Below are 71420 nucleotides of genomic sequence, written 5' to 3' on the forward strand. Positions count from 1 at the left end.
ATGCAAACAGCCCCAGGAGAATTGTTTGTTCTTTGGCGAGCTCGAAAAACTGGTTCCCCAGCACTTTTAGACATTCCCATAATTGAATATAATTTGCCATTAGATTAATATCTCTCCACTGTTCACTAATGAGTCTGGTATATAGCTGTCCCCCAACCTCAGCTTCTCTGTGATGCTAAGGCTCTGGAGGGTTCATAGGTAATGCATAATTTGTCCATACTGTTCTCTGAGTCAGCTTAACAGGCTGGATACAGTGACCTATAGGCCAGGTTCTTTACTGCCAAGTAGGACATATCTGGGGGAGGAAGGGAGTGTAGGAGGCAGTACTGTCTAATGATTAGCACTTAGGTATCTGGGAGCCATGACTCCTGGGTTCCACTGCTGTCTTTGTCACTGACTCTTTTGGTGATGTAATTCCTGTGTGCCTTGCTTTCTCTGCCTGTAAAATAGGGATATAATAAAAGTTTGTAAAGAATTTTTGAGGTCCTCAAATGATTGGACAATAGGTAGATAAGAGTTACAATCCTGATGTTACAAATGGGTAGCCTAAGGCATAGAGAAGCTAAGTCTGAGGTTTATTAGTGGGATTAATTTTAATGGGATTTGGGTGTCCAAATCCCCTAAGGTGAATTTTAAAATCTCAGCCCATATGACTTGTCCATGGTGAGACAGTGGAACAGAACTCGGGAGTTCTGACTTTCAGTACCTAGCTCTAGCTACCAAATAATATCACACCATATGATTTCCTGCATCACAAACTGAAGCATTTGAGTACCTAAAAATGTCCACTTTCTGCATCTGAACATTTCCATTGAAGCTGTAAAAATCTATACTGCTTATTGCGTGTTGTTTTCCAGCTGTTCAGTGAGTGTGTTTTTTCTTTTATTCGTTCCATTATTTTACAGGAGAAAGCAGTTAGACAGGCTGGTAATGGACAAGAACGCTCATCTTTACTTTTTGGAAAATCAGCATAACCTTTGATTTTCTCTAACCTCCTGGCATCTCCCCAGTGCTTCATTGACTTTACAAAAATAATTATCAGTAGTGCAGTAATTCTAACAACCTCTGATTGCTGTCATCCAGTCTAGCTGGTTTGTGTTCAATATTTCCAAGTATTCCTTTACTGTACTTGCTCCTTAACAAGAAATACAAAGAAGACTGTCAACAAACAAGCGATATAAAGAAGTGTCAACAAACAGAATATGAGGAAATACCCCAAAATAACTATTGGTAAAGGTAAAGATCTCACCTACCTCCTAGAGAGTTTATTGTGATCTTAAATTAATCCGTGTCTGTAAAGTGGTTTGAAATTCTCTGATAACAGGTACTGTTGAAGTGCACAGGCTAATAAAGAAAGATATTTTAATGGATTTACAGTAAATTAACCATGATTATCATCACTGCAAATTGTGGCCCCGTACATATATAAACTTAGGGGCACATGAGGGAAAAGGCACAAATCTGTGGTTAAAATGTATCATCTCTGCTCAGTCTAATTCTTCTCTTCAAAGGCATCACTGACAGACTGAAACAGACTTCACAGCAAATTTTTTCCAAACTACAGTGTATTGTGTCATCCATGGTTTTGGAAATAGCTGAATACCGCAATCCCTTAGTGTTGTTCAAACCAAGACATGCTATAGAGCCTTGTTGACGTATAGCGTATTGTACACATACCTAATTTTAAAAATATTCTGACCAGAAGCTTTCAATTAATCAGTCTGTTACTGCACTTAGATATGCTATGCACCGTGGACTATAATTTAGATGAATTGTCCCAGTCTCCCATATCATGTTGACTAACAGCTCCCTTGGAAAGGAATAATTGATATTTGAACAAGCTGACTTGGACTCTTGCTGACATGGGGTCTGATTTTGAGTAGTGCTGAGCACCCAACTGAAATCAATGAACTCTTTGGGCACTTGGAATATTGGGCCTGTGTTCTTCACATATAAAGCAACATACTAGGATGCTTTCAGGCTCCTACCAGAGGGTGACGTTCACCCCTGTGCAGAGGGCCAGTGCACAAATTAAACCATCAAAAAAGGGTGCATGGGCCTTGAGCTAGGTCTCTGACCATGGGTAGATTTCACCCACACATGGAAAGGGAGGACCCATCTAAAGTAAAATTAGACTATAAGCACCTCTGAGCAGGGACCTCTGGCACAATGTAAATAATTTATCTGAGCACCGATAGTATTAGGCATGCAGCAATTCATAGATTCTAGGGCCAGAAAGGACCATTGTTGTCATCTAGTCTGACCTCTTGTATAGCACAGGCCATAGAAGTTCCCCAAAATAATTCCCCCCTGCAATACCATACAGGTTAGAAGGGTAGTGAGTAGGGTTTGTTTTATCCTACCTCTATTTACTAAATGACCTTTTACAGTTGCATCAGGCATAGCATCTTTTAAACAAGGCTAAACCTCATAACTTACTGCTATTTTTAAAGGATACTAAATTAGATCCCCCTGTATGACAAAGACAGATAATATCAACTGGCTTTGTTTAAGATACATTTAAAATAAAGAGTTTACCACTGGGCCCCTTTTTACAGAAACAAGCTCAGAAAGACAATTTTTAAAAAATTCAGAAAAGGTGCTTCACTTTAAGCATATGCTACAGTGTCATTGACTGCACTGGAACTTAAACATGTGCTTAGGCTCCCTTCCTGAACAGGAACATTTTCCTAAGCTGGGGGCTAAATACTGACATGAATGAGAGTTGTGTCCTAGTAAGGAATGTGTAAATCCTGAGGTCTCTGTCCTACGAGTTGTTCCATGTGGGCAGACTGTGGCCACAAATGTTGGGATCAGAGATTTAGTAAGGACATGGGGTTTGGCCCAGTGTATGAAGACACATGTATGGCAAGCAATTGACTAGATGATTCTAAGCAGTGGCTAGTGTGGTCTGAATGTATCTTCAAGTGACATATTCATATGCATTTTGCCATGGCGTATAAACCAAGCTGTAGATTTCCCTTGTCTCCAAAGAGCAGACTAACACCCAATCAATGGAGGTCGCTTGCTCTTTCTTTGTGTGGTTCTAGGTGCTTAAAATTCCACTTGTCCTGTAGGATGAATTCCATTGACAACCACTAAGTACTGGTAAGCAAGCAACCAAAAAAGACACTTTTATAGAATGTTTGGAATATTGAGTTTCTAAGACTGTAGCAATTGCATTTTTGTCTTTACAAAGCTGTTCTTTATAATAAGCTGCCATGTTTTTGAATGGCCTTCTTTGTATCTCATGGGGTGATCAGAATAGCACACAAGATCCCTTGCAGAATTCCAACAGTTTAACCACAAGTGTCGGTAGGGTCATTGCTAGATTCCTGTTGTTCCCTGGTCAGAGGTTAGTAATCAGTTCATGAAGAAGAGGCTTCCACCAATTCAGTTTTTTTCTGAGGTGGGTTTAAAGAGACTCTGTTATTACTTTTTCCCTTCTTTCACCAACATCAGGAAAGCATAATGATCATGTGTTGGCTTATAATGTGAATTGACATGATACCATCAGCCTAGCAGGTGGGAGCACCAATGAGATAGTTTGTTGTTGTTTAACTTGAGAGATCAAAGTGTTTGTAGCACTTTGTGTAGTTACTACATCATAGCTGATATCCTGGCTCGCCACTGCTCTTATTTCTCTTTAGTATTCATTACTTTTGGAAAAATCTGTAATAGGTATTTTTATCTAATCAGCACATTAGGTTTTCTGGACTGCACTCAATCTCTTTGCGACTGTCTTGGTAGTTTAAAATAAAATGCAAGTGTGAAGGGGAGCCAGGGGCCAGAATATAACACTGCAAATGTATGTTTCCTCACCGGTTACCACGGTTTTTCTGACAAAGGAATTCCACTCTCTTGCGATTATGCACCATGGTACTTTGCTGTTTTCTGGAGTCAGATAATTAGATGGTGAAGCAGGACAGGCCTCTTAGTAACTGCTACATGTTCAACAGGTTAACAACCAAACATGCAGGCCTGGGTTCTGTCTACAGTTACATGACTTAATGCCTTTGAACGAACAAGGGGAAAGAAATATGGTCTAGTGGCTAATGCAGGGAAATGGAAGGCATAAGGGCTGGGTTTCATTCCTGGCTCTGCCCGAGATCACACAGTGAGTCTGTATCAAGTCCCTTAAACTTTTTACCTCAGTTTCCCCATATGCAAAATACTTGAGATGTAATGCTTGTCAGTTGTCAAGCTCTTTTCAGTTTTTGGGTAGAAGTTGCAAAGTATAGGCTAAGCCCTGTAAGATGCTGAGTGGCTCTTAACTCTCATTGAAATTAACATCAGGATCTCTCTGTTCTCTGCCATGAACCCTAGAAAAAAACTTAACAAGTAGTCTGCTAGTGTATCATGCTGACTATATTGTTGCATTGTTTCCCTCTCAGACTATTTGTATGAATCTGTTGTCTCTTGTACTATTTACATTGTTAGGTGTTTGGCTCAGAGACTGTCTTTTTGTTCTGAGTTTGTAGAGTACCTAGCACAGTGGGGTCCTGGTCCATTAATAATAATTAATAGGTGTGTCATAATTTTAGGCCCCAATCCTGCAGTTGGATCAGTGTGGGTGCAGGGAATCCTCCTACATGGTTCTAGTTGCAGGATCTCGGCCTTGGTTTGTAAAGGCAACAAATTAGTTTAGGTTGGATTTAGGGCAACAGTCTGAGGAGAGATTAACCATAAAAAAATAAAATCCAAACCAGGGACCTTCCTTCTCAAAGAACTAGTGGAAAAGTGTCCTATATATACAGCATAAATCAGCAACATTAACAAGACCGAATGCCCTTGTTTTCGTACCATAGGTGGAAGACTAATTGATAAATCTGACGGAATGTGAGAAATGAAAAAATCCCAGCATGTTAAATTCAAAAAGCAGGAGGAATTCCAGCAGAGGAATACATTTGTGAAATGTCACAGTTAACGCATGTCTGGCTTTGCCCAGTAATAAGTGCTTTCCCATGTAGAAAAGTTTGTTTACAGTAAGCACATCTCTCTCCAAAGATTTGTGCAGGATACAGCTCATATTGCTCAAGGCTAGGTGCTTTGGTGTGAGATTCAGTGAACACTGGCTGACCTATCAGACCCTGGGTGAGGACATGGTTTGTACTGCTGTCTGCACTGATGACCGGAACAACTTTACAACAAAACATCCTTCTTACTTTCCCTGCATAAACCCTGATTTTCAGAACCCTGCTGTTAACCTGCTAGAACTCAGGGAAAGTTTGTTGGGGGTAGGTTAGGGAGGGCAGGTTGGTTGGGAGCAGAACTTGATTGAGTAGTAATGTGTTACAGGAAGTTCTACTGATGTTCCTCACGAGTCATATTGGCACCTCCCTGTCCTTTCATATTATGTTTGGAGAGAGGCAAGGGACCCGGAGCTGGGAGATCCGGGTTCTGTTTCCAACCTTGCCATTGGGCAAGTCACTTTCCCCTCTCCGTGCTTCCGCTTCCCCATTTGTACAATTTATTTTATTACTGTTACTACATAGCATGTTGGATGGATTGATGGCAATTCTGTTTACAGTGACCTCAGGCTACCAACATATAAGGTTGCTGCCCGCTTCCCCAGCCAGCCCACCCATCTTGCCCCTACACACTGACTGCCTGCTGGGTGGGAACCCGCAACTCCCTACAACCACCAACTATTTGGAGAAATAGAAGTATCGCATTTGTCATTGGATGACAAAGACAGCAAGGCCCCCACTACCCTGAATCCAGTGTTGGAAAATGTGTCTTCTCCCTGCACCCCACCCCCAATATGGATCGTGTCACACAACTACAGTGCTAGATGTCAAGGCCAGGCTGGGGGCGGCCAACATGCACTGGTCAGTTATCAAGCTGTGATAAGAAGACATGTCATGGAGTTAGGGTCGAGCCAAGTGAGGGTATTAGGAAGTTGGGGTCAGGCACTGAGTTGCAGGCAGGAGACATGTAATGGAATTGGGGTTGAGCCAGGTCAGGATACCAGGAAATCAGGGTCAGGCACCAGGTTAAAGACAGAAAGCAAGTAGTGGAGTCGGGGACGAACTGGGGTCAGGAGCCAGAGTCTAAGGTTCATGGTAATGCAAGGTCTGGAGCAGAAGCAACCTTCATAGTTGCTCAGACAGTATTTAGCTTTACAGGGCCAGCCAGCAGAAACTCAGCATGAGCTCCAAATGGCAATGTATAAGTGTTGGTAGCCCAGAACCGCGATGGTCCCAGATTCTAGTCCCACAGGTGCTTACGCTAGAGCAGCGGTTCTCAAACTTTAGCGATGCGAGGACGCCCATTTTGCTTTAAAATTTTTCAGGGACCTCCAAGCCCACCTGCTCAGCCCCAAGCACCACCCCCACTCCACCCATTTCCCCAAGTCCCCGCCCCATCTCTTCCTGCCTCCCGCTCACTCCATCCCCCCTCCCTCCATCACTCACTCTCCCCCACCCTCACTCACTTTCACTAGGCTGGAGCAGGGGGTTGGGATACAGGAGGGCGTGTGGGCTTTAGGAGGCAGTTGCGGTGCAGGTTGGGGTGGAGGGTGCAAGCTCTGTGAGGGAGTTTGGGTGCGGGACGGGATGCGGGCTCTGGGAAGTAGTTTGGGTGCGGGAGGAGGTACAGGCTCTGGGAGGGAGTTTGGGTGCGGGAGGGGGTGCAGGCTCTGGCTGGGCAGTGCTTACCTCGGACAGCTCGTGAAAGCAACTGGCACATCTCTCTGGCCGCAGCTCCACGCGCTGCCCCTTCCTGCAAGCACTGCCCCCGCAGCTCCCATTGGCCAGAAACTGCGGCCAATGGGAGCTGCAGAGTCGGCACTCGGGGTGGGGACAGCATGCGGAGACTCCCCGCACCAGGGGCCGCAGGGACATGCCAGCTGCTTCCGGGAGCGGCGCAGGGCCAGGGCAGGCAGGGAGCCTGCCTTAGACCCGCTGCGTGGCTGAACTTTTAGCTCCTAAAATCTCCTGGTTTGGCTTCAGTGACATCCGGGAGATAGAGGGAGCGGTAGGAGATGAGGGAGGGAGGGGGAGGAGTTGATCAGTGTGGCCCGTGGACCCCTTGGAGTACCCTCGGGCACCCCCAGGGGTCCGCAGACCCCAGTTTGAGAAACGCTGCACTAGAGCCTTCCTTATGCTGTGTGTTCTAATGTCCTGTCTATGCTGCAAACATCGCTGAATTGAAGGAACCATTTACCGCATGGTGGTTAAATGGTGCAGGGCTGGCCATATTTGCGGATACAGTTAAAACATGGTTCAGTCCAATCTGCGTTGCAGTACAAATCCATATGTAACTGTATCAGAGGACAACCATGCAACAGTGCCCCTTGCCCCCCAACATGGTTGCTGTTGTAATGTAGACGTGTTCTCAGTTGGAACCATGTTTACATTGAGTTTATGCGTGGCTCCCTAATGCTGTTAAGAGCTAGTGGAGGTGGGGCACAGAGTGTATTATTGTGCTAGGATTAGGTGTTTGTCTGAGGAGGGGGTGGATGAACGCATATAAACAAAGATCCCATTTTTTTCATTGAGGAGGGAGGATGGTCTTATGGCTAAGGCGCTGGACTGGGCCTCCCAAAAGGGTTCAATTCTGTGCTCTGCCACAGACTTCTTAGATGATTTTGGGCAAGTCATTTAATTTCTGTGCCTCCTGTTCCTTAACTGTAAAATGGGAACAGTGCTGTTCCTGACTCCCACTCCCTCTTTGTCTTGTTCCTTTAGGTCAGTGGTTCTCAACCTATTTACCATTGTGGGCTGCATATGTAGCTTTCTATGTGTTATGTGGGCCACATCCATGCAATATATATATACTACCTGTATGGCCCTGAGGATGTCACATGGGCCACCACTGTTTGCTGATTGGTCCACAAGCGGCCTGCAGCCCGCAGGTTGAGAATCACTGATTTAGATTGTAAACTCTTTGGAGCAGGGACAGCCTCTCAGTGTGTGTATATACAACGCTTAGCACAATGAGGCCCTCTAGGCACTATCGTAATACAAATAATTAGGGTTGTCAAATGATTAAAAAAATTAACCGCGATTAATTACGATATTAAAAAAATTTATCACAATTGATCACAGTTTTCATTGCACTGTTAAACAATAATAGTATATGAATTTAAATGTATTGTAAATATTTTTGGATGTTTTTCTACATTTTCAAAATATATTGATTTCAATTACAATGCAGAATACAAAATAAGACAGAAAAAAAGGGGGACATGGTGCACCCCAGCATGCTTACTAAACAGAGTGCTCCCATGAGGCATCAGTGACAGAACAGGGCATTGTTTTGAAAAGAGACTTCAAACAGAAGTGCAAAATTAAGTGCATCCGTCTAATGTTTCTGCTGGGCTTAGTACAGTTCCCTGGAGGGATCTCTACTGCATTGTCATTGTTCTTTGCTTGGATACTGGGCTACTCTGTGCAGCCTATTAAATTGCTTAGAATAACTCAAGGTGTAAAAGCCTGAAGCTTTATTGCTAACATGAATTGGTTAGTATAAGGAACATAACTTTCATGCATAATACATACACATGATAATCAAACAGTTATGCATGGGTGACTTAGGAGGTTATTGCTCTGCCTAATGGTTTTGAATCTGATTACATGTTTTGCTAAGGTCCTTCTGACATTTTTATTTTAAAATAATTTGTTTTGGGTTCTTTAGTAATTAAATACAATTTCTGGAACAGTTGTCTTGAACTCTCCAACTGCCAATTAAGAAAAAGCCTTTGAAAATGTATATTATGGACCAAAATTGTCCTTGGTGTAAATCTATTAATCAGTGGAGTTAATCTAGAGATGAATTTGGCCCTGTGTCTCCAAATGAAAGGCAGGAGCTATATAATCTGTTTATGGTAGGGCTGTCAAGCGATTAAAATATTAATCGCGCAATTAATCGCGCAATTAATCATGCTGTTAAACAATAATAGAATATTATTTATATAAATATTTTTGGAGGTTTTCCACATTTTCAAATATATTGATTTCAAATCAACACAGAATACAAAGTGTACAGTGCTCACTTTGTTTATTTTTATTGTAAATATTTGCACTATAAATATTTAATAATAATAAAAGAAATAGTATTTTTCAATTCACTTAATACAAGTACTGTAGTGTAATCTCTTTTATCATGAAAGTTGAACTTACAAATGTAAAATTATGTACAAAAATAAATGCATTCAAAAACAAAACAATTTAAAACTTTAGCGCCTACAAGTCCACTCAGTCCTACTTCTTGTTCAGCCAATCACTCAGACAAACAAGTTTTGTTTACATTTGCAGGAGATAATGCTGCCCACTTCTTGTTTACAATGTTACCTGAAAGTGAGAACAGGCGTTCACATGGCACTGTTGTAGCCAGCGTTGCAAAATATTTATGTGCCAAATGTGCTAAAGATTCATATGTCCATTCTGAGATTCTGCTCAATAACGATCCAAAGCAGTGCAGACCAACGCATGTTCATTTTCATCATCTGAGTCAGATGCCACCAGCAGAAGGTTGATTTTCTTTTTTGATGGTTTGGGTTTCTATAGTTTCCGCATCGGAGTGTTGCTCTTTTAAGACTTCTGAAAGCATGCTCCACACCCTGTCCCGATCAGATTTTGGAAGGCACTTCAGATTCTTAAATCTTGGGTCGAGCGCTGTAGCTATCTTTAGAAATCTCACATTGGTACCTTCTTTGTATTTTGTCAAATTTATAGTGAAAGTGTTCTTAAAACGAACAACATGCTGGGTCATCATCCGAGACAGTTATAACATGAAATATATAGTAGAATGCAGGTAAAACACAGAGCAGGAGACATACAATTCTCCCCCATGGAGTTCAGTCACAAATTTAATTAACACATTATTTTTTTAAGGAGCGGCATCAGCATGGAAGCATGTCCTTTGGAATGGTGGCCAAAGCATGAAGGGGCATATGAATGTTTAGCATATCTGGCATGTAAATATCTTGCAATGCTGGGTACAAAAGTGCCATGTGAACGTCTGTTCTCACTTTCAGGTGACATTGTAAATAAGTGGGCAGCATTATCTCCCGTACATGTAAACAAACTTGTTTCTCTTAGTGAATGGCTGCACAAGAAGTAGGACTGAGTGGACTTGTAGGCTCTGAAGTTTTACATTGTTTTGTTTTTTGAGTACAGTTATGTAACAAAAAAAAATCTACATTTGTAAGTTGCTCTTTCACGATAAAGAGATTGCACTATAGTACTTGTAGGAGGTGAATTGAAAAATACTATTTATTTTGTTATTTTTATAGTGCAAATAAAAATAATATAAAGTGAGGACTGTACACTTTGTATTCTGTGTTGTAATGGAAATCAATATATTTGAAAATGTAGAAAAACATCCAAAATATTTAATAAATTTCAATTGGTATTCTATTGTTTATTAGTGCGATTAAAACTGCGATTAATTGCGATTAACTTTTTTGAGTTAACTGTGATTAATTGACAGTCCTAGTTTATGTTTTAAAGTGAATTTCAATCTTGGATTTGGTGACTTTTCCCAATGTTTGATTTGCCATGTTTGCAAAGTGTTTATCTGCTGTTCTGAAATTGTCAAAGTTGGTTTTACTTACTTTCTCTGTTTAGAGAGACACATAGTTATTTATAAATAATAACACTGCAATTGGAGATTTTGAATGGTTTTATTTAGATTGTAACTCTTTGGGGTAGAAAATGCTGCTGCTGCTGTTGTTGTTGTTGTTGTTTATTCAGATGGTAAGCCCTTTGGGGCAGAGGCCATCTTTTTGTTCTGTGTTTGTACAGTGCCTAGGACATCAGAGTCCCGAGTCCATGACTGATTGGGGTTTCTGTGTGCTACTGTAATATGAATAACAATGAATGATTGGCTCCACAGGTTTTTTTTTCTGAACACGTTCTCTTGGAAGTTATCATATTCCTTTGATTAGGGAATCCAATACTTCCTTTTTAAAACGCCAACTAACCTCCTCCCCTTAGAGCTGTTATTCCCATGAATTTCTAATGTACAAGGGAGGGATTTATTAAAGAGGAATTTATAACCACGCCAGAATATAGATATGATGACTTGGAAAGGGGAATAAGGCAATGTGTTATCCAAATTGTGGTGACGCCGGTTCCTTTTGTGGTTCTTGTTCTGAATGAGAACACTGAACTGCTCTTTCTCAGTAGCAAATCCAAGTGACTGTGTTTATACAAATGTTTGACAGTTCTAAAATCTCTCTCTGAAGCTCCCTCTGCAGAAAACTGCTCATTTCCATAAGTGCCATATAAACACGTCTGCTTAGTTGCTGTGAAATGTTAATAAATATTTGAAAATACAGCGTTGTGCTGTTTAGGGAGAGTGTGTGGCTTAGTGGTTAGAATGGCACTGGAAGCCAGGACTTGACAGACACAAAAACACAATTGTGGTCTGCCTAGTCATGCTTTTCCTCCCAGCTTAGGAGGTAAAAGTATATTTCTCTGTCTACTGATGCCCATTACCATGGTATCTGCATACCAGTTGTATTTCTTTGCCTGGAGAGATGCGTCCAAAGTTTTGGCAGACCTAGGCCCCATTTCCAGCTTTGTTTCACTCCTGCTTGGTACTTGAGATAAGTCTCCTTATTATCTGTACTTAATGTGGCTAAGGTAGAATGTAGAATTAGTTTAATATATGCAGCGTCCTAGTCTATCCTGGGAACTGTCTCCTGCCTTAGACCTTGTGACAGGATAATAGGTAATTAACAGCTAATAGGTACAAACAGTCTTTAGCAACTGTGACACTGTTTGTTAAGCTCCATGGCCTTGCTACTGGCCAAGCAGAATAAAGATACATAGTGTAAATGACCTATGTGTGCTGTGAATGGAGCTGGTCAGAACTGAAGGGGTTTTTTTTGTTTTGTTTTTTTTAAATGGTGTTGTTTCCCTGTAGAGGGTTGGAAAACACACCCATTTTCACTTTCCCCCCCCCCCTCCTTCCCACTCCCCACTTTTTTTTTTTTAAATCAAAATTTTGATCAGAAACATTCTTGACATTTTTTTGAAATGTTTCATTTACTGAAAACCACATTCTCTCTCAATGATTTCAAGATCATTTTTGACAAACTTCCTGAAATATTTAGAGGGAAGTCCACGTCTTTTCACCAAAAACCCCTTCTTTCTATTAAAAAAAACGTTCTGATCTGTTTTCCCCACGATTCTGTTCCAAGTGTGTTTTGTTTCTTGTTCCCAGGTTACATTATGCTCCAGTGTCTCAGGAGTCTGTCGTGTTGCTGAAGACCTGTCCTGCACAGGACCCCCAGTGGAGAACTGCTTGGAACCAGGCCCCTTCATGTTGGCACAGCAATTACTGGTCTTCTGCTGAGGCATCCCGGATGTCTCCCCTTTGTGTGCTGGATTACTGGGCAGTAGCGTTAAAGGATGGCTATGTAGCTTCTTGACCACAAAGCTGGCAGGCGGCGCCCTCCCCTCCCACCTCTTCCTCACCTAGGATTTATAGTTTGTTTCTTTCTTTCTTTCTTTTTTCTTTTCTTTTTTTTTTTTTTAATTTCTAAAGTAGGTTTTAAAAGATTAAACATTTTTCAAAAACAGCTCTCAAAAATGACAAGCCTGTTCCGGCGGAGCAGCAGCAATGGCAGCTCAAGGAACAGCTCTTCCGCCCAGGAACTCAACAACAGCCGGCCCACCAGGCAGGTGCGACGGCTGGAGTTCAACCAGGCCATGGAGGATTTCAAGACTATGTTCCCCAATATGGATTATGACATTATTGAATGTGTTTTGAGGGCTAACAATGGAGCTGTGGACGCCACCATTGACCAGCTCTTACAGATGAATTTAGACGGCAGCGGTTATGATGACAGCTCGGACTCAGATGACAGTATTCCCCCAGAGGTAACATTCATTACCCCCGCATCTTGCATGGGTTGGGGGCTTTGTTCACTGGCATCCAGGAAAAGGATCGGAGTTCTTGTCTATAGAGAGGGACTATGTGGTTGGACTCCTGGGTTCTGTTATCGGCGTTTCCTGTGTGACCTTGGGCAAGCAATTTAGCCTCAATATACTTCAGTTTCCCCACCTGTACAGTGATTATAATACTATCCCGCTTTACAATGTGGTTTTATTAACCAGTGTCTTAAAGCACCATGACATCCTCAGATGAAAGACACTGTATTAGGCTCCAATTCAGCAAAGCATTTGAGCACACACTTAACTTTTAAGCATGTGACTAGTCCCACTGAAATCATGTGCCTATGTTCAAATACGTTGACTTCACACATTTAAACTTCCGGTTCAGTATAAATACAATGAAGTCAATAAGACTACTCACATGCTTGACAATTATGTACGTGTTTCCTGTATCAGGGCCTGAGTGCGGAGCATTGCACTTCATTCTTTGAGTTGCACTCTCTCTCTCTCTCTCTCTAGGAAGTGTCTGCTCATTCAAGAAATGTACATGTGTATATTATACTGGTATAATGATCCATACCCAGATAGTGTATTAATTAAAGGGATCTCTTTTCTCATGTCATATTTGCTGCTAGATTTTACCTTCAGTGTATTCTGAATTTTTAGGTTGTCCCTCAAGAGCTAGATGGATTGGTAGTGGAATATAAACATTCTTTTTTACCTTTGTGATTGGTTCAACTGCAGCTTGGATTGGGTGATCACCAAAGCTGATTGCATTTGGCAGCCCTTGCGTTGCTTATATGCCATGAGAAGGTGCAGTTAGAGTGCCTGGTCCAATAGCACTGGGGCTGAGGGCAAGAAACATCACCACAGTTTGGCCCTACATTTAGAACTGAGTTAACTGAGTCTTTGTCACTAAAGAGGAAGGAAGGAAACAAATCTTTTGAGTAAGAAGTCGTCATATTTCCTTAGTTTTCAGAGCAGAAGAGTCTCAGCTTTGCAATGCTATTGTCACAGGAAATGTCAGCAACAACTATTTAACACATTCTCTGTATTCAGTTCTATGCTCTTTCATTTCTGTGTTCCTCATGTACCTTGAGATTGAAGAGTGGCTATGATCAGGATTTCTTTGCTGTAAGCAGGACAAATGCAAGATCTGATAAAGAGAAGGCAAAACATTGAAGCAAAGTAACTAGGAAAAGCATAGCTAATACTTAATGACCTAGAAGGAAACCAAGGTGGTGAAGTGAGGATGCATCTAAATGTTATGAGGGGTCTAGTTTGCTCTTAATGCATGTTTACAGCTCTCCCTCCCTCCCGTGTGGGCATGAAGTGTGTGAGTTCTCCATTGCTCAGTGTGTGTTATATACCTTTCTCTGTGTCTTATTTACAGAGGATGTGAGTCTGTTACAGTCCCCAGTTATAGAGCCTGTCTCTTCACCTTGAGCTGTAGATACTCATGTTTCAGGTCTGGCATTCCCTGGTTCAATCCCTGGTGTCAGCCAAGATAGTGGCCATCACATGTACACATAAAGTCTCACTTGGTGAGTTCCCTGTGCTGGGGTATAGCAAGCCATCCCTTTCCTATGTCTGCTGATGAGATAAACAGCAGTATGTTCCTATGTTCATAATAAAAATGAAACAAAGTTAAAGTTCTGACTCCCAACACTTACTTTCTTTAACCTCTTAGTAGAAAATGATGACACGAGTGCATGAGGGAGAGGATGGAGAAAGGAAATTCCATGGGGCATCCATTTAGTTTGTGTCATTAGCCAGAGTGAGCAGATTTCCAGTCCATAACTGGATGGATGGTGGGTAGGACCCAGGGTATCAAGAGAAAATCAGAGATCTACTGAAAAGGAAGTGTTTATTGAAAAAAAAAACCAACCAGCTATTAACTGAAGATACAGACAGACTTCCACACAGCTTGAGTTCCAGCTTTGTCTACTTTGTTTACCAGGGAACATGCTCCATCTGGAACTTTGTGCAAGCACACAGACACATCTAGTGGCCTCCATATGTTCACTTCCAGTTATACTATCGTAACATATGGTGAGGTGCAGAAACTATGGCGAAGTAGTTTAAGAAGGAATTCTCTGGGTCTGTATGAACTAGAACCCTCATATCAGAGTGGAAACTGTGCATGTAACTCTCACTCATTGGAATGAAAAGTTATTCTGCAAACAAATAACTTTTTAAGGCATGTTGAGTGGCAAAATGCAAAGGCATGTGGCTGATAACTTCAGTTGCGCTTTCTGATGGTGTAACCACTCACTCTATTTTGATGAGCTTTGTTTCATAGGAACAAAAAGTAGGAAGAAAAGAACAGTGGGTGGGTGGGTGGGTAGGAAAAGTAAGAGCAGAGAGTTCTACCTGCAAAAGCTGATAAGGACAGACTGTGTGTCAGGCTTAGCAAAGTGGGCAGCTGGAAACTGGCTTCAGATTACAAGAGGCTCTTCGACTATTTATGGATTAAAAACAACCTGAGAAGACAAGGATTTCTAAGAAGAGAATTGTGGCTTCTAATGTCAAAGCAATGGGATCTTACAGGTGCTGGGGGTCTAATTTCTTCTAATTGGAGTCATGCAATCAGGAGGGAGCTGTATTTTTGTGACTTGGGCCTAGATCCTTGTTAACCATATCATTCTGTCTGCTGTAGGCATCATGTACACCATCCTCCTCCTTCCCTTCCTCCTCCTGTCTCCAGTTGTATTGTGCCTGCATTAGGTATCAAGAAAGCAGACTGTGTTCTGCAAATTGTCTACTTCTAAAAAGAAAATGTTCTCATTCTTGGATTCTTCTTCTTGGTCTTTCCAGTGGTGATTCCACCGTCGGGTCACCTGGGACGTTGCCCCACATAGAAAAAATATCTAAGTAAAATAAATATCCCTGCCTTTCTTTCACAGTTACCCTTGGATCTTCCAGATGAAGGAAGATCCAGATGGGGAAACCCTAGAACATGGACTGTTTCCAGCAGGGCCTCCAAAGCCAGAGGGCATGCGCACTTCAGTGAACAAGCTAGAAGCAACAGCCAAAGCCTGGGGGGCACTTTTAAAAGTGCCCTTTCTGAGTGCATGTGCCCCTGAGGAGAATTGCAGAGGATTACATACCTAAGATTTGCACCTGGAGCTGCCACTGGTGCACATTCACCTCCCGCCCTCCCCCCCCAAGGAACTGCATAGACATCTAACAACATGATGTGTCATGGTGATATTTATAGCAAAGTAACATTGACAAGTGATTAAAGCAGGGGACTGGGAATTCATACTCCTGGGAATTCATACTTAGATCTGCTACTGACATCACTGTATGACCTTGGGCTGTGAACACAGACCCTGCGAAGATGGCCGCAGTGCACTGAACTGATTTTAAATGCCTAAACTACATTTAGGCATTCCTGTGTCCTGTGTTTAAACACCTAACTGATTAAGGGGTTTAAATCTCATTTTCAAAAGGGATTTGGACACTTAGGAGCCAAAATCCCATTGACAGTCAATGGGCCTCTTACCTACTTCACATGGAGAAGTTGGAAGACTCAATTAATGCTAGTTTGGCAATGTAAGATCCTCTAATGTAAAGTGCAAATTGTTTATTAACAACAATCCAGGACTCCTCATCATACCCACTGATATTACACAGCAATTTGCTGGTGAGCAAAGTGTATTTCTTTTTATAGCTAATTTTGTGGTTGAAATTAGGGCCTGTGGAAAAGGAAGGTCTTCTACCCTTAGCCCTATCCCAACAATAGTGCAAGCAGGCACTGTTCAGGCTCTTCTCCTACATACTTCAGCCAGTGCCCCTCGAATCGTGATCTGCAGCACCTCCTGCTATTCCCGTCCTGGTTCCTGCATTGCTCAGTCAATGTATCTCAATCCTGAGCGCCCGCCCTCCTCCCCATTTTATTCCAGTCGTGGGTGTTTCCTGAAGAGAACCTTCCATCACAAGAGTGAGAGATGTCAATGGTTAGTGTCTCATTTATCCTCAGACTCATTTTCGTATGTGATCTCAATCCATATTTCCACAGGGGAGAGGCTCCGGCAGTAACCCAGCTGCTGCACCTATTAAAAAACTACCAAACTACAAGTATCAGAGGGGTAGCTATGTTAGTCTGGATCTGTAAAAAGTGACAAAGAGTCCTGTGGCACCTTAAAGACTAACAGATGTATTGGAGCATAAGCTTTCGTGGGTGAATACCCACTTCATCACGCATGTGTCTGACGAAGTGGGTATTCACCCATGAAAGCTTATGCTCCAATACGTCCGTTAGTCTTTAAGGTGCCACAGGACTCGTTACCAAACTACAGTAGCTCAGATGAGTAAATAGGTCTCTAAACCACAAGAGCCCAATTCTGGTGACACAGGGGGCACCTCTCTTTACGTAGAATGTGACACCAGCTCGTGAAGATAAGTCATCACTATCTTTTTACGTAGGGCTTGTCTGCACTTAAAACACTGCAGCGGCACAGCAGTAGTGCTTCAGCAAAGATGCTACATATGCTGATGGGAGGGCTTCTCCAGCTGGGGTAGGTACTCCACCTCCCCAAGAGGTGCTAGTGCTGTCTACATCAGGGGTTAGGACGGTTTAACTGGATTGTCCACACCCCTGAGCGACATGTTATACCGACCTCATTTCCTAGTGTAGACCAGGCCTTAGCGTATGTCTGCACTACAGGCGCTACAGTGGTAGCATGGCATCTACACTGCTGTAGCGTTGTAGTGTAGACACTACAGTGATGGAATGAGCTTTTTTTTTGCTATAGCAAATCCACCCTCTTGAGAGACGGTGGTTAGGTCAATGGAAGTATTCTTCTGTCAACCTAGCAATGTCTATACTGGCGCTTGGGTTGGCTTAACTATGTCTCTCAGGGATGTGAATTTTTCAGACCCCTGAGCCATGTAGTTAGGTTGAGCTAAGTTTTAGGCATAGAGGAGGCCTCACATTCTGTAGCTTGTTCTGCAAAGGAGCACTAAATGAACTGAGTCATTAGCAGCCAGTAACTGTTTAAGAGCCACTCCCAAGTGCATGTGAGTTGTCAACCTATGCAGCGCTCTGGGTTTTGTAAAGTAGGTCAGGCAATGGGTCAGTCTGGAGGCCAGTCAGTAAAATATGCAAGAAGTTCAGAAGCAGGTTGCAGTTGATTAGTGAGGCAGGCACACATTCGAGTGCATGGTTCAGTCAGTGAAATATGCAGCTAGATCAGTTTGTTTTAAAAGGCACTTGAGGTCAGAGGAAAGACTTCCATTGACTTCAGACAGCTTTGGATCAGGCCCTTCGTGAAGTCTGTTCCTGGAGGGCATCGTGGGGATGGGAACCGAGATGCCTTAGGGCTTGGCTACACTTGCGAGTTACTGCGCTGTAAAGCCTCCCCCAGCGCTGTAACTCACTCCCCGTCCACACTGGCAGGGCACTTGCAGCGCTGTACACCGCTGCAGGTACTCCACTTCCCCGAGAAGCATAAGAGATACAGCGGCGTGGCTACGACTTTCCCTTGTGAGTGTGTACCAGGAATCAACCTGCAGCGCTGTACTGATCACCTTGTCAAGTGGCCAATCCTCTCCATTGTTGTGACCGGCTGCAGGAATGCGGAAGTGCCGGTTTCAAAGCTCGTACCACAGAGAAAAAGCAAACAGTTTGCTGTTTGCTTTGAGTGAGTGAATGAATGAGCAGGGGGCCGGGAGTTCGGAACTTGCAAAATAGAGTGCTGACACGCTCCAAAAAGCACTCTCTCTCCCCCCACACTCCCTGTCACACTCCACCCCACACCCCTGTTTTGAAAAGCACGTTGCAGCCACATGAATGCTGGGATAGCTGCCCATAATGCACCGCTCCCAACACAGCTACAAATGTTGCAAGTGTGGCCACGCCACTGCGCTGGCAGCTGTCAGTGTGGACAGACTGCAGCGCTTTCCCTACTCAGCTGTACGAAGACAGGTTTACCTCACAGCGCTGTACAACTGCAAGTGTAGCCAAGGCCTTCAGTGGCAGCTCATAAGTGACATCACTGCTGGTGAGAGATGCAGAAAGCTAGAATCAAATTAAAGACACAGTCACCGGAAGCATCAACTTTTAGAGGCGGTCAAGAAGCAGCTCCTTGCCTGATCATGTTCCTCCCCCGAGAGATTACAGAGGAGTTGGTCACCTAACAGAGAAAAATAAACCTGTGTTTAAAATCAGTTCAGTGCACTGCGGCCATCTTCATGGGGTCTGTGTTCACAGCGCAGGACTGCATGTGCAGAGCAATGCAGAGGTGTGGAGAACGCACTTACTTCCACACCATTTGGGGTGTGAACTGCAGACTCTCCCTACGCTGTGAGGAGAGGGAGTTACAAGGGAGTGAGATAAAGGCAAAACCAGGAATGACTGCACTGTGCAGCACTGAAGGCCACAGTCAGCAGCCTGCCAGGAGTTGCCATGCCAACTGCTTGATCCTGGAAGGTGCTCACTTTTCTCATAGAAGTCAGAAGTTGCTGAGGGAGGGATTTGTTTTCAAAAATCACCTAAGTGTGCAAAGTTCATGTCTTTCAGTGGCACTGGTGTGCCTAAGTGAGGTGCTTTTGAGAATCCAACCCTGAGTGCTTAGCACCTTTCAAGATTGGGACTCTGATTTGCGCAGGAATTGTTGCACACTCTTAAAAACCAAAATGAAATGCACCCGGCCCTATCTGTTTTGCTTGTTTAGTTTCACCAGTGATTAATACTATAACTGATCAGCTGAGGCCCCTGAGTTCTGGTGTCCTACTACAACTAGGGTGACCAGTCAGCAAATGTGACAAATCGGGACGGGGGTGGGGGGTAATAGGAGCCTATATAAGAAAAAGACCCAAAAATCGGGACTGTCCCTATAAAATCGGGACATCTGGTCACCCTAACTACAACATGTGTGATGGGAAAGATGTTATCCCTGCCCCTTCCTCCAAGGAGTAGAGATTATGTGTATTCAGCTAGCCATTTTTCCACTAGGTGGTCAAGATGTCTCTGATAACTACAAGTTTCCCACCCACTGATTTATTACAATGTGTCTTAAAGGGACACTGCTGGGTTTGGCAGCCCCACATTAGCTTGCTGTAAAGTATGTGATGGGCCTGATTCTGGTCCCATGTTGACATTACACCAGTGCAGCTCCATGGACATCTACAGAGTTGCTCCTGATTTACACCTGTGTATGTGAGAGGAGAGGATCAGGCCTCCCTAGGCATGTCTTGCATTGTCCAAGCTCTCCTCTGCTGACCCGTGGCTGGTCTCTTATTCGCTCTCCTTCATTTATTTGTGTAGATTTTGGAGCGGACGCTGGAACCAGACAGTTCGGATGAAGAGCCTCCTCCCGTCTACTCGCCCCCTGCCTATGATATGCATGTCTTTGACCGGCAGTATCCACAAGCTCCACCGAGCCCCCCTCCCAGGTAAGAGCCACGGTGTGGAGTCCACCCAGCATGAGTCCACTGCCTCGCAGAAAAGAGCCAGGAGCAAGCTTGTTCTGGGTTACCGTAGTGGGGAGCCTCTAGTGTTGGGGTCACACTCTGAATCTCTGAAAGGACACTGTTGGGGTGGAGCAAGTGCATTTCAAGATGTTTATCTCACTGCCTGTAGTTTCCTTTTATAGACTGGAGTGGATTTGTTTCCCTAACAAAAGGTTTTATCTCCCACCCATATACAAGTGTGCTTGGGAATGCCAGGCTATGCATGTTGGCTTGCTGCTATAGGGATAGTTGGGAGGGCCGGGCCACATAGGCTGGCGCATTGCTGAGCTTGAAATGGTAGTGAATCAAACCCACAGGATTAGGAACACCAGTTCATAAAAATGAAGCAAGCTAGTAGGTAACAGAAACACCAGGCTGCTTTCTTTTGGGGCTAGTGATGATGTTGTGTACACTGCCTTGTGGAGGAGGCCCTGGTGACTAAGAGAAGTGCGAAGCACTAGTGATGGGGATTCTGACAGCTCCAGGAACCTCGCCTCGTCAGTGGGGATGTTTACGACAGGAAGGCAAAAATGGGAACCATTTATCTTTGAGCCTGATCTTTGCAGGAGGGGCAGGACGGGTCTGGATCTAAACCGCACCAGACGCAAAATCAAAACCCGGATGAGCAAAGTTTAGTGCAATTGCAGCACAAATTTTTTCACCCTTCCTGTAGTCACAGTAGGTTTTGATGGAATGTTCCACCAGAAGGGGTGAAAGACTGTCCTGCAGCCTACTCCCTCAGGATAGAAAGCTTAGCATGAATGGAAAAGAACCATCCTTTCTCCTGTATTGCTAATTAGATGGGCTTGCACACCATTCAATACACTGTCCTTGCTGCTGTCTGCCATATATTCTATTTCACCATGTTGCTTTGGCCAGAGGTCGAGTGTTTTTGAAGGGCAGATGCGCCAGACACATTCCGAGGCTGCACAAATGGCTTCGCTGCGTTTTGGCTGGCCTCTTGTGGGGTCAGCTGGTGAGAGTTAATTAAGATTGGGTGAGATAAAGCCAGAGGGGATGAATGAAGATCAGAGCTGGGTGAAAATGTCTGCAAGGCTCTAGAAACCCAACAGCTGAAAGGCCCAGAAAATAACTCGTGGATTGAATGGAATGTCAAAAATTAGCTAAAAGAGGTGAGCTGTTGTTTCATCTAAACAACAGCAGGTGGTTTCTCTCATTGAGCCTGTTGCTATTCATCACTGAAAACAAAGAGATTTTATAGTCAGAAAATCTAGAGTAACAGAGATGATGGCTATAGAAATTGCACATATGTCTTTAAATGTAGACAGCCCACTGCATTCCTCAGGCACTAAAGCCAGACTTCATTCATTGTTCAATATGTCCTAGCAATCAGTTGTCACATACTCAGGAGTAAAATTTGACCATAACCTGACATGCCGCGCTTGCTGGGAACACCCGAAAATTAAGATCTCTTCCTGTATCGCCTTGATGCAAAAACTATCGGGAATCTCCTGGGGAGCAGACCCTTTGGTCCTTCATACATCTGTCTCTGGTGTTTGCTCCAGCTGAAAACTGCTCTATGGTCTGGGGTGAAGCTGCTACGCTTAGGTTGTCTACATGGAACTGAATTTGGCCACTTGTATTATTAGTGGCTGCTTGAATTATACTCCAGTCTGTGTTAGGGCACGTTGTTCTGGCAGACCTTCGACAAGATGCCATGACTGTCAAGTCTGCCTGGAGAGCTGTGACAGGTGAAAATCAACCGATTACATTTCCGGGTAACTGATGCCCCATTTTCAAACAGGAAACAACTTGCAGCGCCAACTCCAAGTTCTGCTTACATTCAGGGGAGGAATTCCACTCCTGCAGATGGGTGTGAGAGACAGTGGCTGATCTCTTGACACTCCTTTGCTAAAGCAGCTCACCCACTGCTGGAGAGGAGTACTACTGGCCCTTTACCATGTGTGGATAGTCAGCACCACAAGGCAGCTGAAAACTAGGTTCTTACAGAGTGGAAGCATCGGTGGGAGAGAGAGTCTAGCACACTGAGTAAATTCAGGAGTCCATCGCTGCACCTGCCTCCTTGTCCACTTAATCGTAGATCCTGGACCAGCCTCAACAGGGTACACTCTGGCTCATCCAGAGTAGCCGCAACCATAGACAGGCACGCATTTCCTCCACGTGCTGTGACTGTGGAGCAGTGTTGCAGACAATAACTCATGTGGTGGAAGTGTGCCCAACCCAACATCTGAAGGGTGGTTTACCCCTTGCCTCCTATGATACAGAGGCTATGCTTTGCTTAAGAACCTGGATTGAGCTCTGTCATCTGCATATGAGAGGAGGAGGAGCAATCGCTAAATTGTACTGTGGATTAGACGAGCTTATAATGAACTGGCCAGTAGGTATGTTCAAGTTGTAATAGTTGTCCACTGACCTAGTAGATATGGTGGAATCAAAAATGCTAAATGGTGTAATGAGCCCTATACTGCTGAGAGCTCATTGAGATTATCCCTTAGCTCGGCTGGAAGAGGCTTGGACTTCTGGAGCAAGAGGATCCAAATTTTATCCCTTTTGTTGCTGTGATGTTCTGAGTGGCCATGGGATGTGTATCACTGTGACAACTGGGGAGTTCCAGCTGGTCCGGGATTTGATAAATTTTCATAGAGCATAAGGCCAGAAGGGACCACTAGATCATCTGAATATCATAGGCCATTAAACTTCATACATTTACCCCTGCATTGAGCCCAGTAACTTTGCTTGGCTAAAGCCTATCTTCCAAAAGGCATCCAGACTTAATCTGAAGACTCAAACCACCACTTCCCTTGGTAGTTTGTTCAAACTTACTGCTAAAAGTGGCCTGTTTTCTAACTGAAATTTATCTGGCTTCCACTTCCAACCATTGTTTCTTATTCTGCCTTTCTGACCTAGATGAAAAAGCTCTTTTGTAGCTGGTATTTCTCCCTGTGAAGGCACTTAAATATATATTACATTTGTGGTGTCTTTTCTGTCTCTAGTTTCCATTATTCTGTGATATACTAACAGGCTATCCAGTGCATCTAGGCTAGAAAAGCTTAGTTTTCCCCATAAAGCAAAATACTGATATATATGTGTGTGTGTTTATGTATATATGTGTGTGTGTGTGTGTGTGTGTGTGTGTGTATGTATATGTGTGTATATATATATATATATATATATAATAGAGATGATCAAATAGCTTATCAGTGCAACCACACACCTGTTTGCTATATCCTGTAACTCTGAAATCGCCTTTTTGGAATACCAGTGGCTGTCCTCCTGGGGTTCCGCGCAGAGGTGCCAGCACATTACTGACCTGAGGGCAGCCTTGACAATTGGCAGAGAGCCCGAGGGCTGCACCTGGTTTGTACAAAATGGATTTATCCAGCTAGCTCATCTTTCACCGTGAAGGCGGCACGGGGCACGCTGGTTTTGACCCAGCATTGTGTGCTGGGATCTGTAGTTGGGTTGGCCCTTTTCTGCTGGTTCAGTAAGATCTGCAGCTGCTAAGGAGGCTAGCTTAGGAGAAGCAGGCTCCCCTAAAGAGTGTGGCTGTGAAGGGTCAAGTGATGCAATTCACTGATGTAGAATTGTCCTGGTGGTGGAGGGAGAAATATGCTCTCCCTGTTCCTTTAGTCAAACCCAAACACTACTTGATTCTTCTCCGGCTGATTCCTGCTGTCCCTCCGGCGCCTCTGCAGGATGAGTACAGTCAGAATTTGAAAGGGAAATTCCAAAGTGGGAGTTGCCTGGGAAGAGGCTTTTATTTGTTTTCTTCCCCGTGTGTAAGTAGTAATGAAGACATGAACATTCACACGCAATCATCATCGCCTCCTGCCACCTCTGCTGACTTTTATGTTTCACTGCAAGCCCTGAAAATAAAATCCACAGCTCCTGAGCTCTTAGAGAAAGCAATAAGTTCTTTCCACGTCAGCACGAAATCTGCCAGAGTGGAGCTCCTCACCTCCCTCCTCATCTCTTCTGCCCCCTGCCAGCTTTGTGCCTTCTTTCAAGCTGCCCTGTACTCCTCTCAATTAACGTACACCAGGCCCCCGCTGCCCATCCAGCTTCAAACAGCTCCTGGAAACCTGATAACTAAGAGCATCCAGACTCCGCTCTGCGTTTGTTCTCAGCGTTCTGCCTGCCTCCCGGTGCCTGTGGGTTGTTAGCTCTTCAGGACAAGGATTCAGTTCTTTGAGCAGTGCATCTTGCTTTGGGTAAAGCACCTTGTATGCTGACTTTGACCGATAAATAATAACTTCTCCTGGGAGGCTGTTAATTGGGGAAATCCTTGACACAGAGGCCAAGCCTGTCCCACATGTGGGGAGATTTGGAGTTTGGGGTGGGAGGGGAGGGGAGGGGCTGAAGATCCCAGAAGAAACTCCCTCCCCCAGAAAATGCAAAATAAAAGAAGCCAATTTCAAACTCCCAGAAATGCAGGCAGCACCAATCTAGCAGTGGGTTCAATTAGGCTGTGGAATAGCCTCCCCAAGGAAATGGGGTCCAGTGCTCAGGGCGTTTAATACTAAGCATTAGGAAAGTTACAACCGGGGGACAGTCCTGGTCGTGGTGACCTAATGGGTCTCTTCTGTGTCTGCGTTCTGTGATTCTGGGGAATGCTCTGGCAAATAGCCCCATCAGAACTCCAGAAAGAATTGACCAGTGCAAATGAAAGTGTTAACAGACTGAGAGGCAAGAAATGGCTGAGCAGGAAGGTCCCATGTCACATTATCCGAGTGTACATATAGGGGAAGATAGAAGAAATGGTGAGCAAGGCATGGTCCGTGCACCCAGAATGTGATAAAGGGCTGAGGATACAGGCTACCCATGTACCCAGACTGCCTGCTGTGATGGGTTAGATCACGGAAACCCCCTTGGGACTGCCATCTGATGTGTTGAGACTACCTCTGAGCCCGTTTTCCCTGCCAGGAAACCTTGCCTTGTTTGAGCCAGACACGCTTGCCTGCTGCAAACACAGGCCCTCGGTCTGAACATCCCCCAAAAGCTGCAGGCTTAACTGAAAACAGCTTAAGAAGTGTTTCTGTCTCCAACACCCAGATGCCCAGTTCCTAATGGGGTCCAAACCCCAAATAAATCCGTTTTACCCTGTATAAAGCTTATACAGGGTAAACTCATAAATTGTTTGCCCTCTATAACACTGATAAAGAGGTATGCACAGCTGTTTGCTCCCCCCCCCATATTAATACATACTCTGGGTTAATTAATAAGTAAAAAGTGATTTTATTAAATACAAAAAGTAGGATTTAGGTGGTTCCAACAGACAGAACAAAGTGAATTACCAAGCAAAATAAAATAAAACATGCAAGTCTTAACCTAATACAGTAAGAAAGTGATTACAGATAAAATCTCACCCTCAGATGTTTCAATAAGCTTCTATCACAGACTGGATGCCTTCCTAGTCTGGGCACAATCTTTTCCCCTGGTACAGCCCTTGTTCCAGCTCAGGTGGTAGCTAGGGGATTTCTCATGATTGCTGCCCCCTTTGTTCTGTTCCACTCCCTTATATATCTTTTGCACAAAGCGGGAATCCTTTGTCCCTCTCTGGGTTCCCACCCCTCCTTCTAAATGGAAAAGCACCGGGTTAAAGATGGATTCCAGTTCAGGTGACATGATCACGTCACTGTAAGACTCCAAGCCCTCATTCCTCCCAGCCTGACTGACAGGAAGGCCTGCAAGCAAACAGAGCCATCCACTGTCAATTGTCCTGGTTGATGGGAGCCATCAAGATTCCAAACCACCATTAATGGCCCACACTTTGCATAACTACAATGGGACCTCAGAGTTGTATTTCATATTTTTAGTTTCAGATACAAGAGTGTTACATTTATACAAATAGGATGACCACACTCAGTAGATTATAAGCTTTGTAATGTACCTTACAAGAGACCTTTTGCATGAGGCATATTCCAGTTACATTATATTCACACTCATTAGTATATTTTCATAAAATCGCATAGAGCGCAATGTCACACCTGCCATCCGCATACAGCACTGATAGTGATGCCTAGGGTGCTGTCAATTCACATTCACAGGTTCCATTTGCAGCCTGTGTTCTTCACCCATTGCTGAAGCAGACAGATTTGACATGCAAAAGAGTCGGCTGCAACTTCCAGCCTTACAGCAATTCAGTGGTAGGTTTAGCGCAGAGCAGGTCAAAGGACTTCTTGGTTAGTGATGTGCCTTCTGCTCTGTAGTGGCCATTACAACACTGCAGGGGTCACTTCCATTTGGCTCTTGAACTTCACCCTCTGGCCAAATCTAACCGTCAGCAGTTACCCCACAGGGGCTTGTTTTCCATCCTCTGTCAACGGGACTGAAACAAACAAAACTTCACTTCATGTTATCCTTAAAGGTTGCCATACCCAGTCACACCACTTGGCTTATCAAGTCTTGTATCCTGCCTCAGCTCTGGCCCTATGCCTGAGGGTTTTAAGGAAGCAAACACTGCCCTTCTCTTCTCTTCCTCCCTTCCGCAAAGGAACGCTCCCGGGCAATTATGCAATGCTGCACTTTGTGGGTTGAGTGTGATTTACATAGTTAAGGCATAACCCTCTCAGTGTTGCCAACTCTCACAATATTTGGTGATTTTCTTAAACCTCAGCGCCTTGTGTCATTATCTGAGAACCTTGAGTAACAAAACAAAGTGTAAATGTCCAGCAGAGGAAAGTTTGAAAACGTGATGACACCAAAAGGCTCAAAAACTCCACGGCAAATAAAAAGAACCCTAAATTAGTTACTTTAAAATTATTTTTAAGTCAAGCTTGTGATTTTTGGGGGAAAGGAGATGATGGCTGATGTGATTTTTTGAATGCTTGAGGTGGGCCCTCAATTCCTAGTCAAGTCAGTGGGAATCGAGGGCACTCATGCCTTGAGGAGCTGGGTTCTTAGAGTTTGCAGAGTGAGCCAGAATGCTGAAATGATTGCTTTCTCATCTCGGTGTCTTTTTTTCCATGGCCTACAGGATTGATGTACCCAATTCGAGTGGCCCTCAGGTGCACAGACGGTACAGGAACTGGAATCCACCATTACTAGGCAACCTTCCTGATGATTTCCTTCGCATCCTACCCCAGCAGATGGACAGTGTGCAGGTGGGAGGAGAATATGTTCAACTATATAGCACCTAGACTCCTTATGGTGACAAGTTCAAATCCTAGCAGGGCTGGTTCTGTCCTTCATCTTTCTGAAGTAGATTCACTGAGCAGTGCATAGATTACCATGAAGGGGCATTTCCAGTGAAAACCTAGTGATGCTGTGAGATTAAATTCATCCCAAAATGTAAGAGGTGCCAAAATCAAATTTTTTACAAACCTGTAGAAATATCAGAACTTAAAATTCAGCTATCAGCCTTCTCCTATAGGGTTTACAACCCTAACTTTGCAGCAGGTGTGGCCTTTTAAGTATAGACAAGCCCTCTGGCTTCCAAGATGCATCATGGCAATTTTCATAGGAGTAGGCTTTTGACTGGGCGTCCCTGGCCAAAATTTCCCTTGTCCCCCTCTATTATACAATATGTTGCAGACTGGCTGGCTGCTGCCCTCCTACCCCAGAGGTAAGCTTCATTTTAATGGTGCCATGTAAATTAGGGTTTGTGAACTGCCTTTGGACTTCAGCATCAATACTTCCTTAGCATGGTCCTAAAACTCTATAGCTAGGCATCTCACAGTGTATCAATTTATGCATCTTGACAGAGCTGCAATAGGGAGCTGTCTCCTGCAAGAAGCAAGAATGACCACTGAGCCAACTACTCTCAGACCTAAATGCAAAGCGTATTTCTTCCACTTAGCTTTCCCACAGTATTTTCTCTGCCCACCCAACTCCCATGTATATAAACAAGCAAACAAACCCAGACCTTAAGATGTCTCTCCTATAGGCTAGGAAAGGCGAGACAGAAAATGCAATGAAGGGGGCTAAATTATAAGTACCCAGTTAGACAGCTAGATTCTTCCCTTCCCTTTTGGCTCCGAAGGCACTTCTGCCACAGTTTAATAAATTATTGCCCTGGAGCTTCATCTTGTCAGGCTATATTACCTTTCTGGGAATAGAAAGCTGCCTGTTCACTGGGCTCTGGGGGAAGAGATGTCCTGGTGCCTTTTTCCTTCCTCAGGAATTGTAGGCTATTGCTTTTTATGGCCCTCTGAGACCAGATACAAATCAGATAAATATGGTAGGCAAGGTGAGATTGCTACTGGATGGAATGTTTCTCCTCCTTCCTATTTTGCATGCACAGATACATGCATGAGCAGGGAAATGAGATATAGAGGATGTTAGGATTTGTCTCCGATAGTGGAATTTGTCAGATGGTAAATTGCATTTTCAGCCGTTAGATGGGGAAAATAAAAGCTGGGCCACTTTGGCTTCCCTCAGTGAGAGGCTTTGCACTTCTCCCCATGTCAAAGCCAGGTTCAGCCCTGGTTTGATATTGATTTAGCCATCAGAAGAACGCTGATGATTAATTCTTGTATTTAAAGTGAGGCTCTGACTATAAAAGTGGTTTCATGGGATTCCATGTTCATTGTGACTTTCTGATTTCCAGATTAGATGTTCTCAGATTCCAAGTTAAAAATTAAAAACAAACTTTTTCTCCCCAATAGCCAGCCCTGCTGACTCAGCCTGAGATCTGAGCGTCAAGCTGGGCACTTTCCTTTTCACACATCACTAGCAATAAAGCCAGGCCAAACTAAGCCCTCATTGACTCCCATGGTGTAGCCTGATTGCCTTCAGTACGTTTGCACATGTGTAATTGATTGGAACTTGGTAAATACTTCTATTGATGATGCTCAAGGAGGAAGAGAATCTAGCTCACTATCCCACAGCTGAGTTGGCTCTGCTGGGCTGGCTGAGAAATACAGCCGAGGAAAAATGTATGCACCATATAGTCAGCATATCTGCTGCTGATTTTGCTTGGGAGCAAATATGTTGGGGAAGAGAGTGCCTTTTTCACAGTTGCTTTTCCCAGTAGAGATTTTCACTTTAACCAAGATCAGGGTTGAAGCCCTTTGGTAAGGCTGAATTACAGAGGGGAGTACAGCCTGCTGTTGACCAAACTGTGCTGATTCTGTTGATAGATGGGGACCTTTAATCTTCAATATTGATATTCCAGCACCTTTCACAAGAGTTAAAACCTTGATTCAGCAAAGCACTTATGCTTCAGTGTCATTGAAGTCATTGGGACTTAAACACATGCTCAAGTGCTTTGTTGAATCCCGGCTTACAGTCACACACACTGGTTACTGTAATGAGCTGCTCAAGGCCTTCATTGACTCTTCCTTTATGTCACACGCTTGTCCAGAGTTCACAAAGTTGCCATCAGACTGTGCCGGGCGAGGGCAGCCAGAGATCCCAGGGCACGTTGGACCAAGAGAGGAAGTGGAAACAGTACCTGGAAGATGAGCGAATTGCGCTCTTCTTACAGAACGAAGAGTTCATGAAGGAGCTCCAGAGGAACCGGGATTTTCTCCTGGCCCTTGAGAGAGGTGATAAGCCATTTCAGAGACTTCTGTGTATGCTTTTCATATGCTTGAATTCCTCCTTTGCTGCAACTTCCAGCCCTTGGGTCTCATTTTCCATTGCCCTACACCTTGTGTCATCATTTACACCAATACAAAATGAGTGAAAAATGCAACTACACCACAATGGCAACGTTTTCCTCCCATGTTGCACTTCTGCTGCATTGGTGTAAATAACCTGAGGGTGCAGTGCTATGGAGACTCAGACCCATTGGAAGCAGATGGCAGGGGCACTTTCTGTTCCTGCTAGCCTGGCTTGGGAGTCTTGCTCATGGGTCTCCTAACTCTGCAAAGTCCTTCCATCTTCCCCACCAGTTAATACCCCTTTCATGACCATCAGACCTATAGAAGCATTGGGTGAAATCCTGGCAAAACTCCCCTTGACTTCCGTGAGGCCACAAATTTCATCTATTGTCCTCTGATCCCTCCTCCCACCTCTTCCGAAAGACCTAGACAAAACACTCCATCAGCTGTGATTGGTCTCCAAAGGTTGGGCTTTATCATTACATCCTTGTTCCCCCTCCCCTGATATTGCTGTTTTGATTATTTCCCTTTTAACCCTCTCTGCCTACAAAAAGGATAATTCTACTAGGGTTTGGTATATGATCACCTCACTCTTTTAGCATTGTAACCTCTGTCACTGTAAAATACTGCTGGGTTTCCCAGAACTTCTCACCACCTTCTGTCTAGCGTCTCTTGCTAGCTGTTCTCAGCAGCTTTTCTGATGACACTACAAGGAGAAGTTCAGTGGTTTTGGTGACTTGAGGTATCTTGAATTATGAGCCAGCCCCTTGCCAGTTCCTCTCTGCTCTGTCACTTTAATTCTGAACACACAGGCTAATATATTCCCATCTGGCTTATCTCACCAATCATGGTATTTGTCACTCACAGGTCTCACTCTTGGTTTGGGAAAGCTCATCCTAATGCCTTAATTTAAATGCTCAGCCTCCTGTCCATCACAGCCAGAAAATCAGCTGCTCACTTACGATTTTCATTTTCTCTCCTTTGCCATGGTAAGACTAGCATTTTCCAGCCTGCTTCTCTAATCTCTGTCATTAAAACATGGGTGGTGCATGAAGCTTAGGTGAACGAATAGAAACCACAAAATACAACACAGTGTCGCATCTACATGGTGATTAAGGGCTATGTGATACATTTCATTCATTGTGCATCTTAGACTGCCTTGCCTACAGCTCCACCTTGAATCGTCTGCCCCAGGCCTGCTCCAATGTTCTGAACCTCTGAGCAGCTTTGGACAGACAGCATTCTTTGTTTTCAAAAAGCAGTTCAACAGAGAAATATTTCCATCTTTCCGTGAATATCTGGGATTGCCCCTCAGTGTTACACTAGCCCTATGTGTTGGATTGCCACTGTTACTTCTTCGGAGAGGTTTCAACTGGTGCCTTATACTATTGATTGAATACATATATAGTGAATATATGTTCAGTGTATATAACATAAGTAGAGAAAGGTGCACATGCTGAGTTAACTTGGCTACTGGTACCTCAGGCTTTACCTTGCCTGACTTTTTACTGAACATTGCAGTAACACAACTTTCTGTACAAAATAAATGCACACACACACTGTCCAACAGGTCCACCCAGCCTTTGAAATACTCTTTCTGGAGCAGTGTTCTTCAAGTGAGACTACAGCCCAGTGGGTTTTGCACCTCTCAAAGATGTTCATACCCACTGTGCTCTAGCTGTCTGATCCTTTCAGAGGGAACAGTTGTAAAGGAAATGGGATTGCATTTGTTGCTTGACTGCCTTGTATGTTGGTTTTGAAGGGATCTGAGCTTATACTCTTGGGACTGGGGTGTGGAGGCACAGAGTTACCACCAATTAGCTTTATGCTTTACATGTGCAGAACGCTAGCATTCGGAGCCTGCGGTGGTGTTGGGGGCACAGTTCACTTCCTCTCTTGATTTCTCAAGCATTGTGTAGCCTCACTTTTCCTCTGAGGCAGAGGGACACGGTGGAGAGAGCACGTGCTATCCAGCGCAGCAAAAAGACTGGAAAGCACTTGCCCAGTTTTCTTGTGCTATCACTTATTGCCAGCTGGGATCCCGCTCCTCAACAGAACAGCAGACAGCACTTCAGACCGCGTTTGCTCACTTTGCTGACAGATGGAACCCAGAACAAAGCAAACCAGGCTGGGACTGCAAACTTGGAGCAGGCAGCATTGAGGTCTAGCTTAACTGCACTGCTTCAAAACAAAGCTGCACATTTGGGATCCAGATCTCAAATGCCCCCATAGTTTTAGATTAGGAAAGAGCCTTCAGCCCCAGGGTCTTTATTTAGCCTCATTATAAAGAGAGGTGCCTATCTGCAAAATCTGACCCTGGATCTTGATTTAATATACCCAGCATTAGAAGATGTGTTGATCTGGGGTTGTGATATGTCTTTGAATCCATATTTTCAGAAGCATGAATATCCTCTTCTGACGCCATCAGAGATGCATGCAGTTAACAGACACGAGGATTATTACCCATTAGTTTTTAATCTTTTCCTGACAAGAGTTGTCAGCTTTTGAAAGTAAAACCATACAAGCCAATTTCTTTAAGTGTATTTCATCGTGCTGGTGACATACCAAGTTTCTGAAAATGCTCTCACAAATCATACATCATTAAGTCCAGTCACAATATATGGCAATTAATTTCAGCTCACGCTATACTTTGGGCCTGATTGTCCAGAGTGCTGATCACCTGCAAGTTCCTATTGACCTCAGATGGAGTCAGGGGTACTCAGCATTTCTGACAATCAGGATGCTCTTAATTGGGTGCCCACATGTGGATTTAGATGTCTGCCATTTAGAAATGTCTAAGTCTGAGCATTTTTTGCCTTAGTTGATTATATTAGCACATTTTTGTGCTACTTCTTTTCCATTCAAAAACCCAGCCTCTGGGTGAAGCAGATGCTTGCTCAGTGATTTGGATTCAACTGAGCCCAGCCAGCCTAATTGACTTCCTGTTTTTAACAATGCTATTGATGGGTCTCAGTCCCAACTCCCGGCTCTCCAGCCCCACAGTGTGGTCCCTGTAGGGATCAGGCACACTGGCAGAGCAGTGTGGGGAAGCTGGCTCTACTGCCTTCCAGGCGGTACCTACCCTGTGGATGGAGGACTTCAGCCTTCTGGGCTGTCAGTTCTGCCCCTTTCATAAACCATCAAAACAAATTTAAGATTAAGAAAAAAAATTTCCCCTGCTCCTGCCCCAGACTCCCTTCCTCATTCCAGACCTTGTTACACTGAAGCTGTAAAACACCCTTGGCAGTGAGTGCAATGTAATGCCTGGCTAGGTCGAGGAGAATGGAATAAATGATTCAGGGTTCCAGGGCTAATTGAATGTTTTTTATTTTTCAGATCGACTGAAGTATGAGTCAAAAAAATCCAAGTCGACCAGTGTTGCCGTCAGTAACGATTTCAGCTTTTCTTCTATACAACCAGGTAATTTACAAGCCGTGCATGAGCATATGAGCACAGAGATCTCCTGGCAGCTGCTCTCGTATTTCTAAGGCTTGTGCCATTGCGTTGTCTGCAGAGGGCCACACTGCGGGTAGGTCTTCGCTGAAAAAAAACAAGTGTATTCTAACCCAAATTAGCCAGCTTGGGTTAAAATAGCAGTAAAGACGTGCCAGCTTGGGTAGCAGCTCGAGTTCAGCCCCAGGCTGCTTTATCAGTTTTAAGTCGAGCTGCTAACCCAAGTTAAAAGCTAAGCTGCCGTATCTTTACTGCTGTTTTAACCAGAGTGAAGAACACACCTTTTTTGCAGTGGAGACATACCTTGTGACAAGAATGGCAGAGGGTGAAAACCTTCCTTTTGGTGGCTATTGACACCAAGCCCTTTCTCCGCTCCAAAATGTCTTATGTTTGGGGCTGGAAAGGAATTCTCCTCCTGGGGGTATCGGCAGGGATGTTGCGGGAGACTTCTGATGACTGTAAAAATAGTGTGATGTGAGTAGAAGTTATGGGGGAGATTTTCAGAGGCACAAAGGGAAGTTGGGCCAGCCAGTGGGAGTTGAGCCCCTAACTCTTGTCTTTGCTTGGAAAATCTCCCCCTTATGTTTCCTATCCTGCAGCAGAGAATTTCTGTTTTCTCTCAGTTGCCGGAGCTGCTGGGAATGGACAAAATGACCCAGAAAAGGGTCGCACACCTTTTGCTAGCCTCTTTGCTACTTCCCCTTGCCTACATGACACTGTATTAATAGCGCCTGCGTTGTCACAATCCCTCAGCACTCGCAAAGCTTAGGTTCCAGTCAGGTTGCAATAAGGAGACAGTAAGATGCCGTTTTCTACTCCGCTCTCTCTTCTGCCCTAGGCCTAGAGTCCAGCACATGCCTCGAGCTTTGATCAAATGAAACTTGGAAACCATCATTGCTTCTACACTGGCCCAGGGCTAAAAGAGTCCTCATCATTCCCCTTCCTAGTCCTTTTCTCTCTTGCCACGCATGGCTATGTAGATTTTGCTTGGGAGTGGAGGTAGAATGAAGAGAACTCTGATCTAGTTCCCAAGTATAACAAAACATGCCCTTGTCTAGCCCAGGAGCCGGGGATCATGCCTTGCAGGCATACCAACTATCTGAGTAATCTTGATTAACCTTAGGGACTGCATAGCAGCTGCCCCCAAAGGACAGAATTAGCATTGGTGTCTGTCAGTATCTTCATCTACAGAGCAGGACACGGCGAATGGAGCTATTCATCGAGGCTTGACGTGACGATTTTGGCTAAGGTTACGGAATTTCAATTGTGCCCAGATTTGATAAAGGGGGTGGGAAACACAAGGATACGATTAACAAGGAGCTGTGACTCACCCAGATCAGCTGCCTGCACTAGTACAGCTGAGACTTCTAAACTTTCTCCATTCTTAATTAACTGTCTGTGTCATCATGGTAATGCGAATGATCTTGGAGCATGATCTAATAACCAACTGAGAAATAAAATTAGCAGATTGGTGACTTGGAATCACTTTCTCTCAAAGAAGCAAGAGGCTTTTTGTTCAGCAGAGGGCTTTTTTGTTTTTGTTTTTGGTATGAACAGACATCGATGGATGGGGCCTGATTCTGCAGGGCCTTGCACTTTGTGTAGTCATTTTGCTTTCACTCCTGTGCATCCATTGTGCACAGGAGTGAAAGCTGCCAGGTCAGAGTGGTAGCACCTACAGCTGCTCTGCATTCATTCTGCACAGGTAGCAAAGTTGTAGAGCACTGGAGATTCAAGCGCACAGGCAGGCAGAAATCAGCCATAGCTCTGTTGAAATCAACAGAGCCACAGCTGTAATCTCTTATCTGTAACCCTTTTAAAGGGAGGACTGTACTGGAAGCACCTGAATGTGGAGGGTCACTTTGATCCCAAGAGGCCTAGGTAGCACTGTACCTGCTGACCTCCATCCCGTCTCCTGTCCAATCTCCCCTCCCCCAGAATCCAGCCTTGTCTGCATCTCACCTGGCTTGTCTCATTGAGACAGAACAGACTATCCCTTTGTGCACTAGGAACTGCTGGTAATTTCTCCCTGGTCTCCATCTTTTATGTGTGCTCTTTTCTTACTCTGTTTTATTCAGACCAGGACAGAGATGCTTGCCAGCTGCTTTGTGGCAGGGCCACTGTTTCACTGGAGCTGGAATTGGGTCAATGGTGATGATTCAGCTTAGATTCTCCGCACACCCTGCTCCACCCCTACAAACCCCTAGTGACCAGATTTTTGCATTTCAGGTGACATAGCCCCTGTAACCAGCGAGGCCAGCAGTGCTGTGTCTGAAGATGCCTTATTCAGGGACAAATTGAAACACATGGGAAAATGTGAGTTTGTTTCTAGGTTCCATATTGGCAGAGGGAAGGCTGCGTGGCAGTAGGTGGGCAGGCGGAGGAGGTGAAGCAGTAAGGATTCTTTAGCACTGAATCTAGTGCTAAGGCATTTTTCTGCTAAAGCATTCTGCATGCGTGTGTGTGTGTATGCATGTGCAAGCCAGTACCCGGGTATGCACAGATCTGCGAAGATACAGGATTCTTACCTCCCCTCCAAGCCTCAGAAGTTATTCATGTTTGTCAAGCCACCCCATGATTCTAACAGGGCAAGGCACGTTTAGCTGGGAGTTGAGCTTTTGATTAGAAGGGGCTTTAATGCGTTGTGCTGTGTAAGGCTGCATTAAGCCTGGCGAAGATGAACTAGGAGTATCAAATAGGGAAATCCAAATTGCACTAATCCATCTCCAAAGCCTGGAGCAGATGGGGTTTGATTTCCATTTGCCTTCTATAATCCTGGACTTCTGGGTCCTCTGCCCCACACTCTGCACCCATCTGTGCTTTCCTTCTGCCCTGGGTGCAGCCCTGGTCAGAGATGGACCAACCTCCCCTGTGCCAGTTGTTTCAAACTTATGAGAGAGCTTGGTTTTGAGAAGCTGCCATGGTAGCAATGCTGGGTGGGAGATGCGTGTCTGACTCCTGGTCTCCTGCTGCCTGTCCAGTGAGTGCCTAGGTGTTGCATTCTGGGTAACCTCAGCAATGTTGTTGATGGGCTTCACAGGAATCCCCCAACCACACTAGCCATGCTAGGCTCATTGCCCTATTTCTTTCCCAGGCTCACCTCGGTGCAGTGCTGTGCCAGGAATGCCCTCTGCATCCGGAGTCACCAAGCCACTCCCCTTTCCTCAGCACATGCCTTTTCTGGACTCATTCCTCCCACAGTGCCAACAGGAAGGGTGTTAATAAGAAAAGCAAAACTTCAAGATGTTCCTTCCTCTGAGCTTCCCAGCACTTTAATAATATTTGCCTTCCCATAGTACCTGGGAGCCCCCGTCACAGACCAGACCCCCACTGTGCTAAGTGCTATACAAACAAGAACAAAGGGACAATCCCTGTCCCCAAAAGCTTCCACTCTAGCCCTGCCTTCCATGTCTCTCTCTCTCCCAGACCCTAAGCTCATTGGGGCAGGGACGGTCTTGTACAGCACTGAGGACTTTGTCAGCACTTAGCCCCATCTGTCTAGGCTGGGGATGAAAGTGGGGATGATACCAGATCTCCAGCAAGCAAATGGGTTAAAACAGTAAAGGGGGAGGGAGGAGGCCATGCTGTAGGCTCCATCGCTCATGAAGAGGGGGAGCAGCACTGCTCCCTGAATGAGTTTATTCTTCAAGTGGAATCGATTTTTCTTTTCTTCCCACCCCACCCCAAAAGATGACAGATGCGGCTTGGATGGATTTTCTCTGCCACTCGCAGGCAGATCAGTTAGGAATCTCCTCCAGTAGACAAAGGCGATGAGTGGGGTTTTGCCATATATAGGTGCTGAAACTGGCTAAATTGCTCGGGCTGCTCTGACATCAGATCTGGCATGCTCCTTCATGCTGCAAGCCTGTGTGTATGCCTGTCTTCGATGTATGTATTGTAGGGCATGACTCTGTAACATGGATTGGATTGGGCTTCCTGGGAAAAGAAGCAAATCCTTTCTAGCTTCTGTTTAAATAATAAAATAGAGGCTAGAGAAGGAGGGATTAATAGAGACTCTTCCCACTTTTTTTCTTTCTTTCCAGCAAGCCACAGGCTACTCTCCTGTTGTAAAATAAATTGGGCACCTCATGCAGTTTTGACTGACTCATGGGCCACAGTTTATTTGAGCTTTGTTTAGTGTGGGGGGGGGGGGGGGAGGGAGAGAGGGAATTTGGCTTAGTCATGGATGAAGAATGTCATGGAAATCACAATCAGAAAGTCTGAATAGTCAGACCTTTTGTGTAGTCAATTGAATCCTTCCTGCAGGGATCAAATTATATTCTTTCTGATCATTGAAACTAGTCCTAGTGCCTGGAAAGGTTTATCGGTCCTTGGTTTCCTAAGGCTAAGCAGTAAGGCATTGTGCATTCTGCATTCAAGCAGGCAAATTCATCTTGGTTCAGTCATCCCCTGCCCTGCAGCATGTAGAGGGTGAATCAAAGCCCCATCATCCCAAATGGATGGCATGGGAACTTGGCATCTATCATACTTGTTGTTTGCTATCCACTTTTGATGGCTGGTTAAGAGCAAGCCATTCACCTGCCTGTTTCCTTTCAGCTACACGCAAGAAGCTGTTTGAACTTGCCAGGGCTTTCTCAGAGAAGACCAAGATGAAGAAGTCAAAAAGAAAACACTTACTGAAGCATCAGGTGTATCCTTTCAGCATGTGACGCTGTCATCCCACCCCTTGATCACACTGAGCTTCCTGGGATGAGTCCCAGCTCCCACAACTTGGAACAAAACTCTGCTGCAGAGGGCTCGAACGAGGCCTATGCCGGGATTCTCCACCTTGGGGTCATGGAACGGGTTAGGGGGACACAACCATTCTGACCATCCCATATTTCTCAATGGGGGAGGGGGAATTTTAACAGGATGGGTGGGGGGAGGATCCTGGCATGGGGAAGAGGTTTCTTGGTATAGACAAGGTGGAGAATCACTGGTCTATGCACCACTTAAATCTCACTTAAGCCCTGAAACTAGGGTAAAGATTTGTGCATGTGGAAGGGAGCTATAGCTCAGGGAGAAAACGATGTCCGTAACCAAAAGGTACATGTTTGCAGCCTTCATGATCCAAGCCACAGCGAACATTCACGGCTCATCATGTATGCAAGTTTGGATCCAGCTCTGAACTTCCCTGAAGTCATGGTGTGTTTGGAGCTGATATTCTGGTTTGAGCCCAGCTAAGAGGATTCATTTGTTGCTGAAGCCCCCTTGAAACTGTATTTTGTGGGCAGAGTTTCTCTAGTGGCATGTTAATTTCAAAAGCACATGTGCTAAATAATTATCATGCCAGTCCTAGGACACTGCTCAATACCAGTGATGTAAGAGAAACAGTGCTGGCGACTCATCCATCAGCTCTTCCTCCCCTTCTTTTCCATTTTCATTTTAGCTGGTACAAAGATAAAGACCTAGAGGTAAAAGGGCTTTGTTATCCCCAGACTCCTCTCCTTAGGGTGGCTGCGTTAATACTGTCCAAAGTATGTTGCCTTGGTACCTGAGTGCCACTGTCATGGCCTCCCTGATCTGTTATGACCCGGATCTCATGCCAGATAGCAGCAGAATGCAACTGGAAACATACCTGGGAACCACCTCCAACCCTTGGAGTCAATTGTGATGGGCTGTTTGCAAGTCTGTGACTTACATCCCAGTCTGTCGAACATTTTCCTTAGAGAGTGCAGGATGGGGACAGCAGCTTCCACAGCTAATCTTCTCGATGACGTTGAAGGACACTCGTGCGGTAAGACAATGCTTGTTTCTGCTAGAGAGCAAGTCTCCAGCTGATTTGCCCACTGCTGTGGTGTGTGCGGGTATGTGACCCCAAATAGCAGGGGCTGCACACCAAAAATCGAGCCTCCTTCCTTGCAGATTCCTTCCTGCCTGTGACGCTAGCTGTTCGGAACCTGTTCCCTGAGTCGCCCTTTCCTAACGCAAAGAGCTAGCAGGCCTGGCCCATCCCTGTGGCCAATGTAGAGTGAAACAGGAATGGGGGAGCTCTCTCTGCACCAGGAACAGCATGGGGGAGCTCCCCCAAGCCAGAGACAGGATGAGGAACTCCCCCCACTTTTTAGCCAGGCTCCTCCCATCTCTCTTCATTTCAAACCTTGTACTGTACAACTGATACTTCTCCACCCGTGTCTTAACTCACCAAGGTATATGAATGAGGTTTGGGGTGAGCAGGCCCTTCCTCCTGGTCCCTTCCCCCATGTGTTCTGGCTGTTCAGCCCCCTGTTCTCTGTTAGTTCAGCTCCTCATCAGATGACGGGATCACCAAACAAAACGAAGTAGGGCCTCCTTCCCCAAGGGCCAGGAACACCCTCTGTAGGTTCGGGTGGGTAACGCTCGCCGTGGCTTTGCAACAGGCATGCATAGATTTAACGCAGGGGTTCTCAAACTGGGGGTCGGGACCCCTCAGGGGGTCATGAAGTTATTACATGGGGGGTTGCGAGCTGTCAGCCTCCATCCCAAACACCGCTTTACCTCCAGCATTTATAATGGTGTTAAATATATAAAAAAGTGTTTTTAATGTATAAGGGGGGGTCGCATTCAGAGGCTTGCTGTGTGAAAGGGATCACCAGTACAAAAGTCTGAGAACCCCTGATTTAACGGAAATGTAACCCGGTGGTGAAAGGTGTTGCATCAGCAGCCCCAAGACCTGAAGTCCACTATTTGTCTATAGGACAGCACATCAGCAGTGGCCTCTTCCCCTGACCCAGGAAAAGCACCACAAGGGGTGAGCGGGGGTACAGTCTCCATAGCCCATTCACACCAAGGCCCATCTGCTGAGGCAGCCAACCAAGGTGCCAGCTGCACAAGTAGGCACTCATGCAGTAGGAAATGGGCTGATACCCACCTACTCATTTCACGTAGGACATTGAACTGCCATTTAACAGTAGTGGCTTTGTTCACTGCTAGCCTGGGGCAGGTTTGAACCAACCAGTGACCCAAGAATGACAGTCACCCATATCCTTCTGCAATTCCCAGCCCCTTCCAGTCCCCTGACACTGCTGCAGCTTTCCCACCCCAGCTTGTTTAGATACGGGAAGGATCTCCTGAAGTTCTGACCACACAGGTCTGTCTCATGCCTTTCAGATGAGGATTTCCAAGCAAGAAGGCAGCAGCTACACGAGGAAGAGGAGAGGCCGAAAGAAGGACAATAAATGGTAAGAAGTGTTTGGGGAGTAATGTGCAGCTAGTTACAGGAATCAGTTCAGCTATCCTGTTGCAAGCCCATCGCCACCCCGTCTCCCCCCCCATGAGTTGAGTGATGTAGATTAGACAATTGGGCCAATGGACAAAGTGCCAGCCTAAGAAAATTCAAAGGATCCGTTGCATGCTGTCATGGAGAAAACAAGTAGCTTGAGCTTTTTACCCCTGGTGCTCCAATGCAAAATTGGATTCAGCTGTTTGTTCTTCCCTGGCTTTTCCAGGATGGATTACTTCCTCTTGTTTCAGCTACAGCTGATAGCACCGGCCCCACAACATCCTTGATGACTTAGGGTGAAAATCACAGTGCCTCAGAGAGGACGTGTGGAGTTTTGTGCTGTGTGTTAAGGATCTAGGTAGGTCTTTGTGCATAAAGCCTTGCACATGGGGCTTGCATTGGGGTGAATGTCACCCACAGGGACATATTCTGCCATTGTTGTTCACACGTCTGCCCCTTCAGCCCCATTAATAGCTGCTGTGTGGATAGCAACAAGTACTTTGACCTTTGTACTGAAGAATGTAAGAGAAACTGTTGGGCCAATTCTTCCCTGTTCTTTGCCCTCCATGAAGAACATATGTGGGTGGACTCAGCATGAGGTTACTGATGAAAACCATGCAGAGGCTCCAGTATTCATGCCTGCCTCTTACTGAACTTGATGCATAGGGAATCCTTATGGGTTGTTTTAAAAACATCCAGTGCACAGTGACAGGCTTTGTTTCAGCACCATGAGTGAAGCAGCTTTGACTGAATACACTTCTTCCTCTCCCCCTCCCTGTCCTTCTCTTCTAGATCCCAGATCCACTGCCTGAACTGGGCTTTATTTGTTAAAGTCTTAAGAAGAAGATGGCTGCAAAGAAAAAACAATTTCCTTGGCTCCCCCCACTATCATCCTCTTCTGAAGTACAAGTATTAAAGTGAGGCACAATTTTTTCTTCCCAGCGGGTTTGAAAACACCTCTTTCCTATCCAACAAATCCAGCCAAAAATCAGCAGCTGATCTGAATTTTTCTCAGTCACTGCAGTGAAGATAACGGATTTCAAGCTTGTGGGAATAATGACCTATCCCCCACCCTCTTTGATATAAACATGGTTTGGATATGAATTAAAAACAATAATAACAATAATACATTGAACAGCTGGGCTCTGGCTTGCCCATTTTTAAACATATCACTGTAGCAATCTGATGTAACTTTACGCACATAAAAAAAGACCTGAAAAATGTTGTTTATTGTTATTGTTACTAAGGGTTAATAAGCCAGGATCCAGATCAGGTAATAGGCAGGATAATATAAATTGTCTTTTTAAAAAGAAAAGGCCTTCTCCTGGGCATCTCACATTGAATTAAACCTTTGCCTCAGGCATTGATAAAAATGCCTTGAACTAGACACCGAGCTGGGGCCAGTTTCTCCTCCAATGTACCACTTTCTCTAGCTTTGTGCTGCTGCTCTTGTGATATTATGGTACCTTTACAGAGCAGGAATGGGGGCGGGGGAGGGCTGAATTTCAAAGCTGTTTAGTTCTCACTGCTGATCTCTGAATTAGAACATATCCCACGGGTTCTCATTTGGATTGTTCATGACAGTTGGCTGCTCCCTATGTAGCAGGCAATGAGTTTTGGCGGTCTAGAAACACTTACCAGATTAGATGGGGGGGGATTGTAGATGGGGGCCTTATTTGATTCACCTCTGAGTTTGCACATCATAGGCTAAATCCTGCTTAATGTGAGTCTCACAGTTGACTTCAGGGGGATCAGAATTTGGCCTCAAGTTGAGACATGAGTGGGTTTTCTCTAGCTGAGCCCACATGGTCTATGGGCACAGACCTGAGAGCAGTTCTCATAACATGAAATGAAGAGGAGATTGGTTCAGAGCTCGCCGATCAATGTGAGGATGACATCCCTCCTCCAGGAGAGAGCTTGGAATCTGGTGGAACATTGTAGAGATTAAAAGTAATGCTCAAATCATTGGAATTGAAATGGACACTGTCAGGCTAAAAAAAAAATAATTGAAAAAAAATTCCTTCCCTGTGCTACTAACAGCACTGTCAATAACTGAAATAACTCCCCCCAAGCAAGTTTTCTTTTCTGCATCAATACTGTCTATTTACTTCTCAGCTTGGGCAGAGAGAATAGACTAGTCCGTCTCACTTTCTGGGTCCCATGCAGTAGCACAAGCGCTGCAACGTTTGGGTTGCAAAAGCAGCAGGAAGACGCACCGATCCAAGAAATCAGTCCAACAAAAACCTGTTTTCATTGCCTTTCTATTAGGCTTTGTAACAAAAGCCCACATTGCAGGCTTAAACTCCCTGACAGGCTCCTTTCAAAATCTGCTGGAGAATCTGTATGCCTTTGAAGCGTGTGCCAAGACTGATTCTTTTTAAAAGTTGCTGAGCATGAGGCTCTTGTTCCATGCACCTGGCATTCAATCAAGCTACTCAATGGAAACACGAAGGCAGTGGTGGTTTCCTCGTCTGGGCCTGAGTAATTTGATACACTGTTCAGAACTAGTAGGGATGAGCAAGAGTGGATTCAGGCACACACAGCGCTTCCTTTCAGTGCAGAAGGACTTTGAGTCTGTGTGGCATGGAGTTTCAAGAGGTTCCTGATGAAAGGGTCCATGTGTCTATTGCTGAAGTGACACGTCCTCCTGGCAGAACGTGATTTGGATACTACACTAACACCTCAACTGTCGCTATAGTGCCCACGACCTCCCAGTGAGAACATGAGCTGCTACAAACCCCAAACAGTACAGTGGGCAAGTGCATGCAGGCTTGAATCAGGATGTGGACAGCAGCCGTGCCTTGGGATCCCAGCAACTTTTGAGGTTCTCAAACACTAAAGATCCTCTAAAGACTCAAATCCCCCCACCCCCACCCCGAGCCTGTTTTTGGTGTCTGTTCCTTTAAAAAAGTAAAAGGGAGAGGAGCATCAATGAGTCTTTTGGTAAAACCTCCTGAGTGGCAGGAGAAATTTGCCTGCTCCAGGGACTAGAATAGTTTCAAGTGAGGTCATCCGTGCTCAGACAAGAATTCAGTGGCTTGGAAGCTTCTGCAGCACGCAGGATATGAGGTTCCTGGAATATGCTTTCGAGGCTGTTCAGAGAAAGGAAGTGACTAAGGGCCTGATTTTGGGAGCTGCCAGGCACCCACTGGCCCCTTTGAAGTCAGTGGGCGCTATATTGCTCAGCATCACTCAGGGTAAGGCCCCAAGTGTGTGTGTGTGTACATGTACATACGTATTGGTTGCTAAGGGTGAAGCTGGAGCACTACCACTGGAAACAGAAGGGCTTTTGGAGAAGGAGGGACTTTTATCCCCAGCCTTAGAATTGGAAGGTCTGTTTCTCCCCCACCCCCCTTTTCCTATCCTCAGTTGGCTCCTACTTTAATAAGTGCGTGGCTGTTTCTCCCTCTCCTAAAGCAGCTCTGCGTGTTTGGAAGAAAATCAAGCTTGGAATCAGATCAGCTTGTAAAAGTTCCAACTCCTCTTGGCTACTGAGGGCTTAACTTTGAGATAAGTTTCCATGAATGCAAAAAGGCACCAGCGGCCGAACAAACAGAAGCTCAGACTCTTGCTGGTAGGAAACTGCTGCCTGTCCCAGCAGAAACTCATTTTTATAAGACCTCTTGGTCTCCAGGAAGTGCTTTGTGGATTGGGGGGAGGAGAGGGGAAAAATACAAATTCACCTGTCCCTCAGGACACACGTGTTGTATGTCAGCAGCTGCCCTGCTGCTAAATTAGTGCTAGGCTTATTGAAATCTTTTATTCCTTGGTCTCTCTCTAGAAATCAGGTTGTGTTATAGCACAACCTTATGGAGTCATGTTAACTAACAATGTGTTAACAGTCACTATAGACAAGGACAAGGTGTGCTTAACATTTCATCATCTAGTCATGGGTAAATCCGACTAGAACCATAGGGTTAACCGCGGCCAGCTGACACAATGCCTAGCACAACTTCTCCCTCTCTATGCTGACTTCTAAGACATTGTGTTAGTTAACATAGCTCCCCAAGGTCGTCATCTTAATGCAATCTCAGGCTATATCTACACTTAAAAGCCTGCAGCAGCACAGCTGGAGACTAGCCCAGAGGTGGCTTATTGCCTCATTGTTAGGGCCAATCTGGAGATGTACTGAACACATCTGTGAGGTGCTGAGCACCCTCTATTCCAGTGGTTCTCAACCTGTGGTCGGGTCTTCAGACTGTGTCTAAGGGGTCCGCGAAAGACTTAGACTGAAAACTATATATACACACAATAGATTTCCAAATTGTTTAGGGATCTGTAAATGAAACAAGATTGAGAACCACTGCTCTACTCTCTTCAAAGTCAGTTGGAGGTTTGAGTGCTCAGAACCCCCCAGGACAGAGCCCATACTGAGATGTGACACTCCCCTGACCCACATTGTAGGCATATAAAGAGCCAGGCAGAGTAAAGAGTATTTGGTGGTTTTTAGAAACTTAGCATTGCAGTGAATGGGAGGAGAATAATATTGTTACATGACTTCCTTGAACTGCATTTGATATGCGGGGGGGAGGGCGGGTTCACATCTTTCTGGCTTTGTTTAGACTAGGATCTAAAGGTAGGTGTGGTGTTAGCATGTGGTAGCTAACAAGTGCTAGCTACTAAATGTCTAGTGTAGACAAGGCAGTGTATATGTTAACATGCATAGTTTAGCATGTGTTAACAGAATACACTGCCTTGCCTATGCAGGACTTTTAGGACGTGCTAGCTAATGTGTTCTAACAATGCACCTTTAGATCCTAGTCGTGACGCAGTCGTTCTGAATGATGTAACCCTGTAGCCATTTCCAAATGTCCTGGGGGCGCCAAATACCATTGTAATGGAGGAGAAAGGGTGATTTTTTTTGTTTTCCTTTTTAAAAATTCAGGTCTAACAAGCGGAAAGGCCACAAAGACAGGCTTGACAGCTGAAATGCATTTCTTCTAGAAAAATGTACAATACTCAGTGACGTTTGTATCGCTTCTATACGAAATGGTTTAAAAACCAAAAAAGACTTGTGACGTTTGTGAGTGTTGCTATTTTAGAACTTATTTCTATAAGTATTTTTTTCTTAAAGATGTTTAATAGTAATTCATATAATAAAGTCATGTCGTACTCTTAATGCCTTGGTTTTCTTTGCTTTTGATTTTTTACGGCCATGAAAAAAATATGTGAAACTGAGAATCGAATTAAACAAATTTTTCTTTCATCTCAGTTCTGGACACTGTTCTCAATGGCTCATCTGCTGCCGAAAGAGTAGCTCTTCTAAGTGAGGGATTCTTATTGCCTCATTCATGATGACTGTGTAGTGCAGAATCCAGTAGGCGGCTCCAAAGAAACAGGAAGGAGGACTTCTCTGAACAGCCCGACTGCCATAGCAGAGCTCCAACAAGCTCTTGTCAAAGTGATCTGAACTACAGTTGGTCAGCAAATGGCTTTTTCCTGCCCCCCACTGAAATTTTTAGACTATAACTCCCATGATGCACCACAGTTTTCACCTCGTGGAGACCAGAAGCAGTGCATCATGGCCATCCCTGGCTGTGGTGCATCATGGGAGATGTAGACTGTCTGGGAAGCCTGGCCCATAGAAAATCAGGGACATGAAGTAACAACATTACAACTCCCAAGAGGCACTGAGGTAACCTATCCAAACTGAAATATCAGGTTTTTTTGAAAAAATTGAACATCTGAAAAAAAAATTTCCACAAAAACCAGATGCTTTTCATGTAAAACTTTATTTCAGTGGTTCTCAACCTATTTACCATTGTGGGCTGCATATGCAGCTCTCTGTGTGTTATGTGGGCTGCATCCACCCAATATATATACTACCTGTATGGCCCTGAGGATGTCACAGCTGCAGCTGTGTGCTGAATGAGCTGCGGGTTGAGAACCACTGCTTTATTTTATTGAAAATCCAATTCTCTGTTTAAAAATAAAAAGGCTTAGATGGAAATTGTTTCATCCGGTCCTAAATTGAATGCCTGGGCAGCTAATGGGGGATGGGGGGGTTATAAACTTTGACATGAAATTTTGACTCAAAATCACCCCTCTTTACAGTACAGGAGACTCATAAACCCAAGGAAAGCTTTTCCTGGAAATGTGATCCCTGTCATAAGCAGCTCTCCATCCTCTTCCTCCTCCAGAAAGATTCAGAATGCTTTGCCACTTGACCTTGCAGGAGCAGCAGATTGGTTCAGGGAGAGCTAATGTTAGTTGTGGTAGTCACGGACTTGTCATGACTCAAGAACACCTTTTGTGAAGGGGCTCAGATCATGGATCAAGAAGAAAATTTTGAAGCTTTATCATGAGGGGGAAAGAGCTTGAGGAATTCTGAATCAAACAAGTGTAGCCTCTGACCCAACTGCCCGCTGTCAAGTCCTGCAATATATCTGTCTCCATCTTTGGTATGGAGGGGAGCTTCTGGCAGTGACTGCAGGATCAAGAGGAAGCAACATGTCCTGAGACCTGTTCCTTCTGTGGGCAGCCCCTCCATATCAAACATGCATTGACCTACTTCAAGCTTCTAGCAAGTTACCAGTGCAGCCCTCGCTTGGACCAAAGATTCTAAGGCAGGATTTAGAGGTGAGTGAGGGGGCTTTATGTCTTTCATCACAGCCTGGCAGGCAGCATCACACCCTGGCTCTGAGCAAAGCCCATCTACATGAGTTTTGCACAGGCTGGGGTAAGAGTCAGGCAGGCCCATTGACTTTAGGAAACATTAAGGAATGATTTCCCTAGTAAATGAGTGATCCTGGCAGTTGCATTCTAGTGTATAGGGCATGTACCATTCACACCCTTTCCTCTGACATATGTAGGCATTTAAGACCTGATCCAGTGCAAGTCATTCCATTGAGTTCAGTGGGCATTAGATGGAGCTCTTAGCCAGTGAAATCAATATCCGATCTTCTGTAGCTGGGCTTTATTTATGAACAAGAATTGCTCACCCAGGCTGCTCAGGGATAGTTGTGACATCGTGTGTGTGTGTGTGTGTGTGTGTAAGCTCACAGCACATCTACAGTCAGCTATATTAATGTGGAACTGCATTTTATCAAAAATATGGTGTTACCCACTTAATGCTGAAAATAAGAAGTCTCGGGATGAAGTGCGTGCAGTTTCTTTAAACTGTTTCGTTGTCTGGAATACACCAACTCCTCCATGTCTGTCAAACGAACATTCAGGCTCCTTCACATTGTCTTCTAGTGGCAAGGGAATACATTTATTATAAGGTATTATTACTGAAATATGTGTTAAGTTTCAACACCACATATTTCCACTCGCTGGCTGGATCAGTATGTCTCAAAGTGTGAAATGTTATTGAAGTAGACAATTTAAAGCGAGGTGGAGCTTGTGAATCTCACTTCCTCAGAGTCAGTGGCAGCATCTTCGCTTTTTCCCCATGTGTGCTTTGAGTTCTGACACCTAACATCTCCTAAAATTTTGAAGTGGAATCTGGGCAAAACAGACAGTTTTGGCAATGCTGTTGTGCAAATCCACCATGATTCTGGTGCTTTGCCATAAATTTGCCACATTGCTCAAAACTGGGTCTAGGAATGCCTTGTAAGTTGCACAGTTCTGGCCTGTGTCAAGTTTGGGATAAAGCCTGAAATCAGGCGAGTTGTGATTACAGGGGCCAGATCCTCAACTGGCGTATGTAAATCAACATAGCGTATCAATGGAGCTTTGCTGCTATACAGCATCTGAGGTTCTGGCCCACTTTGTTGAGGAAGATTTTTGCCTGGCTCAGGTAATCAGATAAGTGCGCCTATAAATATGACGAATGAATGGCCAGAACCAAACACATGATGAGAAAAAATGAATCTAACGTTATGAGGCTGTCTGATTCTGAACTTGACAACTTTTCACAGTTTGGCCTCTGTTCAGAAGACCTAAATCAATGCTGCATCTTTGATGGATTATTTTTGGGATGAATAGAGAGGCAGGCTCTTACTTTTCATGCCTTCATATGCATCTTTTTATGTCAGCCATTGCAGGCCGCAATACAGTAGGTGCATTGGCACACCGCTGCAGGCTTTAATGCTGACTTATTAGCGTTCACTGGCCTTTAAGACAACACTAGCCTCTTATTCTTGCTCTGGAAGGATGCTCTTGTATTTAAGGTGCAGGATAAATAGACTGCTCCGGACCTAACTGTAGCCAATTAGGAGCCCTGAGCTCCCTTCCTGACTGATACTGGCACTTGGATACCACAGTGATGGGACCATACAGGTACTAGATAGACTCAACCAGTCACTGGATCATTCTGCTTTTGTAACTAGGGGAGAATTATCAGCCTGAGAGGTGCTTTAAGCCAATGTTTGAGTTCCCCCAACACAAGCATGGATTAGTACTTGCAGAGGGGACCATGGGTTGAGAGCGCTCTCCTAACAGAGCTCTCTGTTAATTTCCTCTGAAGCACCTGGCATTGCCTACTGTCAGAAGACAGGATGCTGGGCTAGATGGACCATTGGTCTGACTCAGTAGGGCCGTTCTTATGTTCCTGCTCTTGCCTTCCATAGTGTATTATCCTGTTTGCCTCCTCTGACCTTGCCTTCATTTCCCTGAACTACAGCTGGGTGCTCTGCTGATTTCCATTTGTGTTAGCCCTCCCCACCTCCCTTCGCTGTTAAAGATGTTGGTTCCTCACCAGGACTGGGATTCTGTTGCCTTGCAGTGGCCAATCCGTGAATTGCACAAGGATGATTTATTTTTGGACAGGCCTTTAGCTAAGACTGCAGCCACGCAGCAAGGACCCCATGGATGGAGACAGGGCAAGCTTCTCTAGGAAGGGAGATGGTGATGTAGTTTCCATTGCCTGGATTCTACCCACAGAGCAGTAAGGGGGTCAGTTTTTAATATGTTGCTGTTTTATGATGTGGGGGACTTGTCCTCTAGGAAGTAGTCTTGAGGTACCCACTCATTTCACACCAGCCCCTGCACAACAGTTGAGCTTTCAGTCACTGGCAGGGGATGCACCCTAACTGATGATGGAGAGGTTTGCAGTCTCTTGAGCTGTACAGTGGCACATCGTGGGGTGAAATTCTGGCTCCACTGAAATCAATAGTGTGGGGCCAGGATTGTACCCAAACCTCCAGCTTTAAAGAACATTAACTAATTCTCCACAGTGGGCTGCTAGATCTGATCCTTCTGCTTCTTGTCCTTTGGATTGCTACAGAAAATCCAAGCCTTTTGGTGCCCCTGGCCAGCCAGCCAGCAGAACTCAACTCCCAGCTTCTCTCCCCATTGGAGACTTAACCCCAACTTGTATAGCAACCCATGCAAACAGACCTGCCTTGCAGCCTACTCTCAAAGCCACCAGCCCAGCGGTATTTTGGAGAAGCAGATGCCAAAGCTGAGGGCCCCTTGCAGTGAATGCTCTGCCCAAAAACTTAGGAGGAGCGAAGGCGGTCTCCAAAGCAACACCCTTAAGTTCAGTCTGTAAACCAACAGGCAGCCAGTGCAGATCATGTGTGTAGATTCACCTAAATGTTTTGTATCTAAAGACAGTTGCTATTATTAGTTCAGAGTTTATTACTGCTCGAAAGAACTTCCAAGGCTTGGAGCTGTGGATAGAGCCGAGGCCTTTACAACAGGGGGTCTTGGTTCTGCTACTGACTGGCTGTATGGCCGTGCCCAGATCACTTCTCATCTCTCTGCCTGGATTTTCCCTCTGTACAGCTGCTAAAATAAAGGTCCCTGAACTCACCAGTGAGTTGTGAAGCCTCCTTCACGAGAAAGTGCTTTTAGATCCTTGGATGCAAAGTGCTAGACAAAGTATTTGTTATGACCTTAATTGTAAAAAGTAGGAGAGACTGAAAAACTGAAAGCTTCAGCTGAAAAAGTGAAGGCAAACTTCCTATTGCAGCAAGTAATTTTCATCATTAACCCACCAACACTGCAGTTATAAATAGTGGGAAATTGGAGCTTTGCAAATGAGTTTAAAGGGTTAGTGCCTGCTAACTCCTTAGTGTGGCCATGAATGCAGTCCTGGACAGCAATCTGTAGTTTCCTTTTTAATTCTGTCTCTCTAATGGGGGAAGTTTGTTCCTCTGCAAAGAGTGAATTGAGATGATAAAATGGTCCCCAACTAAAACTCTGCATCCAAATCACTCTAAACACGAAGGCAGTTTTGGATCGGGATCCAAATTTTGTTGCTTGAGGACAATCTCTAAGGTAGATTTATTGCCTCTTGTGTTTATAATATTTGAAGATGGATTGAATGTCTTGTGTCTGAAATTAGCATGTGTATTTTTCACATTGACCTATCCGTAATTAGAGGGAAACGGAGGAATGTAGCTAATACATACAGATTACTTCTTGATCTCTGTTTCTTGGAAGTCAGGTTCATGGAAATACTGTAACAGTGAGAAGGTTATTTATGCACAGCAGATAACCTTGGTGTTGCTGTGAAATCCATAAATGAAATAAAATAAAATTAAAATAAGAAAATCAGGCTGGGTGAGCCAGTATCTGACAGGCTAAACATTACATCTGCTGCCACATGGTGGAAACATAAGGTACCACCTGTCCTGAAGAAAATACCCCATAACAGCCAGGCCTGATTCTCTGTGGCCTAGCCCCTGGGGTGGTCATTTTGTACATATGCAAAGAGCGTGTGAAATGCTACTATTTGATACCCTTGTGCGAAGAGGGTGAGAAAGGATAAGTGACCACGCAAGCTGCAGAGCAACCGAGAACCTGGCCTTTTAGTTTAGATCCCCAGGCTTAACCATTGTCCAAAGTTGTCCTTAAACTGGAGCATTGAACAACTGTCCTCAACTGTAATAACAGAGAGGTGTGGCCTGTAGAATACACAGGTCCTTGTATGTGCTGCTCTAGCTTGATCCTAGCGTTGAAGTAGGCGGGCCTTTGTGGACATAATGGTCCCTTCTGGCCTTTCGTACCAATGACTCTCTGACTCCATAGGTCTCACCTCTATAATGCAACAAAGACAAGAACAGCCTCTGACTACTCTGGAGCCTCTAATTCAGTTATTTACCCTCTCCAGGCCTCAGTTTCCCTCTCTGTAATAGGGGACTTACCGGTGTCCTAGGGCAGGGTAAGTATTAACAAACACATAGCTGAGTGCACTGAGACCCTCCTATGGAGGGAACCATGTAGCTAGGGTACATGCAAAGTATTATTTGGGGCGGGGGGGGAGTGTGAAGTGAGAGAGCAGGAGGAAGTGAGCTGCAGCCTCAGCAAGGCTACATGATTCTGAAGCCATCTGGGCTTTATTCTTAGACATATGGTATGAGCTTAAGGACTTTAACTTGTGTAAATTGCCAGACATATGGATGCTGTACTCTCGCGCACTCAGATGTGCTTTCTTCCTAAGGGAAAAATTTAGTGCCTGTCACAGTTACTGTTCATTCACTCTCTCATCCTTTTGAAAGAAATAGATACAAATTATACGGGTGTCCCTCTTCCCAGGATTGTGCCTGCCCCTCAGCTCGGATGTCCTTCATCATCCACCAGCTGAGATAGGAGTCTGACCAGGCTAAGGCAAAACAGATTAAACAAATCAATCATAAACGAGGTGTGTCCAACAGGCCTTGCTACATTTTTACATGTGTTTGGTGGGTGTAATGTGGTTACGACTGTTGGCTTCAAGTCTGGGATTTTGCTATCAACATTCTAGACCCAGACACTTCATTATCTTCACTGACAATAATTCTTAAGGCCAAGAGTTTTGGAAGTATGAGCCTAAGTCTATATTTAGGCATCCAAATAAGTGGCCAGAGCTGCCTGTCACGGTGTAAGGGTAACTGCACCTATATCCCCTGCCTCCATGGTCCACTCCAGGAGTGCCCAGTCTGGTCTCAGGTTTCTAGCCATCACCTGTCTCTGGGTAGGGACCCTTGTCCCACTCCCCTCTGGCTGGGGTTTTTAAGGCTGCACAGCCCTCTGCCTTACACTGTAATATCCTCAGCAAGCCAGTGTCCCTAAAGGCCAGTACCTGAGCTTTGCTTTCTCCCCCAGGGCTATGAACAGCATACTGCCAGCAGTTACAAGTTACCACCCAGCTCTTTCTAAGCAAGCATCTTTATTCCTAAAGTAAAAGCATTTCAGAGAAACCATAATGAAAACAATACACAGAATTACTCTCACACTGCACATGCCAGGAATTACCCATCAGCTTATGGGGTCCTAGTAGGCCAAAGTCTTCCCAACCCTTCTGCAAGGGTTGGGGCCCTTGGACAGAAGGTCTTGTCTGTTTGCTGGATCAAAAAGAAGACCCTGTGTCACTTCAAGCTCATCCTTTTATACCAAAAGCCCTTTTCTTTGTCTCCTAGTCTCTGGGAAACCCACCTTGAAACAGTATATGCAAACCAGTCCGGAGGCGGTATCTCTCTAGAGTTCTCAGTGACTCACCTTCATCAACCCCCTCTGTTTTTTGTTCCTGTAGCAGCTGTGATAACCCTCCCCCATGGAGTAGAACACAATCATACATAAACCATTCATAACTAACTATTGTACAAAGCTATCGCATGGGATTGCAATATCTGTCATGCTGCCCACCCAGGAGCTCGCGTTGATTTCAAGTGTTGAACATCGGGCGCTCAGCCCTTTTTGAAAATGAGGCCATAAAATGGAGGATGGGATTATCCAAAGTGTTCAGCGTCAGCCGAACTCTGAAATCAGTGGAGCTCCCTACGGGCTTATGGCTCTATCTGCGCCCATCTCAGTGCAGGGACTAAAAATTGCACCAATCCATTTTTACTTCTAAATTTTGACGTACCTGGTGCTGCTGATTTTGTGATTGTAAAACTGTGGTTTCCAATCCATCTCCCCCTGTTTCTCATGGAGATTCAAGTGTGTGTGAAAAATCACAAGTGCAACTTTAGGGGCTGGGCCTCTGAAAATTTGCTCCATTTGATTTCCTTTGACATATCCTCTTTTAACCATCAAGCACTCAGGGGACAAGCTGAATAGCCTAAGGAAATGGCAGTTACCAGGCATTGCTGGCAATAGATAACATACTGGAATAGTGCAACACTTAGTGTAATGTTCAGTCATTCATATGACTGTGCCTGGGTTCCTCACTGAATGAATTGCCATTGCCAAAGAAATCGCCCTACTTTGTAAGAATGATTTATTTGCAACACCACAATGCTTGGTTCTCAAAGACAGTGTTGTAATAGCCAAGGGAGTCACTTCCTCCCCCCACCCCCAAATGAAAGACACTGTTTAGATATTAAAGCTCTTTTTGTGGAATGGAAGGGTGATCAAGGCAAGGCAAGGTGCGACTGAAATTATATTCCCTGCCGGAGATATTTCGGGATGTTTAATCATAGGCGCAAAATGTAATTAGAAACAAATCACAACGTTGACTGAGCAACAAGCCACAGTCGGGCTATTTTTAGATTGGTAGAGAAATTCCCACTTAATCCATGCTGTCCTAGTAGTGCTGATTGCATTTGTCCTCCCATGTCCTTTTCTATGTGTATGCCTGGCATAGTATTTGAGCCCTTGCCTTTATAAATATTTCAGTATTGGGCCTTTGAGGCTTTATATATTTTTTGATGTTTTGATTTGAGTGTATGTGAAAGTTGCTGCCTTGATGGTACCGAGAATGAAATATTCTCCTTACAGGGTTACCATATTTTGAGTGTCCAAAAAGAGGACACTCCACGGGGCCCCAGCCCCGCCCCCGCCCCAACTCCACCCCTTCCCCAAAGTCCCCGTCCCAACTCCGCCCCCTCCCCTGCTTCCCGCGAACATTTGATTCGTGGGAAGCCTGAAACAGGTAGCAGGTAAGCTGGGCGGGGTGGGGGGAGGAGGCGCGACCCAGTCTGGCCCCCTCCGGCGGCCGGCCCCGGCCCTAGCGTCTCCAGCCTGGCTCGGCTCGGGCCCTGGGGTGCCGGCCCCGGGCCAGCCCCCGGCCGAGCACCCCTGGGCCAGCCCCCCCGGGCCAGCACCGCCGGCCCCGGCCCGGCCCAGCACCCAGCGGTGCTGGATTTTCCCGGACATGTTCGGCTTTTTGGGATTTCCCCCCGGACGGGGATTTGAGTCCCCAAAAGCCGGACATGTCCGGGAAAATCCGGACGTATGGTAACCCTATCTCCTTAGGAATATGGTAGTGCATAGGCAACAATGCTGTGAACTTCCCCCATAATGGCCCCCTAGGCATGCCTTATCCCTGATGTGGAGGAACCACCCTGGGGGGAAGAAGGAGGAGGAGGAAGGGTGTTAAGCCCATTCCATCTATGGCTTCTTTTCTGAGGGTGCCCAAAAAGTTGCCAATTAAAAATGATTGGGTGGAAGTTTTATGATGTAGACACCTGGCTGCTAGGAACTAGCATAAGACTAGTATCAGAGGGGTAGCCATGTTAGTCTGGATCTGTAAAAAGCAACAGAGAGTCCTGTGGCACCTTTCAGACTAACAGATGTATTGGAGCATAAGCTTTCCTGGGTGAATGCCCACTTCGTCGGATGCATTCACCCACGAAAGCTTATGCTCCAATACATCTGTTAGTCTGAAAGGTGCCCCAGGACTCTCTGTTGCTTTTAGCACAAGACTGCCAACTCATTTCACATTGGCCCATCAAATGACAAGGATTTTCTGTCCCTGTCATGCTGAGCTGGATTTGAACCTGCAACCTCAGAGTAAAAGGTTCACGAGTTCTCCAGTCCCATGAAATCGTATCAGCCCATATGTAGAGGGGCTGCAAAGCTGGCAGAGCTGCTCTTGGGAATATCCCTGTTAACAAGGGTTCTAAAACAGCCCTGTGTCAGACCCCTTGCTGCCCTCAGTATAGTGGCATGCAGGGAGCATAGGGATATGTTGTGGGACAATGTGACCACTAGCTCCAGCTATTTGGAGCTGCTGCTTCTGGAGCTATTCTACTTTGCACATGGGGCCATTCTGCTCCCGGGTCAGCACAGACTCGATCATGTCTTCCCTTTGGTTCCTACACTGAATTCAGCTTAGCCAGAATTAGGGATCATCCTTTCTGAGAGCAGCCCCGTCCTTTTACAACGGCAAGCCCTCCATCCTTTCTGTTACTACTCCGTAGTCCTCCATGCTCCAGCTGATCTTTCTGCCCAGAGCTTGAGCCTGCTCTGATGAAGGGATTAGTTTAAAGAGCTTGTGTGTGCAGGCTCCGAAATCATGGGCACACAGGATCCGAAATTGTGTCTATGCACGTGCATAGGATCTGAAATCGTGTTAAGGATCAGAAATCTTGCCATATCAAATGGGCTTCAGCTCAGTTGGGATCATTTAAAACAGAGAGGGTTGGCATCTCAGTGAGGAGATTTCCTGGGGAAGCAGAAGGGGCTGGCACATATGACCATCCCCAAATGCCCCATGGCATCCACGGGAGCTGCGCCTGGGTCGTGCTGGCCTCTAGGTTTGGCCGGGAGGTGTCTTTGTGGCATGTCAATGCATTGCTAGGGTTGCCAACCCTCCAGGATTGCCCTGGACTCTCCAGGAATTAAGGATGAATCTTTAATTAAAGATTACGTCATGTGATGAAACCTCAGGCTCTAGGAATACGTCCAACCAAAACGCAACCCTGTGCACCACGGGGCGCGAGGCTGGGTGGGCGCCCTGCAGGCTCAGCTCCTCCATGCCCAGAGCACAGGGGGCAGCAGCACAAGCTTGGGTGCCATGCCCGTGCAGGGGTGTGGGTGCCTGGGTGACAGCCTGCCACGGCATGGGGTGCCTCAAACCTGGGGCTGTCTCTTTAAATAAGGGATTGCAGCAGCCTCCCCATCCAGACCCCATCGGTTGGGGGAGCTCGTGGAATTCCCCCCAGCAGGACTCTGGCATTGGCTGCTTCTGCCTGGCTCATCAATCCGCCTCGGGCTCTGCTCGGCCATCGGCTGCCTCTACCTGGCTCCTGGAGCCGTCTCGAGAATCCACTCGGCCATAGGTTGTATGGGCCTGACACCAGCTCGGTCATCCGGCCAGCCGCTCACTTCCGCTTCCGGGTGAAAGTGCGGGCCGGGGCCTGCTGGCGGGGAGGCGGTTGTTAGGAGCCGCGGTTGCTAGGGGCGGCCTAGGACGGACGTGGGGAAGCAGCATGGCGGGGAGCCGGCTGGAGAAGCTGGGGACTGTGTTCACCCGGTACTGGGTCACCGGGGGCGGGACTGGGGACGTTCCCTGGGGGCTGCTACGAGCGGGTTCCAACTGCCTGGGGTGTGAGAGGGCAGGTTCTTCCCCTCCCCGCTGCCAGGCGGTCTGGCCTGTGGGGCCCCTGTTGGCGGGCTCCACCTCCCTCCCCCGTGTGGGGAAAGGGGCTGTTCCCTCGGTGGGGGGGTCCTTTTAGGGTCGGGGAGGTGCCCCTGAAACTGATATGTGTGTGTGGGAAGGGGGGGAATAGTGTGTGTGTCCTGTGGGGGGGGGGTACAGTGTGTGTCGGTAGGGGCTATAGGAGGGCAGGTGCCCCTGAAACTGGTGTGTGTGCGAGGGAAGGGGGGAGATTGTGTGTGTGGGGGGGAGGGGAATATAGTGTGTGTGTGGGGGGGGGTACCGTGTGTGTCGGTAGGGGCTATAGGAGGGTAGGTGCCCCTGAAACTGATGTGTGTGCGGGGGAAGGGGGGAGATTGTGTATGCGGGGGGGAGGGGAATATTGTGTGTGTGTAGTGTGTGTGGGGGGAGGGGAATATTGTGTGTGGGGGGGGGGTACTGTGTGTGTCGGTAGGGGCTATAGGAGGGCAGGTGCCCTGACACTGCCCGGTGCAGTGCAGGTTCCCATGGGCAGGCTGTGTCCCTTCTCTCTTGGGCCTTTCAGTGGGCCTGATTTTCACCTTGTTCCCAGCTCATGTTCTTCCTGCTCCCTCTGCATCTCTCTCCCAGGACACGGGATCTGCTGCGTTCCAGGGTGCTGGCCGAGGCTCAGAAGCCCTTGTGGTTTGATGTGTATGCCGCTTTCCCTCCGCTGAGGGAGCCCGTCTACCGGGAGCCTGGTCAGCGCTATGGCAAAGTGAAGGATGTCATCCCTCCCATTTTGTACCAAGAGGATGAGATCCGAGCGTGAGTTGTGCCGTAGCCTTCCATCTCTTTCAAGTTTTCCTGTAGTACAGTCACAGTAGTATTTACACCAGGGGTGGCCAAACCATGGCTCATGCAGCTCTTTTACAGTTAAAGTGCGACTCGCGGAGACCCCCACACTCTCCTCCCATTCTCCACCTACCGGGGGTTTGGGGGAAGAAGCTCGGGACCTCTGCATTGTGGTGGGGTAGGGGCTTCTGTCCAGTAGGGAGGAGGGTCTCGGGACTTCAGCCACATGGGGCGTGCCTGCTGGGCCTTGGGGCTTCAGCAGGAGTGGGGCAGGTGCCTCCTGCAGGGCTGAAGCCCCAAGCTCCAGCATGCGAGCCCCGGCTCTCAAACTTCTGAAGATTGTCGTATTCCACTCAGAGTGTCAGTGAGTTCTGATCTATGCCCTGAAACACCCAGGAGAGGTTTCAGTTTCCCTTTGAAATTTGCAGTACACTGCAGAGGGTGGCACTAACAGCTATCCAGCAGATGTACCTAGCTGTCACATCTTACTAGAGCCATTGCTCCTGTGTGTAACTTATTTATTTGTTTAGAATTTTTAAAAGTGTCTCTTTCATGTTTAAAATGATAGATTAGGAGAAAAATACAACTGCTCTTTAACCATTGTTTACCTCTGGGATACTTAATTAACTCTTATGTGCTTAGCTGTTCATTTGTACAATAGGGAAATTGTTGCCCATGATCCTTCAGTCTTGCGTTTGTGGATGTATGTGTTTATAATCACTGAAGTAGACCTGAAAACCATCACTTTAGATCAAGGCTGGTTTACAGTGGGAAACAGGCATCTACAGCACCACTTCAACCACCTGGAGCTCTTGTGAAGCGCTTTGTGTCAACAGAATGCTTGTAACAGTTCAGTGTTCAAGAACTAGTATAGTTGCATTTATTCTGAGTATCAGTGGCCACAAGTTCTTGTTTATAACAGGTTACTGGGAGCAAGGGCCACCCAGGTTCTACCCCTGTCATGGTTATTAATTTGTTGTGTGACCGTTGGCAAGTCATTTTACCTTTCTGTGCTTCAGTTAACCCATCTTTTTAAAAAGTGATAATATTTCTGTGCCTCACAGGTGAGTAGTATGGATTAAAAAGTGGGTGTTAAAGTACTTTTGAGATACTTGAATGAAAAACAGTATGTAAATGTAAAATATAGTGAGTGGGAAGAGTAGTAGTTAGGGAAATCATCTTTGCTCTATCCGAAACTAACTGTTCTCTGGCTTTACAAGTTCATTAACTTCTCTGCCAGAACTTATCACCTATACACGGATTAATGAGAAATTCAAACTGTGTTTATTTTATTGAATAGGACATTTTATGAAGCATATGGGAATGATCCAAAAGCCTTTGAACTGTCACAATTAAACTTTAAATCCACCTGCCAGAGGTAAGCTCCATGTTAGAATTAAGCTAGAATTAGGTCTTCAGTTTGTTTAATTAATGGAATAAAATGTTTTGTTGTTACTGTTTGGTAAGTAACAAACGTCTTGAATTCTAGGTTTGTTGAGAAATTCAATGAACTGCAAAAAGAAGGAAAAATTGAGCCGGAAAAATTGTTTGAAGAAACAGGAAAGCAGCTTTTAGCAGACGGGATCTTTCTGCGAAGAAAAAGAACAGCAAATGTATGCATTATTTAAAAAACAACAACTCAGAAAGGTGGCTGGTAAATGGATACAGAACCACTTTTTAGGTCACTAGTTTATATGCATCCCAGGTCATTAGTGACAAAGGCATTACCGTTTTATGGCACCTGGGTGTCTACATAAATTGACAGGAATTGGGCCCCCTTCTTGAAAGTTTCAGCAGAAAAGTCAAGAATTGAGTTAGACCTGGAGAGTTAACTCCCCTCTCTGCCATAGAAGTGGTCATACCATGTCAAGGTTGAGGTACATTTCTGGGACAGAGAATGCACTGTGGCTGAATGGAGGATTTCAATCTCCAGATCTATCAAGCCAGTACCTTTCACAAACAGTGCATGTAAAGAACAATAAGGGCTATTCTGTCACTTTGAAGTATACATTGACATATTAATCTGCTTCAGGGGAAAATATTTTCACTGTTCTTAATTTATAAAAAATATTTCTCCTATAAAGGTGGTCCTAATGTGTCAATTCCTAATACATTAAGTGCCTGCAGTGCTTAAAAGGTAGCAGTGTTGAAATAAGTGATCTTTGTGGTACAGAATGTATATGCTTATAAGAATGTATATGCTAATAGAATATTCTTATGGCAGTATGCATGATATTGCTATAGAATACAACATATACTATATAACTGGGATATAATTATGACTGGTAAACTGAGCACCAGCACTGTTTTTCCGCTGCAAAAGTTGCTGAGGAGGAAGAAGGATGTGGTTCATGTTAAAGCGTAGTAGGAAGAAGAAAAAGAATTGTTGCTGGGTGAAGAAAAGTTGGAAAGATGAGAAATTCAGTTTAGGTGTGACCTTTTTTTCTCTCTCTCTCTTCCCCCCCCCCCGGTCAGTCTTTCCCAGATCCCTGACAGGTGGCAACCCCTTTCCACTTACATTTTATGCTTCTCACATTTAGTGCCTTGAATCTCCTCATACCTTAACTCAGACTAAGATGATAGTAAATTATAGTCTTGATGCTTTATTTCTTCAAGTGTCTATGCATTGGGCTCTTCTGGGGCACACACTGGGACCACAGCTTTCTAATTGACTTTTCATGAAACCCTTGGGGGGAAAGTCAGGACTCTTTGTAGCTGTACTTTATGGTGATCATCTTCCTGTAAACTGTAGGTAGCACAACAGACTCGTCAAGAGGCCAAAACCAGGGATCTTGTGGTAGGAATGAATCTTCAAACCATGTTGGAGGAGAGACAGGAACAGAAGCAAGACCAGGAGGAGCATCTTGAATCAACAGATGTGAAAAAGGAAAATCCCTTGTCCTAACAGTTCTACGTTTCTCAGCATTATTGTCTTGGCACGTGTCATAACATGTTTATAGCCTCTGAACAGTTGAATGCCAATGGTCCAAACTGTACAGACTCTTTGACGAGAAGATATTTACTCAAGGGAGGCACGGTTTAGTTGTCCAGCATTGATGCCTGTGACCCTGTGCAGGACACTTAACTCTTCTGCCTCAATTCCACATTTGTCAAGTAGGAATAATTCTTTACATTACAAAGGTCTTGAGGATTCTTTTTCTGAATTGCGCTCAGAGATGAAAAATGTATTAGAGATAATAATGGCTTAGACAATTAAACATTTTAATTAAACTTACACCCTCCTCAAGTGTGTCATTTCTTTGTTGCGGTGGGGCTTATCTTCTCTCGTCGGATAGGATGAATGGTTTTGTGACTGTCTCATCATTGTTACATAAGCAATTCTTCTTTTACTGTAGAAGTGGTGTATGCTTTGTAGCCTTACCTGCTGAAATATCTGCATAAAACAGCGACTGTCATCTTTTAACTTTTAGTAGAGAAGGCCTACTTTTTAACTGTATATATTGAACAGGGCATCTGTTAGTCTTCTAGTTACATTCTTCTACTTCACTACTTTCTTTATTCATACTCTGCTAAACCATAACAATACCCGTAAATGTAATCTTGCAATGGGCCCTTGCTGTAACTCTGTAAGGCAGTTGATAATGATCTGTGAAGTAAAAGGTCATGATTACACATCGTTATTTGAAGAAGAAAAAAGAGGCATGAGCTTTTAGTGAAATAGCTTGGGAAAGAGGAGTCTCTTGGCTTTGGGGGTGGGAGGTGGGGAAGAGAGAAATTATGAACACAACTATGGACTGGTACTGAAGATTAACCAATTAGCTAACAATTGTATTCAGAAAATGTCTGTTCAGTATTTGTTAACGTCCCCTGTTTACAATTAGGGGTTTTGTGTTTCAATGTAAACCAAAAACAATTACTCAAAACACCTATCCTATGTATTTTAACAATTAGTTTAAAAAATAAACATTAGACATCCCCCCCTCTTCCCTAGAAAATGGCAAGATTCCTTTAAAGGGATTTTCAATGGGTTTCATGCCTGGGTAATCTATGCTTTTTCCTGTTAATATTCTGTGTGTTTCAGTTCATTGTCACCTGTAGCAGCAGTGCCATAAGCATTTTTTTTCTCATATGATGACTGTGTGTACTTTGGCAACACAGGATGCAAACAGGAAATGGGGTTTAAAATGCTTTTGAGTGTAAACTCTTGTATGTTTCATTTCTTTTGAAAAAACTGCATTCTGCTCAAATTGATGTAGCCACAGTAGAATGGTGAAACTACACCAATAATTTTCAGCACTGCTCCCCCCACCACTGTTCTCCTGTAAAGTTAGATGGCATAGTTGTAAAAAATTACACTAACATTTCTATGGTGGTTACTGCTAGGCCACTTGCTAGTATAAACAGCTGAGAAGGTCATGGGTTTGTCAAGAGAGAGACCAATAGTTCTGCATCTCCAGCAATGCAGTGTTGTCTCCACTGTCCTGGTCTGGACCCTTGTCAAGGTGTTTATGGAGACAGTTTATTTTGAATATTCTCCCCTTTGCATTTATTATTGTGGAAGATGTTCCTCACCTGTAAATAATTAGATGCAGTTTCCAAACAAAAACAAATTAGTGTGAAAGGAAAGGAGTCATGAAGTGAAATCACATATAACTATTCATTGTTAGATTACATGATCTCCTGTTTAGTCTCTATCGGTTACTTCTGTAACAAATTGCTAAACTTAGAAATGAGAGGCAGTTTTTTCTTTTCAAACTGCTGCTATAGCAAGATCCAGCCTTTATTTACTCAAGCTTTGCTCTCTGCCCCATCCATCCTTCTAAACCATCATGAGCAATAAAGATGTCTGATTGCAAATTCAGGGCTAGATTAAAACCTCACAGTCTGCCCTGAGTATGTAGTTATATGGCCCCAGGACCAGACAAGAGAAGCAATGAAGACTCGGAGTCAATATTTCTTCCCCACTTCTCTGGGGGAGAGGGGAAATTATGTTAGCCCATTTTGAGGAACAGTCTATTCCCACTGTGCCCCTGACCAGCTGCTCTGGCCAGTCAGGGGAGGGAGGGGAGGGGAGCCAAGGTCTCTCTCATTTCCTTCCTCTTCTGCCTCATCTCTCTCCCCCCCCCCCATTTGCTCACAGTAGGGAGTAGCCGGTGAGTAGTCCTGGCTCTCTTCCCCATGATTAGAGTCACAATCTGAGGAGGAGATTAAGGGAGGCATTACTTCCCTTTTGTCCCCTGCATGACTGAATAATGGCTATAACTCTCCAGCCCCTACCAATCAGTTTTGATAACTATACATAAGAAAGGATCTATTACAACGTAATACTATACATAAGAAAGGATCTCTTCTGTACTGTTGCTGCGTTAGATTAGTAGTGCTACATGTAGCCCAAACTTGATTTATAAACTAAACTGCTGTGACATGGAAGATAGAAAGGAGATGTGTATGATAAGTGTCATTTGGCTGTCAGATTTGTGATCAGTGACATTTGACACTGTGCCATATTCCAATATCATGTAGCCATAGGTCGGCAGCTGTATAATTCAGTGGAGTGCATGTGTGCTATTATTCTGAAGTGGGTAATATGGCCCAATTAACTGGAAAGATTAGAAATGTATAAGTGAGTGCACATGTTAAATGAGCAGGCAGGGGTCAGGTCTCCCTGGTGATGAGGGAGGTAGTTGGCCCTCGCATGGAATAGATAGGGAAATTGCTTTTAGGTAGCTTGCAGTGTAAAAATAGCCTTTGGAGTCTATAGCAGTTTGTTGGCTGACCTCCATATTGAGGATGCTTCCAGCTGAGACAAGCAGTTGGGGTTGTTCTACTGCACTGAGGATTTGTTCGGGCTGATAGGTAATGGGGAATCTGGGGCCATCAGTAAAAGACATGAAGTTAAGTATTTTATACAATCAAGAGAAAATACTGTTGAGAACAGAGCTCCATTTTTTATACTTAACACTCGATGGATGCATTTGCCGTGTTCAGACTCAAACGTCAGTCACTGTGACCTTAGAGAAGCTCAACTATTTTAATTAAAAGGTTCTAAGCGAAAGCCTGGGGTGAGCTATTTATTATTTATCAAGCATTTACCTTCCAGCAGTTAGCAAAAGGTCAGTAGCTTCATCCAAAGCTTTGGGTTTTTGTTAGGAGCTTAGATGAAAAAGATACGCAATCAATCACTCCTACTTTGGGCATGTGTGTATGCAGGTCACTACTAATAATTATTTTGGCTTTTAGGACTTTGTACCACCAACACGTGCAGTGAGCGTGTGTCCGTTACTGAGGTATATTTCCACAAAAACAAACACCGGCTTGTGATTACGGTTAGTAATGAGATATTGATTGTTTGCAAATGTCGCTGTGGAAAGCTTGGTTGGCATCTATCATGTTCTCTTGGCTTCTATCCACTAGATGGAGCTGAAGCATTTTCACTATTTACAGGGGTCTAGGTTTAGGTCAGCTTCCTTTTATACCATTGCAAGTTTTGAGAAAGTCTGAGTGAGTGAACAGTGGAAGTTTCAGAGAATCTAGGGATCCAAAGGAGCGAAGTCCCCATAAGCACGTCCGTTTATTTTATTGCACAGTAGACAGATGTGTGAAGGGGAGGAAAACTAATTTTTTGGTACTTCTGTTAGTGAATACATGCAACAGTGACAATGTTTCCTCTCTCATATCTCTCCTCTCACTTCTTCCTGTATTTTCATTATTTTCCTCATTGCCTGAGAGCCTTAATTAGTGTGCATAAAGTAATTTCAGATACACAGATGAAAATTGCTGTTCATATGCATTGTACTAATATTAACACTGGCCCTGCCTTTTTATTTTTGTTACTGCAGTCTCATACTAGCACTGAAAAAGCAAAACATCCATCAAAAAGAAACCCCCTGTGTTCCCTAGGATCTGGTGTCTGTAGGGATATTTAACGGTTATAATCAGAACTGGAGATGATGTAATAATAGAGGTTCTAGCTAAACTTGGACATAAGAAGCTAAACTGCATTGTCTGATCCACTTAATCTACCGCCTAACAACTGTGGTGTTCTGAGAAAGGCCTCTCCCGGTTTTGTGTAAAAGGAGCAGATGTGACCTTGTCATTTGCCCTTCACAGGACAAAATCATGCATTCAAATAATTTCCTTATGCCTGGCAAACCTGGCTTCCGGTATCGTGACACTCATTAATGACTGGAGCCAGGCTTTAGCTGCCTCGGAATCCTACACCCCATTATAGAGCAGCCATCTGACCTTTGCTGAGCTAAATGGCTGACCTCTTTCTTCCTGAAAGCTAACCAGAGGGAGTTCATGTAGCAGCCCATCTGCCTGCCATGCTCCACCATGGCTGCTGCGCTACTTTAAGTAACAGTATATGCCAATGTGTTGATTACTAGGCTCTTCGCTCCTAGCGGCATCCAGAAATCCTAGTTTCAGGCAATAGGAACTGTGGGTGCTCTGCCTCTCTGACAATAAGGTGCCAGGTTTCTCGAGTTGGGTACCCAAAGCCAATGGCCATGCTTGAAATTTTTGGCCTGTGGGACTTGCCCAAGGTCACACAGGAAGTCATTAGCAGAGCCTGGATTAGAACCTACAAATCCTGACTCCCAACATCTCCCGCTTTAATAACTTGACCACACGCTCCCTAGAATGGACGTTGCATCCAGGTTGCTAGTTTGCTATAATGGTATTAGCAATAAGGTAAGTGATGCAAATATACTGTAGGTCTAGCACTATGCCAGGAAGGGAGATTTCTGTATGTCCACACTGTCTGACTGCAAATGCACTGAGTCTGCTACTGAACCCCATTTTCTATCTTGGACAATGGCATGTTTTGTGTACTATGTTACAACTGAGTCTCACGCTGATGATGTATTATAGATAAATCAATCATCAGAATTAAGCCTTTTAGAGACATACACTATTACTCAAAGGGTGGTATCATCCAGGAAAGAACTAGCCCAAGGTGGATTCATGCAGCCTGTATAAACTGGAGGGGCTCCATTGACATTAATGGGATTAGCTGCATAAATTGTAGAGCAGGCTGTGAATTTGGGCAGCTTCTTGATATAATGGGCAATTGTCCCTGATTTACAGATGAGGAAAGTGAGGCACAAACACTGAAATAATGTGTGTGAGGTTGCACAGCGAGGTAAAGGCAGTGGATAGAACCCTACAATTCTGATTTCTCATCCCCTGCATTCACCACTAGCCAAAGCTAGACTGCGTTGGAGCTTGGATATGCCTTAGTGAGCAGTAACACATCTCTAACTATATTATTAGGCACACGCTGGAAGATTGAATACCATCCATGCTATCCCACAGTGAGGTCAGTGGAAGTAAGAATTACAGGAGCAGGTCCTAGATTTGGGGCACCCAAAACAATTCACCAGCTCTGCTGAACAGCCAGCTGATCAGGCCTTGCCAGCTCCACGTTTTACAGAGAGGTGGGTAATAAGTTATTTGTCGTCTTTTTTTTTTTTTTTTTTTTTTTTAGATAAAGCTATGAATATGAACCCCAAATACTGGAACTCCAGCACTCATTACAACCAATATAGCAATGTAGTAATATGCTGTTCTTTTTCAACTGGCCTCTACATATTCCCACTTGTGGGATTGGGGCCTCCTGGTGCTGAGCTGCGGAATCTTCTAGAGAGCTGCGTCTGTTGGAGCTTTAGTTTCCTGTGTGGTGGTGAAGGTGTCTCATTCTTCCTACACAACGTCTTCTAAAAGATACGGTGAGATTTCCCAAAGGGTACGAGGGCCTTTGTTACCCAGGAGCACGACAATCTTATAACTTGGTGCTTCCTTTGCACCCCTGGAATTTAGATAGGTTTATCAGTGTAAATTGCCGGCTCTCCTCAAGGAACAGGATTTGGGTACGTTTTCTTTCTTTCTGATTAGGGCCTACACCGGCAGGTCTTTGACGGTTAGGAGGGCTAGGCGTACAAGCTGGTCATTTTACACTCATTTGCCAGGAAAGAAGTTGTGGCAGCGGAGGCAGCTGTCTGAGGAACTGTCGACCCAAGGAAAACTGGAGTCTGAGGCTTCTGTATGTGTGATATCCACACCTGGAATGAGAACACCAAGTAAGTGGCTTTATTAACACCTACTTCTCAGGAGAGCTTTGCTTCAGCTCCGTGCCCCACTGCTTCTTAGCAATGCCCTCTCTAATGGCATCTGTTATGTACAGTGAGCGTATTTTTTTAAAGAATATCATTTGAACAGTAGGGTTCATAGAATCATATCATAGAATGTCAGGGTTGGAAGGGACCTCAGGAGATCTAGTCCAACCCCCTGCTCAAAGCAGGACCAATCTCCAGACAGATTTTTGCCCCCGATCCCTAAATGGCCCCCTCAAGGATTGAACTCACAAGCCTGGGTTTAGCAGGCCAATGCTCAAACCACTGAGCTAAAATATTAAACATTGCTTCTGTAGCACTGGGGATTTACATGGTACAGTATAAGACATGGCACAGTGTGCTAATTAGCATTATAAACTTCCATCGAGTAAGAAACATTCCCTGCCCCAAAGAGCTAAGTCTAAAATAAACAAGACATGGGACAACAGTTCTGGGAAGGGAGAGTGGGGAGAGATTATTGATATCAATCCTGAAAGAACTGGATTAGTAAACAACTAAAGGTTGAGATGTTGGGGTTTGTTTTTCAGAACCTTTTCGGTCAGGTTTTAATTGTTGTGAAACCAAAACTTGGGGTGGGTCAGATCTCAGTTCAGTTCACCCAGACTCTACACATTTTGGGATTTGCATAACCTGGCCTGCTTTTGGCCTACATAGCCAGCGATCCAAGACGGTTGAGTCTAGTTCCCCTTGTGGCCTCTAGTTTGACATAGGGTCTGTGGTTTGGTAGCAGAGAGCAAGGGTTTAGTTTCTGTCTGTGGAAAGGTTGGCACTCTACTGTCCAGTGATATTGGAAACCAGTCAATCTTTACTGTTACCCAATGAAATTCATCCAGTGCAGCACAAGCCCTTAGGCAACACTTAAGCCCGCAAAGAGGGTGTAAGTGGGACTTAAGTGGTGCAAAGGCCTTGTGCTGGCTCCTTTGCACAGGAGTGAATTTCACTTATGGTTACTGCATGATAACTAGGGCTATGTGGGGAACCTGATAGCGAATTATTTTCATCTAGATAACTGTGAACTAAGTCTTTGTTTTAATGAACAGGGCCTAGTTGTGAAGTGATTCGGGGAATGGTGTAAAAGGGGGATGTTGTGTTGTGCTCCCAGTTAATGGGGGTTCATTAAATCAGAGCTCTAAGAGCTAATGCTGGGGAATGTAAGAGCTTTACTGATCCAGTCTGCACTGCCTGGGCACTCACACTGCCCTGACTAAACCTCCACAGTCTTGATCCAGCAAGCACTAGGCTCCATGTTAAAAGCCGGGCTGGATTCTCGAGCCCTGTCTTTTTTGGTTGCTCCTTCTGTTCAGGGATCTGGAAATCTCCCCAGGATATGAGTGACCTGAGAGTGTCCCCCACTGTTTTGAGGCACCCAGGCATAAGGAGTGTTTTGGAGGGTACCCACAGGAGCCCAAGCAGCTCTGCTGTCCTCATCTTGGCCTGTTTCCCTGTGCTACTGCTTGTGTGCATATTCCAAGCTCATTCTGATGTGGGCTAATGCTATTATCCTCCAGAAATTAAAATGAAGACTGAACCTATAATGTTTCACTGGGAGGGAATTGGGGTTATATATTCCTGTGTAGAGCAGCATTCTATTTCAGTCATAGCATTTAATTATGATTGGTATGTTAGTGCCCACCAGAGCATAACAAATTGTCATTATGTTATTCTGCTGAGTCTAATTTAATTGGCAAGTTGTCACAAAAGCAATTATCCGTCATTTATTTTGTTGCCATAACCACATCTTGGAGAGCACCTGCTGTCTGAAGTGGCGAGGCTCTGCAGTCTCTTGGTCCTGGATTTCTTCCACTTGTCTGACACAAAGACACTGTTTCCTCCTCTTATTTAAAAATAACCTAATTTCCTATTGTGGTCTCATGAATTCTCATGTGTGAGACTGGAAATGCCAAAGGAAATTCATGGTGCAGGTAGCAGGATGCTGAGATGCTCTGTCTGCCTTTAAAAGGGAGAGAGGTGCTTTGCAGCACAGACGTGATCACTTCTGCACCTCTGGGTTGTCTACCTACCAAGGGATTTATTTCTAGAGGGGTGAAGCTGGGCAGCATGGCCTCATAGTTACTGAAATGGACTGGGATTCAGGACTCTGGGAGTCTATTCCTGGTAGACTGGGCTACACTACTTTATACCAGCTGAGGATCTGGCTTACAGTACAATTTTGGTCTTAACCTTGCTGTGATTCAATTTTACCCATCTGTTAAATGGGTATAAAAATGCTTACCTATCTCACAGGGGGTCTGGAGACTCCCTGAATTGTTTGAGGCTGCTCGGAGATTCTCAGATGAAAGGAAATATATGCTGTGCAAAAAGTTACTATAAGCCTCTTGGAACTGAGGGGTCTCAGTGCTGTATATATTGGCTAGAAAGGAGTGATTAAATGATATGGTATGGCACATGCCTGGCTCTGCCCACGTACAGGTACATGGGCTGCTGTCTGAGAACTCAACAACCTCTCTGTCCTGACAGTGTCTAATTCTGCTTTAACGAAGTGGTCCTGACTCCTGCTTATTCTTTCCCTCACACTGCCTTAAATCAGGAGGAACTCCATTGAGGCCACAGCCGCACCCAGCGTGATCCCTTGTACCAGTGCAAAGTGGATGTAAAACACTAAATCCAAAGGAGTTATGCTACCCAAACCCTGGTGTAAGTAAGAATCAGACCAAATTGTTTTAGTTGCGCATTTGTAATTGCAGATGTTGTGGCTAATCCATAGGGTCACTGCAACGACAGCGGTAGGAGAATTGCCAGCCCATTCCTACCATGTTGAGCATAGGAGGTGCCAGGAAGTGAGTCATCCCAGGGAAAACAATTAATCTGCTTTGTAGAGAGAATGCTCTGTGGAGCTCCAGCAGGGGACCTAGTGTCCATGTGGTGTGTAAGGGAGAGGCATGAATTATAGAGGCTTGCCCCTAGCTCGTGATTCAGGATCGGATTTGTATTATGTGTGTAAATCATAGTCTGATGAATAAGTCATGGGACTAGACTATCTCTTCGGTTTTGAAAAAGTCAAAATGAAATAATGAGCGAACGGGATGTTTGGAGATAGCAAATTCTGAGTCGGCAATAAATAAAACCCTCAGCTTTTTTATAAATCATGCTGGGGAGATACACAAGATTACAGTAAAAACCATGAGTTTATTTCAGATTTGTTTAAAATATAGAGTCCTTAATATCTGAAGATGATATAAAGATGGGGGTGGGGTGGGGGGTGGTAGAGGGCGAGAGTGTGGTTCAGAGAACCAGTAAAGATATATGGAGCTTTTCACTTGTAAGTTGAATCCATCCCAGCATTGAACAGGATGAAAATCGTTACCATCTAGCCTGTGTGAATTGAATTTGGTGGACTCAGCCAAGTACCTTGAGGACGTATGTCCACCTCGCAGAAACCCGCCACGTTTGACATCCTTGTTGACAGTCCCAATAAACTAAGCGGGTCGTGAGACCAGAACTGTTCTCCCACCATTGTGAGTTGCTCCATCAGAGCTGAAGCCCATTAGCAAAGCAATTTGAGAAAGCCATACTGATGCTGGTCATACTGTACCTGGTCTCTGGCTCATCAGAGGACTTCAGTCTCCAGAGCTGTCAATCTGGCTAGTTTCATGAGCCGTACCTCCAGTGTGGCTCCATCTATCTCATGGATTTTAAATCGGCTGGCTAGTTTCAGGAGCACTAAATTAACTGGAAATCAACATCAAACACACTGAGAAATTAGTTGGGGAACTTTTTAATAAGCAACTCTCTCATAAGTTTTCTGGGGTCCCATAAAGTGTAGAAGGCTGGCAGGTGAAGATTAGGTTTTTTTACCTAGCAGCTTGGTCTGGTCAAAGCACTATGAGATTTTTTTCAGAGACCAGTCCAAAATTGCAGTGATTATCCTTCCTGAGATGGTAGGGCTACATGGTAGTTTACCCCTTAGCTTTCAGGGGAATGGTACCCAAAATCATTGCAACACCAAAACAGCTTTCCAGGAGCTTGAAGACTGCAACTAATTGACATACATTTTTAAATAAAAAGAAGATGCATTTTAATGTCTGCGTTTCCCTTTGTACCCTCCCCATCCTACCTGCCCTCCATTGGTGGTCCCTTCCTCTTCGGTAGCTTGGATTAGTTGGCTAAAATGGAAAGATGGTCTTACAATTAAAACAGAGGGACTGGGTTTTGTCCCTGGTTCGGCTACACATGCTGGGCAAGTCATTTTGCCTCTCTGTGCCTCATTTTGCCTGTCTGTAAAATGGGACAATGATAGCTGCTTCACAGGGACGTTGTGAGGTTAAACTCATCAGTATTTGTAAAGCAGTGTGCGTTCCCTGGATGGAAGACACTATATAATTGGAAAGGGTCATTAAGGCTTAACTAGAACTTTTCCTTGTAGTTGTATCTTCCTTGATTGAAGAATAGAGACCTGTGTGTTTCAGTTCAACAGCAATAAAAACGTGCCCTTTGCCAGGCACTGACCTCACCTTTCATGGTTAAAGAGAGGGGTTCGTTTTAAGGTTCTTCAGGGTGTGCTGGTGCCACTCCCACTTAGCCAGTATCACCAGCATCTTACCAGTTTTTCCTCCAACAGTGTAATCAGCGAGGGAACCAAATGATGAGGCCCTTGTAGGGACACACGTGCTATCAACTGGCTGTGTCTGTGCACAGCCGACATCACTCAGTACTCCGTGGGGACACTTCCAAAGAATCCAGCCCTCTTGGGCATGAGCGAGACCCAGGAAATGACAGTGGTGGCTGTTAGTGTATATAAAGCCATTGTACAGGGGGAGACTTGGAAACACCCAGACATCTGGCTAAACGAAGGGCCGATTAGGTGAGGCT

The 71420-nt window shown here is 45.0% G+C and overlaps 2 protein-coding genes across 2 annotated transcripts; both read left to right on the forward strand.

The window, feature by feature from the left end:
- Positions 1–12496: 12496 nt before the first annotated feature.
- Positions 12497–41849, forward strand: CUEDC1 (CUE domain containing 1). Its single transcript, XM_065418371.1, has 10 exons — positions 12497–12836; positions 20125–20252; positions 27268–27394; positions 29596–29779; positions 33173–33256; positions 35519–35605; positions 37847–37940; positions 38968–39026; positions 40379–40449; positions 41283–41849. The coding sequence occupies exons 1-9, from the start codon at positions 12546–12548 to the stop codon at positions 40444–40446; spliced, it is 1122 nt and encodes a 373-aa protein (XP_065274443.1). The 5' UTR covers positions 12497–12545; the 3' UTR covers positions 40447–40449; positions 41283–41849.
- Positions 41850–56459: 14610 nt separating this feature from the next.
- Positions 56460–60730, forward strand: MRPS23 (mitochondrial ribosomal protein S23). The gene is made up of 5 exons (XM_065418422.1): positions 56460–56559; positions 57292–57468; positions 58796–58873; positions 58985–59108; positions 60248–60730. The coding sequence occupies exons 1-5, from the start codon at positions 56516–56518 to the stop codon at positions 60398–60400; spliced, it is 576 nt and encodes a 191-aa protein (XP_065274494.1). The 5' UTR covers positions 56460–56515; the 3' UTR covers positions 60401–60730.
- Positions 60731–71420: the final 10690 nt, after the last annotated feature.

The sequence above is a fragment of the Emys orbicularis genome, chromosome 17 (genome assembly GCF_028017835.1).
Source record: "Emys orbicularis isolate rEmyOrb1 chromosome 17, rEmyOrb1.hap1, whole genome shotgun sequence".
NCBI classification, from domain to species: Eukaryota; Metazoa; Chordata; order Testudines; family Emydidae; genus Emys; species Emys orbicularis.

Bases quoted from the DNA above. Each gene is read 5' to 3' on its own strand.
- MRPS23 (XM_065418422.1), top strand. From the start codon at position 56,516: ATGGCGGGGAGCCGGCTGGAGAAGCTGGGGACTGTGTTCACCCG. The intron at 57,469-58,795 runs GTGAGTTGTGCC...TTTATTGAATAG, and splicing joins CAAGAGGATGAGATCCGAGC to GACATTTTATGAAGCATATG. The intron at 58,874-58,984 runs GTAAGCTCCATG...CTTGAATTCTAG, and splicing joins TTTAAATCCACCTGCCAGAG to GTTTGTTGAGAAATTCAATG.
- CUEDC1 (XM_065418371.1), top strand. From the start codon at position 12,546: ATGACAAGCCTGTTCCGGCGGAGCAGCAGCAATGGCAGCTCAAGGAAC. The intron at 37,941-38,967 runs GTATCCTTTCAG...TAGAGAGTGCAG, and splicing joins CACTTACTGAAGCATCAGGT to GATGGGGACAGCAGCTTCCA. The intron at 39,027-40,378 runs GTAAGACAATGC...CATGCCTTTCAG, and splicing joins CGTTGAAGGACACTCGTGCG to ATGAGGATTTCCAAGCAAGA.